The sequence below is a fragment of the Schistocerca gregaria genome, chromosome 3 (genome assembly GCF_023897955.1).
Source record: "Schistocerca gregaria isolate iqSchGreg1 chromosome 3, iqSchGreg1.2, whole genome shotgun sequence".
Taxonomy (NCBI): domain Eukaryota; kingdom Metazoa; phylum Arthropoda; class Insecta; order Orthoptera; family Acrididae; genus Schistocerca; species Schistocerca gregaria.
The window spans coordinates 940,622,991-940,695,079 of record NC_064922.1 but is presented as its reverse complement, the minus strand read 5'-3'; the positions used below and the strand labels follow the sequence as shown (position 1 = coordinate 940,695,079).

Below are 72,089 nucleotides of genomic sequence, written 5' to 3'. Positions count from 1 at the left end.
CACTCATTACATACAAAACTGGTAAGTCCCTTCACCTTCCCTAACATGATAGAGTTCCAGCTTCAGCAGTGTGGGTGTGGCTTTGTTACATATTTATGTATGCCACTCAGTGACTCTCTAAAACACATTGGTTCTATTTTCCTGCAAGACATCACAAAGCACCTTCATGCATCTCGCCACGAGCTATTTCACGTGACATGGCAACTTCTACAAAGACTGGGAAGGTGTCGCCATGGGTAGTCCTCTTAGTCCAGTGGTGGAACGTTTCGAAACACAGACACTGAAGTTGGCACCTTATAAACCTAAGGTGTCGTACAGATGTGTCAATGATACCTTCGTTGTGTGGAGCCATGGTGAAGAACAGCTCGGTGACTTCCAAAGACACCTGAACAGCCTCTACACCAACTTAAAATATACCATGGAAGTAGAAAAGGGCAAAAAACTACCATTTGTAGATGTGCTGGTCACAAGGAATGGGGAAGACCTGTGACACAGCATCTATTGAAAACTGACACACATGGACCGATACCTGCACAGAATATTAGATCACCAGCTGCGCCAGAAAAGAGATGCGAGCAAGACAAAAGTGTGAGGCGCAGCACTGCAGACGCGAAATACAACACTTGGAAAGCGTTTTGAGAAGCAGTGGGTACTCCACAAGCTATATTAGGAGTATAACAGAGCCAAATACTCGTCAAAGTGACAAATCAGGAAAACAAATGTCGAGTATGGCCTTTCTTCCATACATTCCCAGAATAATGGACAGAATCGGCCATATATTGCGCAAACACCGCGTAAAGACTATTTACAAACCGACGAAGAAGATCAAAAAATGTCTCAGACCGGAAGAGGCGCAAAGGGACCCACTTGCAATTTCGGAAATATGCCATATAACATGCACATGGGGAAAAGTTTATGTTGAAATGACTGGACGATCAATCAACACCAGGATCAGAGAACATAAGCGACATTGCAAGTTGGGCAGCACACTCTGTGTGAGGCCAGCCACGTAATAAAATTCGCTGACGCGTAAGTTTTGGCTGTAGAGAAGAACTATCACACCCACTTTTTCAGAGAAGCTATAGAAATACACGAACACTGAGAATAGCTTCAACAAGAAAGAAGAAATCCTTAAGGCAGACGGATCCTGGCTTTTCGTGCTACAGCGAATGACCTTCACAGGTAACAAGAGAACCACATCGGATATGACTGCAAGGAGCCCTTGGACGTTAGCACTCCGGGTACATACAGTCTGCGGTCGTGAACCCAACTGCAGCTCACCACCAGCAATGGAGGATGAATTTTGGCAATGCCAGCCACTCGTGCTGGCGAAACATCAGAAAAATCATCAGACAAACTTGGGCTGAAGAACACAAACCAGAAGCCAACAGGCAGTTTGTCAACAAGTATCCACGAAAGCCTTAACAATTTTGTGTTATGTCAATAATGACTGAACATCTCTTATAAATGTGCTCCCTAGTAGCAGTAGCTATACAAGGCGTATTAATTTTTGAACTATCGAACAAGCGACTAAACTGCTATGGCAAGTGCATGAGCACTGATGATTAAAGGAGAAACAAGCAAGTATATGTACATTGTTAGAAAGTTTTTCTCAAGTAGAGGTTGTACGACTGTTTTCGTAGGTCAATGCTTGCATTTTGGTCTCTCGTGTGAAGGAACTCAGGTTCAAATCCAGGTCACTTCTAGGAATTTCTTTTCGATTTGATAGCACTTTTTAGGCTGTAATGGCCATGAAGATATTTGTAACAATGCTACGCTTTCCGTTTTCCTACCGTTCTGGGCCGCTATGGTTTGTTTGCAAGAAGTGTACAAAATGTATATTACGGTATACTGTTTCCTCTCGTTTACTTTTCAGATATTTAAGTATTCCGATGTGTCTGCTGAAGATGATAAAGGGCGAACTCGTTCACTAAATTAAATGATAAATAATTTAAGCCTGAAAAATATAATACTGCTTAGCTGTTAGAACTATGGTTGAAGGAATACAAATCTCCTGAAACTACGAAAAGAAACCGGCTACTGATTTCAATGTGCATACTACTTTTATTATATCTATTTTGTGCTACAGGAAGCTTTCTGCATCTACATCTACACAGATACTCTGCAAGCTAGTGTACAGTGAGTGGGGGAGGGTACCTTGTACCACCACTATTCATTTCATTTCCTGTTCCACTCGCAAATAGAGTGACGGAAAAACAAACATCTATTTGCCTCTGTTTGAGCCCTAATGTATCGTAACTTTTTTCGTGGCCCTTCAGCGCAATGAATGTTGACGGCAGTTAGCTTCAAATGCAGGTTCTCTAACTTTTCTCAATAGTTTTTCTCGAAAAGAACGTCGCCTTACCTTTAAGAATTCCTATTTGAGTTCCTAAAGCATCTCTGTGTGGTGGATGGGTGCCAGGAGGTGCCATATTAAAACTCGGCTGAGCTTTTCAAATGATATATTCGTTTCCACTACAGTGCTTCATTGACCTCCGTCTGCATCACAGGCCCCGCTTTGTTGAGGCCCCAGCGACCTGTGCAACGCAATGCTGTGTCGTGCCAGCCTTGTTCGCCAGCTGTAGACATCCGATTACGTCAGGATGGCTGCGCCAGCAGCCGACTCTGCGGCCCCCGTCCCTGTTGACTCCGCGCTGCTCTGCCGGAGGCCGTAGGCCAGCCCCTCTGCTGCTTCCTCGCTCGCTGACGTAGCTGAGAATGCGGTGGCAGTGACCGAACTTGCGGTCCTCAGCTCGGGAGTCTCCAGTGTGTGTCGGGAGCCAAGACGACTGCCTGCGGTAGCGAGCCAAAGAGTGACCCGCCCTGGCTGGCTGCAGACCAAGTGTCAGACTCAGAGAGTCGAACCAACGACCCGCTGTGGGCTGGGATGCTGTCGCCCCATCTGTTGTTGCGTGTAGCCTGGCGGAGTGACGCTCTATGTTGTCAAGGAGAACTGCCACCCTTCAATCAATCTCGTTAGAAAATGGCACCTTACGCCATGCAAACCACTGTGTTTATGCTTTTCAGCAGTTTGATGGCCCCTGTGGCCTCCACTCCACTTCGCAACTGCTGGTCAGCGTAACCTACTGCAATCCGACCCAGACCTGGCTGTAACTTGTGCACTCCAAAATATTGCACCAAATCTAACTTCCCTATCTTAAACTGTGGTGCCGCTACATTATTCCCCTCTTCAGAAAGACACGGTCCCTGGGTCGTCCTTTAACTAACACTTAAACTTGTTTGGATTGGCACTTATGACATACGTAATTACTAATAGAAACCTTATATGTGGTCTAGTGCCCTCTTAAAACCATGACATGAAACAAAACGTAAAAGTTCCTTACTGGACGACCACTGCTCGATCAACCCTTTACCTATTCGTCTCACACTCTCATTATCCAATACACTGTGACTTGAACTACCCTTGGTTCCCTTTTGGAATTTGCTCTCCGCCTCATCAGAAAGAAAACAACACATAACAAAGTTGAGGCTGCGATGACACTGTGCACAGAGGTGCTCAAAATGATCGTTATTTGCCCTTACCTTTTCCTATACTGCACGACATGTTGAACAAGCTGTTCGGCTGATATGCGCCCCTCTTGTTCTAAAAATGATCTGGTTTGCGGATCTCAACAGACCTGGCTCTAGAGTTTGATTTAACAAGGTCTGATTCTGCCTTCGCAAAAGCTCTGAAGTGGTTTCTGGCCAGTACAGCTGTGGCTGGGTAACATTCAATTGTGTGACTCCTGAAATTGATGCTGGCAGATGGAAGGTTGGTCTAATTATGTTACACTTAGTTCCATTGATTAAAATTCCTCTCCCCTCGAGCTCTAAACGTTTCGCTTCTATAGATACTACCCTCTCAAAACAACTTGCTACTACTACCAAATTCTCGTAGGTTGAGAAGATCCAATGCACCCCGACCAGTTGCAAGATCAATTTTGGCTCCACGATGTACTTGAACAGTCTATTCCTGTCCCCCTGGCTAAAAATAACTGCACGATGCACGTGTCCCATATTTGTAGCTTTACAGATTTTCCTCCAACATTCACTATTTTTGATCCAAACTCAGCACTGATTGTGTGACTACTTTCATCCCTAAATTTACATTATATGAATTGGTGCAATAAACACGACTTTCCTGGCCCAGCACTGTCAATAATTAAAAATTTCAACAGGCAATCATACGACTCTGACATCGTTTAACACACGTTTATTACGGCTTTGCCGCAAGATGCATTCCGACTCATTTATTTTTCCAGAACTGCGTTTGATTTCTCCTCCAAAAACACTCCACATACGTCACATGCTACACTCCCCTTTTCAGTGACCATAGTAGAGGGATCAACACTACCCTTCCTCCCTCTTCAAAAAGACTGCTGCCCCTAGCAGGCTTACAATACTCAGCAACCCATACAAAATACAATGCCTAATTACTATACGCAAACCCAATGATACAAGGCACGAAAACAAAAAATAAACTACAAATACTCTACTACTTTCTAGAATGCAAAGCATACGGTACTTCATGCTGTACTCTATCATCCTGGTTTTCCCTGCGCTTAGCACCTCTCTTCCCTCTCTCTTTTGTCCTCTTTCCTTCCTGTGACATGCCTGGGATCACATCGGGGCAACCCTTAAATGGCCGTAATCGTCCAACGTGTACTATCGTCGTTCTAGTTGGCAGCTGAAGCTTAACATTAACAGGAGATGTGGTTTCGACAACTTGGTATGGCCCTTGATACCTCGTGAGGAACTTTTTCGTTTTCCCCGTTTGCGTATAGGGGCTGGATAGCATTACCCAATACCCCACTTTATACTGTGGTAAACTTCCTTTCCGCTTTACTGCGACTTCCTGCCATTCCAAAGCCTTTGTATTCGCCTTTTGTACTCATTTCCAAGCATCCCGAATTGTCCTTGCGAATTGACGTACAGATTAATCAGTCCTTCCTTTCTGTAGCTTCACTAAATCAAATGGTGACTGCATTTTTCGCCCGTACACTACCTCATATGGTGACAAAACGGTGTTTGTATGGACTTTTTCACTGTACGTGCATACAATATGCTTCAAATACTCATCCCACTGCTGGTGATGAAAATCCTCATAAAAACTCAGCATCTTCCCAATTGTTATGTGTACCCATTCTGTCCTTCCGTTAAGCCGGCCGGAGTGGCCGTGCCGTTGTAGGCGCTACAGTCTGGAACAGCGGGACCGCTATGGTCGCAGGTTCGAATCCTGCCTCGGACATGGATGTGTGTGATGTCCTTAGGTTCGTTAGTTTTAAGTAGTTCTAAGTTCTAGGGAACTGATGATCTCAGAAGTTGAGTCCCATAGTGCTCAGAGCCATTTGAACCATTTTTTTGTCCTTACATTGGCCTGTGAATGCAATGAGCTCGTCCTCAACATCTTTACGTTCAATAATTTACATAGTTCCTTCATTAAATCCATCATGGAGTTGGTCCCTTGGTCAGTAATTTTTGTCTCTGGTGCACCAAACTTCAAAATACAGTTATTTACTAACGCCTGCACGACCATTGCTGTCTGTTGATTTGGCATAGCCACCATCTCCACATACCTTGAAAAATGGTCTATTACTGTCAAAACGAATCTGTTCCCAGATGGTGTTCGCCTAAAAGGTCCTAAGACAGGAAAGAGAATGGACATGTTGCTTCTGGTAATCGTTGTAACTCTATCTGTTTCCAACTCAAATCTTCTCTCTGCGCACATGGTACACAATTCTTGACTTATTGATCCACATCTTCTTTCCTACCTCTCCACCAATACTTCTCTGCCACTCTCCTGTTCGTCGCTCTACACCCTCCATGACTGGATAACACATGATCATGTGCTACCTTTAACACTTCTTTCAGTTTGTCAAACGCTTTCTGACACTCTTCTGTACGCTCAAATTTCACACCCCTCTGTAACAATCGGGTCAACGGCTGTGCTAAATCTGCAAAACCTTTTCCGAACTTTCGATAGAAATTGCAAATTCCAACGAACAACTGCACTTCCTTAACTCTTTCAGGTTCCCGAAAATCCCTTACGGCCTGTACCAACCTCGGATCTGTTCGCACTTCTTCTAATTCGAAATGACACTTCTCCAGGTTCAACGTCAAACGAGTTGCTCTTAACCTCATAAAGACTTCCCTTAGCCGCTGTCTATGTTGCTCCATACTACTTGAAAACACTATAATGTCATCCAAATAGACAAGGCATTGACGTGGCTGAGCGGTTCTAGGCGCTTCAGTCTGGAACCACGTGACCGCTATGGCTGCAACTACCTCGGTATTCTATATGGTTTACAGTAAACAGGTGCTTCATTCCCTGTTGGTATCCTACGTTGAACTAATGGAGTTGCTGGTAACGGCCCTTATGGAAAAAACAAATCCTTAAACTCCCAAAATAATTCCTCCATCTGCTCCCATTCTTTTCCTTTAAAATACTTAATTTTGTCATACAATGCAGTTCTATCAGCAGTTAGTGGCTGATCGCTTCGCCTACCTCTCGAACACCAGTCTTCATCATCTGGCACATCCAAATTTGCTGGATCAATCCCCTGCACCATAGGTAACAACGACTGATCAGATGCCGTTTCCCGCTCACTTCTAGATGTTAATTCATTTCTCCCCTGAGTATTGTCCGCTGTCAATTGTGTTACCTTTTCCATCAAAATCCGCATCGCATCTGGTTCCGACACTGCTTGCGTCCTTGACTCTACCATTGTGTTGCTTTTGTTCTCAGTTAGTCGTTTTGTTTCGGAATTAAGTACAAGAATAATCTGACTTCCTACAAATCCGTATCATCATACTCAGTAACATCATAAACCAATACAAAGTAATCAAACGCCACGAAAAACAACATCTTACTGTCCCAAATACACTAACACTAATTCTGACAAAATAAAAAACACGCATACGCAAAACATCTAAAAGGTAGTTTCTGGCAAGCTTTACTCAAAACACTAACAAGAAAGAAAACGTCCAACACTCAAAAGAACAATTTTGACAGCACTCACCACATCTTGTAATGTAGATGGTGGGCTCGAATATCGTACTAGACAGACGACGTCCGCTATTCTGACACCAATTGTAGTGGATGGATGCAGGAGATGCCATATTAAAACTCGGCTGAGCTTTTTGAATGATGTATTCGTTTCCACTACAGTGCTTCGTTGACCTCCATCCGCGTCACAGGCCCCGCAATGCTGAGGCCACTGCCCCAGTGACCTGTGCAACGCAACGCTGTGTCGTGCCGGCATTGTTCGCCAGCTGTAGAATTCCGATTACGTCAGGATGGCTGCACCAGCAGCCGACTCAGTTGCCACCATCCCCATTGACTCCGCGTTGCTCTGCCAGGAGCCGTAGGCTGGCCCCACTGCTGCTTCCTCGCCCTCTGGCGTAGCTGAGAATGCGGCTGCAGCGACTGTCTGTGATCCTGCATCCGAACTTGTGGCCCTCGTCTCAGGAGTCTCCAGCATGTGTCAGCAGCCGAAATGACTGCCTGTGATAGCGAGCCAAAGAGTGGCCCGCCCTTGCTGGCTGTGGACACCGTGTCGGTCTCAGAGAGTCTAACCAACGACCTGCCATGGACTGCGACACTGTTGCCCCATCTGTTGTTGCGTGTAGCCCGGCAGAGTAACACTCCCTGCCTTCCAGGAGAGCTGCCTTTAATCGATCTCGTTATAAAATGGCACCTATTTATACTCTGCTGCATGCCTCTGTTTCACTTACGTGACGCTTCACATTACATACGCACCAGACCCTGGTTATGCCAGTGGGCCCCTTCTGCCTATAGCTTACGCCATGCAAACTGCTGCGTTTACACTTTTCAGCAGTTTGATGGCCCTGTGGCCTCCATTCCACTTCGCAACTGCTGGTCAGCGTAACTTACTGCAATCCGGCCCACACCTGGCTGTAACTTGTGCGCTCCGAAATACTGCACCAAATCTAACTTCCCTATCTTAAACTGTGGTGCCGCTACATCTGTAATGCTTATGTGTTGTTCGAACCTACCAGTAACAAATCTAGCAGCCAACCTCTGAGTTGCTTTGATATCTCCCTTCAGTCCGACCTTGTTTGGATCCCAAAAATCAAGCAATACTCGAGAACATGTCGTACCAGTGCCCTATATGCTGCCTTCTTTACAGGAGAACCACTCTTTCCTAAAATTCTCCAAATAAACCGAAGTCGACAATTCGCCTTCCCTACAACAGTTCTCACATGCACATTCCACCTCATATTGCTCGGCAACTTTACGCCCAAATATTTCAACGACTTGACTGTGCCAACAGGACACTGGTAATACTGTATTCAAACATTACAGGTTTAATCTTCCTCCTGATTCGCATTAACTTACACTACTGGCCATTAAAATTGCTACACCAAGAAGAAATGCAGATGATAAATGGGTATTCATTGGACAAATATACTAGAACTGACATGCTATTACATTCTCACGCTATCTGGGTACATAGATCCTGAGAAATCAGTACCCAGTACAACCACCTCTGGCCGTAATAATGGCCTTGATACGCCTGAGCATTGAGTCAAACAGAGCTTGGATGGTGTGTACAGGTACAGCTGCCATGCAGCTTCAACACGATACCACAGTTCATTAAGAGTAGTCACTGGCATATTGTGATGAGCCAGTTGCTCAGCCACCATTGACCAGACGTTTTCAGTTGGTGACAGATCTGGAGAATGTGCTGTCCAGGGCAGCAGTCGAACATTTTCTGTATCCACAAAGGCCCGTACAGGACCTGCAACGTGCAGTCGTGCATTATCCTGCAGAAATGTAGGGTTTCGCAGGGATCGAATGAAGGGTAGAGCCATGGGTCATAACACATCTGAAGTGTGACGTCCAATGTTCAAAGTGCTGTCAATGCGAACAAGTCGTGAACGAGACGTGTAACCAATGGCACCCCATACCATCGCGCCGAGTGATATGCTAGTATGGCGATGACGAATACACACTTCCAATGTGCATTCACTGTGATGTCGCCAAACATGGATGTGACCATCATGATGCTGCAAACAGAACCTGGATTCACCGGAAAAAATGACGCTTTGCCATTTTTGCACTCAGGTTCGTCTTTGAGTACACCATCGCAGGCGCTCCTGTGTGTGATGCAGCCATTGTCTCCGAGCTGAAAGCCCATACTGCTGCAAACGTCGTTGAACTGTTCGTGCAGATGGTTGTTGTCTTGCAAACGTCCCCCTCTGTTGACTCAGGGATCGAGACGTGGCTGCACGATCCGTTACAGACATGCGGATAAGATGTCTGTCATCTCGACTGCTGGTGATACGAGGCCATTTGGATTCAGCACGGCGTTCCGTATTACCCTCCACCGATTCCATATTCTGCTAACACTCATTGGATCTCGACCAACGCGAGCAGCAATGTCGGGATACGATAAACCGCAATTGCGATAGGCTACAATCCGATCCTTACATGAGGCATCACAACAACGTTTCACCAGGCAACGCTGGGCAGCTGCTGTTTGTGTATGAGAAATCGGTCGGAAACTTTCCTCATGTCAGCACATTGTAGGTGTCGCCACTGGCGCAAACCTTGTGTGAACGCTCTGAAAAGCTAATCATTTGCATATCACAGCATCTTCTTCCTGTCGGTTAAATTTCGCATCTGCAGCACGTCATCTTCATGGTGTAGCAATTTTAATGGCCAGTAGTGTAAGTTTTTCCACATTTAGGACTAGCTGCCATTCATCACACTAACTGGAAATTTTGTCTTTATAAGGGGGACCATCAGAAGTCTAAATAACGGATTTTGATTGGTCTCGCATATGCTGCAGTGGGACATGCCCTGAGTATGAAGCTATCCGCTTTTTTTAGCAATGGGCCTTGGTTTTCGAGAAAATTGATTTTAAAGTTCACTGCACGCTGTAATACGCACAACGTTAGCCATCTTCCAACCAAGTGGGCATTCGGCTGTAGTTAAGGTTTGCAGGTACCGTGTTCGGGTCCTTTCCGTGTTTTTGCTTTTTTTAAATCTGATTAGTCTGACATTTTTCCATTTTATTTTACAGAATATCAACAAGGAGTGTACACAGTGTGTAATTATTAAGAAGTATTCACTTTTGCCATAGTAATTTAATTTTCGCGTCAGGATTACAAAGTCTTACTTGCTATCGCTTGCTACGCTACAACAGAAATCCCGATGATATTTGTCGTAAAAGCAACTGAAACACAATGTCTTACCGCACATAGCACGTTTCAAAGAAGCTACTGTCTTGCAAGTGCACGGAGTTTTCAATAGCGATACCGGAAAACTTTGTTAATTTACAATCGAAAAGGTTTGTCTTTTATTCATTAACTTTGATGCGAACCATGCGTATTTGATCATATTCGAAACAGCAGGTGCCCTGAATTGAGGCAAAATTAATGAGTGTAGTTTTATGGAATCATCCCTGGACGCTATTGTTCTGTTTCTTCAACAAATCGGACGCATTCTGAATTTTCTTCATGAAAATTTTAACCTGTCGGTAAAAATATACATCACAAGGCTGGCAAAGTGGAGGACACTTTGGTGGGATAATCTTTACAGTGCAGGTGCACGCTTTCCTCTCATCAACGAAGATGTGATTGTATACAGTCAGATCAGTCTGCCCTCCCCACGTGTCAATGATATACAGAAATTTTTATATACCCATGTACGGAAGAATCTCAGATTTTAAAGTCTTCGTAGACCAGTTTTGTAAACTTCCCTGATTTCGTGCAGGATGCAGTTATGTTTTTAAATCTAAGGGTTACTTCATCCACTCTTTTCTGAACATTAGGTCGAATTTTCCTGACGGTTCCTACATACATAAAAAAAAAGTACAAGATCACCTTTCTTGATGCTGTTAGAGTGTACTGTGCTGTGTAAGAATGTCTTATATTGTTTAAATCCATTCTCTGCACGGGAACGGTTCTCGCCCCTCTCTTCGAGAGGGATCTATTGTACGTTGATTGATAATGACAGCCCGTTTGATCAACATTGATTAAGTAGTCGAGGTTAAAATTACCAATAAGTATTTTCGTTTGTGTGCGTAATTCTTAGCTACTAATACGAGGGTCAGTCAAAAAGTAATGCCTCCTATTTTTTTCTACGTTTAATTGTCAGGAAATTTAAATGCAATTACATAGGTTGAAAACCACAACATTGAGGATCATTTTGTCATTTTTCAGTGTAATCTCCGCCCATCTCTACAGTTTTGGTCCATCTTTGAACAAGGGCATGTATCCCAGCACGGTAAAAATCACAGCTCTGCTTCCTAAGCCATTGACGCACGGATGTTTTGACGGCCTCCTCATCTTCAAAATGAATCCCACGATGAGCTTCTTTTAGTGGCCCGAACAGATGGAAGTCTGATGGTGCCAGGTCAGGGCTGTATGGGGGATGAGGCAAAACTTCCCATCCAATTTTGACAATCTCGTCAGAGGTGTGACGACTGGTGTGTGGTCTTGCATTGTCATGCAAAAGAAGAACATCTGCCATTGATTTTGTTGGGCGAACTCGCTGAAGACGTGCTTTAAGTTTTTTGAGGGTTGTGACGTATTGAACAGAATTTATTGTGCATCCCTGCTCCAAAAAATCAACCAGAATCACACCCTCTGTATCCCAGAAAACTGTTGCCATAACTTTCCCTGCCGATCGCACAGTTTTGAATCTTTTCTTCCTCGGCGAGCTTGTGTGACGCCACTCCATTGACAGCCTCTTTGATTCGGGTTCAAAAAAAGTGCACCCATGTTTCGTCCCCGGTCACAATTTTTTTCAGAAACTCATCTCCCTCCAAACGGAAGCGCTGCAAGTGTTGGGAGGCTATTGTTTTCCTTGCCTCTTTATTCTGATCGGTTAACATTCTTGGAACCCACCGTGCACAAACTTTTGAGTACCCCAATTGTTTAATAATCGTGATCACACTGCCTTTACTAAGAGAAATAATGCGACACACTTCATCTGCAGTCACCCGACGGTCACCACGAATGATGTCATCAACTTGCTGAATGTTGTGTGGAGTCACTGCACTCACCGGCCTGCCGCTCCGCTTTTCGTCAGTCAACGGTGTTTGCTCTTCAGCTTCCTTACAACGACGAACCCATCGTCTAACAGTGCTGACATCCACTGTCACAACACCATACACCTTCAGTCTTTCATGAATGCGTATGGGCGTTTCACCTTCTGCATTCAAGAATTCAATCACACAACGCTGTCTCAAACGAACATCGATGTCGGCCATCTTACAAACTTCTGCTGTGCTGCCACCTGTTGACACAGAAAGTTACTACTGCAGTGGATTGCAGAAGAAGGTTCGAGGAATGGCGCCAAATTCAAATTTTTCACTTAACTTAATTTTTTTAAGTAGAAAAAAAATGGGAGGCATTACTTTTTGACCGACCCTCGTACTTCTTCCATCGTTGCACCTTCTTTGGAACTTGCCTGATTTTCTGCTTTTGTTTAAATCGTTCGACCCAAGCTGAACTGGCCACGAAATTAAAGATATCCAATAAAAGTGGAACAGCAGTGTTCATCGCCCATTGCTGTGAAGTTCCGCTCGTCACCTGCTCGCGGAAGGAAGTATAGTATTTTCACAAGCCATTCTCTTTCTTATAATGTATTTGACATATATTTTGATACGATTTACCTGTTCCGAACTCTGTCTCGCTTCGAGAAATCGTTCATACGCCTCCCGATCGATAGTGTTCTATTTATCACGAGTTCACCTCGTTTCACATCCTCTTTCCATCGATATAGCATTGATTTATGTTTTAATCGAGAGACGCCGTGGGACTCCAAACTCTTTAGGCTCCATTTCGGATGAGCTACTGCAAGAGCGACTGCTCGTTCTTTCTAAGATAGAGGTACATAATCTGCGACAAAATCGCCATCTCCCTCTACTCCCGTATGTTGTTGTTGTTGTCTTCAGTCCTGAGACTGGTTTGATGCAGCTCTCCATGCTACTCTATCCTGTGCAAGATTCTTCATCTCCCAGTACCTACTGCAACCTACATCCTTCTGAATCTGCTTAGTGTAGTCATCTCTCGGTCTCCCTCTACGATTTTTACCCTCCATGCTGCCCTCCAATGCTAAATTTGTGATCCCTTGATGCCTCAAAACATGTCCTACCAACCGATCCCTTCTTCTGGTCAAGTTGTGCCACAAACTTCTCTTCTCCCCAATCCTATTCAATACTTCCTCATTAGTTACGTGATCTATCCACCTTATCTTCAGCATTCTTCTGTAGCACCACATTTCGAAAGCTTCGATTCTCTTCTTGTCCAAACTAGTTATCGTCCATGTTTCACTTCCATACATGGCTACACTCCAAACAAATACTTTCAGAAACGACTTCCTGATACATAAATCTATATTCGATGTTAACAAATTTCTCTTCTTCAGAAACGCTTTCCTTGCCATTGCCAGTCTACATTTTATATCCTCTCTACTTCGACCATCATCAGTTATTTTACTTCCTAAATAGCAAAACTCCTTTACTACTTTAAGTGTCTCATTTCCTAATCTAATTCCCTCAGCATCACCCGATTTAATTTGACTACATTCCATTATCCTCGTTTTGCTTTTGTTGATGTTCATCTTATATCCTTCTTTCAAGACACTGTCCATTCCGTTCAACTGTTCTTCCAAGTCCTTTGCCGTCTCTGACAGAATTACAATGTCATCGGCGAACCTCAAAGTTTTTACTTCTTCTCCCTGAAATTTAATACCTACTCCAAATTTTTCTTTTTTTTCCTTTACTGCTTGCTCAATATACAGATTGAATAACATTGGGGAGAGGCTACAACCCTGTCTCACTCCTTTCTCAACCACTGCTTCCCTTTCATGCTCCTCGACTCTTATGACTGCCATCTGGTTTCTGTACAAATTGTAAATAGCCTTTCGCTCCCTGTATTTTACCCCTGCCACCTTTATAATTTGAAAAAGAGTATTCTAGTCAACATTGTCAAAAGCTTTCTCTAAGTCTACAAATGCTAGAAACGTAGGTTTGCCTTTTCTTAATCTTTCTTCTAAGATAAGTCGTAAGGTCAGTATTGCCTCACGTGTTCTAACATTTCTACGGAATCCAAACTGATCCTCCCCGAGGTCCGCATCTACCAGTTTTTCCATTCGTCTGTAAAGAATTCGCGTTAGTATTTTGCAGCTGTGACTTATTAAACTGATAGTTCAGTAATTTTCACATCTGTCAGCACCTGCTTTCTTTGGGATTGGAATTATTATATTCTTCTTGAAGTCTGAGGGTATTTCGCCTGCCTCATATATCTTACTCACCAGATGGTAGAGTTTTGTCATGACTGGCTCTCCCAAGGCCGTCAGTAGTTCTAATGGAATGTTGTCTACTCCGGGGGCTTTGTTTCGACTCAGGTCTTTCAGTGCTCTGTCAAACTCTTCGCGCAGTATCGTATCTCCCATTTCGTCCTCATCTACATCCTCTTCCATTTCCATAATATTGTCCTCAAGTACATTGCCCTTGTATAGACCCTCTATATACTCCTTCCACCTTTCCGCTTTCCCTTCTTTGCTTAGAACTGGGTTGCCATCTGAGCTCTTGTTATTCATACACATGGTTCTCTTCTCTCCAAAGGTCTCTTTAATTTTCCTGTAGGCAGTATCTATCTTACCCCTAGTGAGATAAGCCTCTACATCCTTACATTTGTCCTCTAGCCATCCCTGTTTAGCCATTTTGCACTTCCTGTCGATCTCATTTTTGAGACGTTTGTATTCCTTTTTACCTGCTTCATTTACTGCATTTTTATATTTTCTCCTTTCATCAATTAAATTCAATATTTCTTCTGTTACCCAAGGTTTTCTAGCAGCCCTCGGCTTTTTACCTACTTTATCCTCTGCTGCCTTCACTACTTCATCCCTCAGAGCTACCCATTCTTCTTCTACTGTATTTCTTTCCCCTATTCCTGTCAATTGTTCTCTTATGCTCTCCCTGAAACTCTGTACAACCTCTGGTTCTTTCAGTTTATCCAGGTCCCATCTCCTTAATTTCCCACATTTTTGCAGTTTCTTTGGTTTTAATCTACTCCCGTATACTGCAAAGTAAACAGCTTTGTGTTATGTCAATTCGTCCGCGAGAAGGAGACTATCCACACAAAATTGAAGCTCACCGCTTCATGTTCGTGGACCTTATCTTCTTCGTTAATGTTTATCAATTCAGCGCTCTCGATTATTCGTCTCTGGGCCAACAGGTCTCGTACTGCGACACATACCTCATTGCCAATTGCTTTTGAATTAGCAGAGACCGTGCTGGGTGGTGTATTTGTTAGAAGATTTCAATCACTAGGCAACTTTTCGGCGTATTTGATGGCGTTAGTAATTTCGCCTCACGATTGTTCATTCAACTCCTCTACCTCTGGTGTATCTTCTTCTGGCTGCTCTTCTGTAGACACACTTGGGACGTCCATTTCACAATATTCTTCGAACACGCATGGCATTAACAATGCGTTGCGAGCAACCGACGTTGAAAACAAATGCAAACTAGCGGTTTCGGAGCTAGATAACGACCGTTTGTTTGACAATGGCCATACGTGTTCATCCCAGATCACGTAAGAAACAGAATGCCCGATCGCTTGGTCTAGCAGGCAACCCTTGTCAGGGAACGGCCACCAGGCGGCAACAGGGTTGCACACCCTTACTTGTTGCACCAACCAATTGATGGCACTACATTCTGTGAAATATGTGGCAACATCGTCCGAACGCGTGCAGCTTTCCACCATTTGGCGTCTGTGAAGTACAGCTCTTTCTGACATCGAGTTGTCATGCCGAGGGCCTGCAAATGTATCAACTGTGGAAGTAGTAGACGGACAAATCCTGAACTGAAAATGTTCAGATTTCCCGTCAAAGATAAAGAAAAGCTACGGGAGTCGATTTTAAATTCAGGTAAATCAATAAATTAGTTACGAGTAAGAATTAATAAAGAGCCCTAAGCATTCGATCCTATCTCAATTTTGTCGATCTTATATTCTGATACACGTGGCAGCCCTTCCTGTAGAAGAATCATATCATACAATTTTTAAATGAAATCTTTGCTGCTTTTTTAAACTGTTTATTCACTTCACTAATTTGGCTGTAGAGGCATTTCTGTGTGCAATGTGAAAACTGAAACCAATATAAGATATGGATAACAAAATGCAAAGCATAGTGTGGTAACATTTGGTAAACAATTTAAGAAGCATTACCTTACAAGACCTTTCCCTTGGTACTTGAAAATGGTCCTAGAGCTACAATCTTAACAGTGAAATAAATGAATAATAGACGTCATCTAACTGCTAGGTTATTGGTCCCTCTAAATCCTGGTATATACTAGGGCGAACGAAGTGAACGAGTGTAAAACCTCGTTTACGCTGCTGCAAACGAGTATTTATAGATAATTCGCCAATTTTCACTGCCATTCGTTTATACTTGTGAACAAGCGTTTATGCTGGAATGGAGGGAGGAGAATAGAAGAGAATGAGCATAGCATGCAAACTATAGACGCTGACTATTTTAAATTTTTTTATCTGTCCGCTAATAATCCTCACACATCTTTCACTCGAAAAACAACGCTATTTATAGTAACAGATCTGCACGAGTGTGGATATCCCCAGTAATAACTGTGTTGCAGATAAGAGCGTACGTCTGTTGCGAATATTTTCGGGTTATCTTTAAACTGTACAAAGTAAATCTTTAACATAATTATGGTTTGCCGTCTGTGGCTCTTCGAAGTTGACACCGCCAAAATATGCTCGAAAAACACGCTTACACTTGTATATTACCGCGTTTGCAGCCCCCTTTCAACAACAATCCAAAATTCATCGTTTTGTGCCACTCTTATATCATTTACGATAAGTTACATGAAAAGCAAAAGAATTTAAATTTGAAATGACTGTCACTGAAATATATCCAACCTTAATTCGCATCATAACCGATTGCGTGTTTTGAAAACTTTCTAGTGTTAACGTGCACATGGAGATCTTTGATTGATTGATTGATTGACTTATTCAGCAGCCATTTGATGTAATACATTTGATACATGTTGTATCTTTACATATAGGCATTGTCATGTTTTACATTGAAGTTGAGAATACATTACAATTTCACATATACATCTTCAAATTGATACTATTATAAAAAGTGATAATGATACATGTTAAAATCCCATAGATTAATAATCATAATAGTCTACAATTATACAAGTTTATAATCATACATTATTTATTCATACTTTTGCTGTAGTCGAAATATCCCTTTATTGAATGAAAAGGGTTTACTTATACAGCTTCAAATTAACAATATTATAAAAAGTTAATAATAACACATGTTAAAATCACCTAAGTTAGTAATCATGATAGTCTACAATTATACAAGTTTATTATCATACCTTATTTGTTCATACTTTTGCTGTAATCAAAGTATTCCTGTATAGTATAGAATGGGTTTTCTGTCAGTATTGGTTTAATACCTTTTTTAAATTCATTTATGCTCTCTGCTTTTGTGATGACATTTGGTAGACAGTTATAGAGGTGCATTCCTATGTATGTAGTCCCTTTCTCATATCGGCTGGTCCGATGCTGAATTGCCCTTAGTTTCCAGCAATTCCGGGTTTCATATTGGTGTACCTGTTCGTTCGTTTGGTAGAGATGTATCAGAAGAGCTGTATAGCAAAGAGTAAATAGACGGCATGGGGGCGAGTGTAATACCTATGCGACTGCAATACAGTTTGCATTTAAACAGTAACTCGCGAGAAATGTTTGTATGTTACTTTTCATTTATTTCATTTCGCATATAACTGTGAGAAATAAACTTGGTTTGTAGAATTACAGGAGCTAATCTACATTCTTAGATTGAAAACTCGGGGAAAACCACAGCCGATCATAAGCTGCAGTCAGCAGTGTGACGAATTCATTTCGCATGCAGTGCTCTAAGCAATCAGCGTCATTCAAGTCACCGAAGATACAGCGTTGCCAATTCCGCGACACGGACAGGTCAGTTAGCATTGTAGCGTCGCCTGCGACATCTGTTGACCGACGCGAAAACTATTTTTACGGTTGCCTATTCCTCCGTAAGGACGGTCAATCTGTTTCTTACGTGATCTGGGGTGTTCATAAAACACAGAGGACTGTCCGTGCGAACTCCGTGTATTATGAAATTATATCGCCGTACCCAAAAAAACGGCGGTGACCAGGGCGATACACTGTTACAATACACAGAGTTCGGACGGCATGTCAGCGTAAACAGTCCGGTTTCTGTTTGACGGAACCTACACAATTTAAACTTCTTAATAATTGCACAGAATGTACACTGTATATTGATATTCTGTAAAATAAAATGGAAAAATGTCGAACTATTCTGATTTTTAAAAAGCATAAACACGGAAATGACCCAAACACGGTACCTCCAATGTGGTAACTGTAGACCTTAACTGCTGCGCCACACTCGCTTGGCTAGAAGATGGCTGACGTTACGCGTATTACAGCGCGCAGTGAACTCCAAAATCAATTTTCTCGAAACCAGACATGTCCGAGAACCATCAAAATCCGTTATTTACACTTCTGATGGTCCTCTTGTAAGTCGTCTTGTATCTTCCTACAGTCACTTAACTACGCCACCTTACCGTACTCCACAGCATCATCAGCAAACAACCACAAATTGCTGCCCATCCTGTCCACCAAATCATTTATATGTACAGAGAACAACAGCAGTCCTTCCACAGAGCACTCGTTACGGTACCCTTGTCTCTGATGAACACTCGCCATCGCGGACAACATACTGGATTCTATTATTTAAGAATTCTTCGAGCCACTCACATATCTGCGAAATTATTCCATATGCTTGTACCTTTGTTAACAGCCTGCAGCGAGACACCCTGACAAATGTCTCCAGAAATCTTGAAACGTGAAATCTGCCGGTTACCCTTCATTCATAGCTCTCAGTATATCATGTGAGAAAAGGACAAGCTGAGTTTCGCACGAGTGCTGCTTTCTAAAACGATGCTGATTCGTGGACATAAGCTCCTCAGTCTCGATAAAATCCATCGTATTCTAACTGAGTATATGATCGAGGATTCTGCAGCGAACAGAAGTTAGGAATATTGGTTTGTAATTTTGCGGGTCCGTTGTTTTACCCTTGTTATGTACTGGAGTCACCTGCGCCTTTTTACAGTCGCTTGGGAATTCGAGCTGGATGAGAGATTCACGATAAATGCAAGCTAGGTAAGGGGTCAATGCTGTAGAGCACTCTTTGTAAATTTGAACTGGGATTCCATCTGGACATGGTGATTTATTTACTTTCAGATCTTTCACTTGTTTCTCCATGCCAGGGACGCTTATTACTATGTCGTCCGATGGTGTAGTGACAGACTGTTTGCACGAATCTGCTGTGTGAACGATTTCTTGAACGTGAAACTTAAAACTTCGGACTTCGTTTTGCGATCTTTAACTGCCACACCAGACTCATCAACAAACCGTTTCAGATTTGTTTTTAACAACAGGTGTGATAAGCCTGTGAATGTCCACTCTTACCTGAGTGCACTTTTTTTTCTACAGTCGATCAGACCACAAAGTGACTGACGAATTTGTCGAGATAAGCGTAAGAAATCCACTTGTTCGGCAATAATTGTCATACATTTTGTGCTGAATTTAGCCAGACAAATTTTATTTCATGTTTTGTGTACATAACTTTCTCATATTGAGCTGGGCTCCGTTTAATTTTGCATGACTGACACTACTATAATAGAAGAGCTTGCACATTTCTATTTTTCAGTCGTCGAACATTTTCCTGTAGCTCACTATATCTCGTCTTTCTACTTAGCGTGCGCTCGACTGATCCTCGGGAATGATCATCTCTGGACATCTTTCAGAGTATGAATATGTAACTTCGCACTGCATCTCTTTGGCGCAAGGTTTGTATTTGTTTGTTATGGCTGGGCTCGTACCCACACCTGTCAGATCGTCCGGCAGAAAACAGTGGACTCTGCATGGTATGTGTCACTACTTGTAGTCGTTTTTGAAAAACCAATCATTGTTATTTACTCAGTTGAAATATGGTTTTGTAATATGTCTTTTCACATGAAATATTAAGTTTGGAATTATTTCCTTATTAAGTCAAAACCCGCTAGAAATAAATAAACCAACAGATATATTAGAATAACAGCGGAAAAAACAGTGTCGTTATGCCCGTCAACTCCTACTGCAGTTTGTCATCAAGTGCGCTAAATTGGAAGTGACAAGAAGCCATGGTCAATGTATAAAAATGTTTGGATTGGTGTTCTCACATATATTTACTTCATTTTAAATTGTATTGTAAATAGCATTTACGAATAATTGCCATAACATCAGTGAAGTTGCAAATAAATTTGACCTTGTCGATTAGAGCTGTTTTGTGCCTAAAACCACTTGTTTTCGTCGTAAATGAAAGTGTAATTGTCGTGATGGTGTAAATTAATAAATAATGTTACGGAAAGAGTTCTGTCCGCAGATGGCCCAAGAGGTTCATTACGTAAACTTCGAACGCAGTTGGCCGAAGATGGTTGTCCAGAATCGCAGGTTGTGTTGGCAAAACAGCTGCTTGAAGAGACATCAGGTAAAGCTATACTTGCACTGCAGCTTCCGATAAATTTGGTTTGTATCTGTGTTATAATTTCTTCTTTCTTGTAGAACTGGATGCTGATAAAGAAGAGAATGAGAAACTGGGAGTGTACTGGCTGATTAAAGCATCAGAACAAGGAAACACAGAAGCTACTGAAATTTTGAGACATTGCTTACGGACGGGACAAGGTAAGCAGCCAGAGTGTAATACTTGAATCTGGTTGAGATAAAGGAAATATTGCATGCAATAAGTTGGGTATACTGTGGGTTGATGAAACGTATTCATTTGTTTTTTGGTCACTGTTTTGCAGTGATATTAAGTTGGAGTATTGCATACATGAATACGACGAAATAACTATTGACAGTTGTATCTGTATACAGAAATGTAAGATTGAGTTTTTGTTTACAGTGTACACATAGACACAATCATACCTGTTTCTGAAATTTTGCAGTTAAAGGCAACACTGCCAAAGACCTTGCTGCAGTGGTAACACCGGTTCCCGGCAGATCACCGAAGTTAAGTGCTCTCAGGCCAGGCCAGCACTTGGATGGGTGACCATCCGGTCTGCCAGGTACTGTTGGCATGTGAGGTGCCCTCGGTCCTTGTGAGGCAAACTGAGAAGCTACTTGATTGAGAAGTAGCGGCTCCAGTTTCGTAAACTGACATACGCCTGGGAGAGTGGTGTGCTGACCACATGCCCCTCCATATCTGCATCCAGTGATGCCTATGTGCTGGGGATGACATGGCGGCCAGTCGGTACCGTTGTCTGTTCGGATGAAGTTAGTTAAAGGCAACACGGAAACACATTATTATGCCCTTGTATTTTTGGTGGTGTTAATTATTAGAATAGCTCTCCATCACAAGTGACACCGATTGTGGAGATGCTGAGTTCCCATGGATATTTGTGCCTGTTACTAGTATGTATGAGCTTATGAAGGAAATACAGGATGTGAAACCTTTGTTTTAGGCAACGATAGGGAATATCGTGCCTACCTCTAAATTCCTCATTCAGCAATTATGGATAAGTAGGATAGTTGTCCATTTAGCTGCTGTTCTGGTGTAATTCCCTGCCTTGTTGATTTCATACATTTTTCAGTGCTCAATGTCAACAGTGTTTATAAAAGTACATGTATAGAATTTTCACATTACTCATTCAATACCCATTTTTCTTGTGCTCTGTATACATTCATGCAACAGTTAATTACATTACTGACTGGATAACATATTAAGTTTTCCATCAAGATTGAATTTGAGTTTCATCCTTTACAGGTATTACAGAACATAATTACTTGGATGTGAAATCGTGTTTAAATATGTCCCAGGAAGAAAAGCTGGCCCGAAAAGCTGCAAGGGAAATGTTCTCTAGGTTAGTAACTTGAATCACTATTCCAATTTAGTTAGCAGTCGTTTTTCAAGTATGTATTAGTTGAATTATTGTTAGAGAAGTTTGGCAGGACTAATGAACACCACGTCATCGGTAGTCTTTCTATTGTGACTATATCCATAAGTGTCTGCAGTGTTTGTATGTTTAAGATGTAGATGATGGGGAAATATGGAAGCATCCGATCCCGCCCGTCTGCTTTGACCCATGACGTCACAAATATGGCGGAAACGATCATAAACCAATATTCCAATATGGCACATATAAAGTCGTTACGTACACATTATGAGGACGAAAATACATCGAAAAACACACAAACACACACTTTCGAAAAAAGCCTAGTGACACTAACGGGACAAGTGTGGGAAATAGGGTGTTTTTGGGTGGGGGCAAACTAAATATAAACAAATTTAGACACCCACCCCCATACAAGACGACGAAAAAACCAACATCACTAAACTCCCCAAATACCAATAAACACAATATCATCTGGAATTGGACACTTCCCTTGACCTATATAGCTCAATAGCAGCTTCCGATCCCATAAATTAGGATCAAACACTTCCCTTGGCCTATATAGCTCAAAAACATTCCCAATACTAATACCAACATACACAGCCACACATTGGGATCGGACACTTCCCTTGACCTGCGCAGTCTTAATTTTATCCGTCATATCCATTCCTGAACGAAAACAACAACTGATTAATTTTACTAAAATTACCACACGACAAAATCGTTAACTCACTGAAACGACTTCCACTACAAACACAGCCGACACTCTAAGAATTCTTGATAATGAGCAAAAGCAAACTGAGCCCATTACACCACACAAACAAAAACCCTAAACATACCACCAGAAAGCACAACATCTACAAATACGCCACACTCCAAACTCCGCGTCGTCATGATGTCACACACGACAACTCTCTTATGTCACGTGTGGGATCGGATGCTTCTGTCGACCCGGTAATGGTTATAAATTTTGTGTATAATATGCCACTTTTTTAAGTGGCCAGTGGTTTAGATTCTGTTCTTCATTAGACCTATATAGGTCTAATAGAGGTGATGATCCACTGATACAAACAATGTTTTGAATTGAGTTGTGTAATAGACCTGTAAGACTTTTCTTTTTATGAAGTTGCAGAGTGGGCGGGGGAGGGGGGAAAACGAAACTGTAGTGTAGACAGACAAGGTTAGGTTGGAAGTTATAGTTTGGCTCTCTACAGCTATACTCCGCAAACTGCTGTGAAATGTGTGGCAGAGGGTATGTACCATTGTATCAGTTAATAGTGTTTCTTCACATATGGAAGGATTATTTGAATGCATCTGTGCATGCCATAATTATTCTGATCTTATACTATATGATCTATACATAGGAGCTTGTAATACATTCCTAGATATGAAATTTAAAGCCAGTTCTTGAAACTTTATTAATAAACTTTCTTGGGATAGTTTGTCTGTCTTCAAGAGCCTTCCAGTTCAGTTTCTTCAGTATCTCTGTGACTCTCCCACGGATCAAACAGACCTGTGACCAGTCTTGCTGCCCTTCTTTGTATACATTCAGTATCCACTGTTAGTCCTATTTGAGTCATGTAAGTTGTTTGGAAGCAATGTTTTTTTGTAGGCTGATTGTACTTCCCCAGTATTCTCCCAATAAACTGAAAACTACCACCTGTTTTACCCACGACTGAGGTAATGTGGCCATACCATTTCATATGCCTAGAAAATATTGCACCCAGGTATTTGTCTGAGGTGGTCAATTCCAACAGTGACTCATTGAAATTATGGTCATAGGGGTACTACATTTTTTTTCATTTTGTGAGGTGCACAGTTTTACATTTTTGAACATTTAAAGCAATTGCCAATCTTTGTGCCACTTTGAAATCTTAACAAGATATGAGTTAATATGTATGCAGCTTGTTTTCAGACATTACTTCATCACAAGTAACTGCATTATCTGCAAGAAATGAGGTTACTGTTAATATTGTCTGCAACGTCATTGATGTACAACACAAACAGCAAGGATCCCAATACACTTCACTGGGACACATCTGAAGTTACTTCATCTGATGATGACTCTCCATCCAACATAACATGCTGTGCATCTATTGTACCAAAAAATCCTCAGTCCACTCACAAATTTCACATGGTTCCCCATAGGATTGTACTTTGACAATAAGCAAAGGTATGGTACTGAGTCAAATTCTTTTCAGAAATCGAGAAATACTTCATCTACTTGAGTGCCTTAATCAAAATCTTTAAGCTTGTCATGTGAGAGATGTGGGATTTGGGTTTCATATGATTGATGTTTTCAGAATCCATGCTGCTTGGCAAGTAGGATGTTCTAAGATTTTACGGCAAATCGATGTCAAGGATTGGGTTATTTTGTGTAAGTTAAGAAAGCCAGTGAATGTGTCAAGGTAAGCTACTTTCGTTAAATGACATTTCTGGTGATAGGCTTGTGCTGTGCTACGGATATCATTCTATGTTTATTGGTGCATTACCACATTTTCACCTATTCCCAGTCTGGCATTCATCACAGTATTTTTTCAGGGAAGTACTAATGTGGCTTCTGTTAAGAGGTGTTAAGTTGCTGAGGATGGATGGGAATACTATCAGGAAAGTTTACTTACTATGGTGAGGATGTAATAGGCTGTGCAGTAAAGCAAGTGTTGTGCTGCTGCTAATGTAAATATCTACAGTAGCTAGTGTAGCAAAGCTGCAACAGGATGAGAACTAAACCAGTCCAGGTCTGAATTCTCTAACAATGTTTGCATGTGTGTGCGTACTCCACAATCCACTGTGTGGTAAATCACTGAGGGGTACCTTATGCACTTCTAGTGATTTCCTTTCCTGTTCCACTTGTGAACAGAGTGAGGGAAAAATGACACTTTAAAATAGATGCAAACTATTCTGAGAAAGTCTACTTACAGAGTTTAGAGCCTGCTTTAAATGATAAATCTAGGAATATACTAAAACTTCTTATTATCGGTCCTGTAGGAATGAGAACATAAGCTGGCTAATTTCAGCACACACAAAAGCTCTTAAACAATCATTCCTCTTGCACGCCTTATGTGAATTGAATGGGAAGAAGCTATTATATGTGGTACAATGCAAAATATCCTGTGCTGTGTATTTGAGTGGTTTGCAGAGTATTGATGTAGATGCACTATGTGCGCAATATAACATTGCACTTCTTAGGAAACTAAGGAATCAGTGGAAGCTGTATGACTTCAGGCTTGTACGGAATGTTTCTGCCCTTTGCCAAACTTAGCTATTAAACAGTACCACATGCTGTAGCATTGCTGTAGGCATTATGAATCCATTTTTGATTGCATTGGGCTGCCTGCCATATTGGAAAGAAGCAGGGCTCATTTTCCTCTCTATGTTTCATCCCCCATGGCAGCCTGTAAACCAGGCAGCAATCGTGTGGGTATGTTCCCAATATCCCCCGCAAAAGTGCAAAGTTATATTGCATGTATAGCAACTGTAGGAAACTTTCCCACTTAAGTTCAGTAGGCTGGTGGCTGGATTCCCATTCACATGTCACATACTTACAGTGAACAGAATAAACATGCATGCTACATATTGTAAGTTAATGTGTAATTCACATGTAACTGTGTTGAGCCTGGGCTTATATCATGACGAGCCAGGCATGCCAGTTTTAAACTTGAAGGTTGAGGAACTACTTACAAATGCGACTCAACAAGGGAGGTCAGAGTTTAATGCCTTGTTTACGAGGTCAACTTGAAATAGGTTAAGAACAGAAAGGAAACATCTCAGCATTCACCTCAATTGATACAAGGGAAATACAGAAAGAATAAACCAGTGTGGCTGGTTCAGGGTATTAACACGAATCCTGCCAGAAATGAGACCACTCAGCTAACCATTGCACAGCCACATTCTGTAGATGAGATCTGTAGGATCCTGCCCATTCGTGTCATATAGGGTGCCTAAAGGATGCTGTGTTCTCTGTATGCTATTCAACAATTCAAGCTAATCACATTAATAGTTTTTATTACAAATAAGAAGATGGACAATACTTAGCTTTGAATTTACAATGGTTTTGCAAGCGATGGGTAACATGCAATCAATCAGTCCTTTGTTGTACACAAGGTCCATGTAAGCAATTGATATGGATCACATGTCATTGCTATCATAGTGCTCTCAGCTAGTTCTGTGCTAATACACTGCGCCCGGTAGTCTCCGTCTGGTACTATCGGGCCGAGGCCAGCAGGAGCAGCGCTTATATTCTCTTTGGCTAGAGGGGACTCCTGTCGTGGTGAAATCCTTGTCGGCGAGCGGGCTACTGGCTGACGTCACATCACTGCCTTCTTTGCTGTTGCGATCTTGGTCTCTGTCCTGGTGCTTGTCGATACACTGGAACAGGATATAACGTGGGAGGTCAGATTACATCTGAAATTGGTGTCAACATTATGAATAACACTGGAACAGACACAGTACAGCACTAAATAAAGACAGGTACTGGATTGGCAAACTACATGTTAAATATTGAGTGGACAGTGAGTATGTTGGATGGAGAAGCAGGGCTCAATTCCCATTACAGCCAGAGATTTTCCCTTTGTGGGAAGGTTCACTTAGACACGAGCTCAATCATTCATTTACAAAACATTCATCAGGAAGTGTCATGTTCTGCCAGTCACTATTGACATTGTCCTTGGGATAGATTTATCATCACAGAGCCTCTCTTTGAGGGTCGCACATTTGGTAAGTAGCTGGGCCTCCTGAAGCCAGCACCAAACCATATCCATCGACCCAGGATATGCAGTAGAATGTTTCAACTGCACCGTGTTTTAAAAGATTTAGCCATGATGTGTTGACAGTTACATTATAGTGAACAAGTGTTGTTACACGTGGTCACTAACCTCTTTCCTCGTCACCTTAGCCAGCTTCATCCTGACCCACAACTTCTTCACTTTTGAAGGCCAGACATACCAACAATTAAAGGGAACAGCCGTGGGTACCAGGACGGCCCCCTCGTATGCCAACCTATTTATGGGTCGCTTAGAGGAAGCCTTCTTGGTTACCCAAGCCTGCCAACCCAAAGTTTGGTACAGAGATAACTCGGACGGTGTAACGCTGTGCCAAGATGTGCTGGCCGTGCACCAAGGCTGTTTAGCCACAGGGTGATCCTCATTACGAACAAACACTGTCTGCCTGTGTTCATTCATGCAAATGGACAGTTTGTTGATGGTCATTCCCACATAGAAAGCGTCACCGTGTAGGCAGGTCAGTTGGTAAATCACGTGGGTGCTTTCACACGTGGCTCTGCCTTTGATCGTGTACACCTTCCGGGTTACAGGACTAGAGTAGGTGGTGGTGTGAGGGTGCATAGGACAGGTTTTACACCGGTGGCGGTTACAAGGGTAGGAGCCAGAGGGTAAGGAAGGTGGTTTGGGGATTTCATAGGGATGAACCAAGAGGTTACGAAGGTTAGGTGGACGGCGGAAAGACACTCTTGGTGGAGTGGGGAGGATTTCATGAAGGATGGATCTCATTTCGGGGCAGGATTTTAGGAAGTCGTATCCCTGCTGGAGAGCCACATTCAGAGTCTGATCCAGTCCCGGGAAGTATCCTGTCACAAGTGGGGCACTTTTGTGGTTCTTCTGTGAGAGGTTCTGGGTTTGAGGGTATGAGGAAGTGGCTCTGGTTATTTGCTTCCGTACCAGATCGGGAGGGTAGTTGCGGGATGCGAAAGCTGTTTTCAGGTTGTTGGTGTAAATGTCGAGGGATTCAGGACTGGAGCAGATTAGTTTGCCACGAAGGCCTAGGCTGTAGGGAAGGGACCGTTTGATATGGAATGGGTGGCAGGTGTCATAATGGAGGTACTGTTGCTTGTTGGTGGGTTTGATGTGGACGGGTGTGTGAAGCTGGCCATTGGACAGATGGAGGTCAACGTCAAGGAAAGTGGCATGGGATTTGGAGTAGGACCAGGTGAATCTGATGGAACCAAAGGAGTTGACGTTGGAGAGGTAATTCAGTAGTTGTTCTTCATTGTGAGTCCAGATCATGAAGATGTCGTCAATAAATCTGTACCAAACTTTGGGTTGGCAGGCTTGGGTAACCAAGAAGGCTTCCTCTAAGCGACCCATAAATAGGTTGGCATACGAGGGGGCCGTCCTGGTACCCATGGCAGTTCCCTTTAATTGTTGGTATGTCTGGCCTTCAAAAGTGAAGAAGTTGTGGGTCAGGATGAAGCTGGCTAAGGTGACGAGGAAAGAGGTTTTAGGTAGGGTGGCAGGTGATCGGCGTGAAAGGAAGTGCTCCATTGCAGTGAGGCCCTGGACGTGCGGGATATTTGTGTATAGGGAAGTGGCATCAATGGTTACAAGGATGGTTTCCGGGGGTAACAGACTGGGTACGGATTCCAGGCGTTCGAGAAAGTGGTTGGTGTCTTTGATGAAGGATGGGAGACTGCATGTAATGGGTTGAAGGTGTTGATCTATGTAGGCAGAGATACGTTCTGTGGGGGCTTGGTAACCAGCTACAATGGGGCGGCCGGGATGTTTGGGTTTGTGAATTTTAGGAAGTAGGTAGAAGGTAGGAGTGTGAGGTGTCGGTGGGGTCAGGAATTTGATGGAGTCAGGTGTAAGGTTTTGTAGGGGGGCCTAAGGTTCTGAGGATTCCTTGAAGCTCTGCCTGGACATCAGGAATGGGATTACCTTGGCAAACTTTGTATGTAGAGTTGTCTGAAAGCTGACGCAGTCCCTCAGCCACATACTCCCGACAATCAAGTACCACAGTCGTGGAACCCTTGTCAGCCGGAAGAATGATAATGGATCGGTCAGCTTTCAGATCACGGATAGCCTGGGCTTCGGCTGTGGTGATGTTGGGAGTAGGACTATGGTTTTTCAAGAAAGATTGAGAGGCAAGGCTGGAAGTGAGAAATTCCTGGAAGGTTTGGAGAGGGTAATTTTGAGGAAGAGGAGGTGGGTCCCGCTGTGATGGAGGACGGAACTGTTCCAGGCAGGGTTCAATTTGGATAGTGTCTTATGGAGTTGGATCATGATTATTTTTCTTCGTGGCAAAGTTATATTTCCAGCAGAGACTACGAGTGTAGGACAGTAAATCTTTGACAAGGGCAGTTTGGTTGAACCTGGGAGTGGGGGCTGAAGGTGAGGCCTTTGGATAGGACAGAGGTTTCGGATTGGGAGAGAGGTTTGGAGGATAGGTTAACTACTGAATTGGGGTGGTGTTGTACCAGATTGTGTTGACTGGAATTTTGAGGTGTTGGGGGGAGTGGAGCTGGAAGTGGGAGATTGAGTAGATGGGAAAGACTGGGTTTGTGTGCAATGAGAGGAGGTTGAGGTTTGTTGGAAAGGTTGTGGAGGGTGAGTGAGTTGCCTTTCCGGAGGTGGGAAACCAGGAGATTGGATAGTTTTTTTGAGCTGGAGGGTGGCATGCTGTTCTAATTTGCGGTTGGCCTGTAGGAGGATGCTATGAACAGCCGATGTGTATGTGGGAGAGGAAAGATTGAGGACTTTGATTTGGGATAGGAGTTGACGGGTGTGTTCATTGGCCGAGTCGATGTATAGGTGAAGGATTAGGCGGGTGAGGGCTATGGATTGTGCTGTTTGGAACTGGTATAAGGACTGATGGAAAGAAGGATTGCAGCCAGAGATGGGAACTTTAAGTGTGAGGCCTTTGGGGGTAATGCCAAATGTCACACAAGCCTGAGTAAATAAAATGTGGGAGCGTAATCTGGCTAGGGTGAAGGCATGTTTGCGGAGGGAATGTAAATAAAATTTAATGGGGTCGTTGTAGGGATGTTGTGAGGTTGACATGGTTTTAGAAGGTGGAAAGGGTAATATGAGGTTAAAGTGAAAATAAATAGAAATATATATAGGGAGAGATAAAGGTGTGAAAAAAGTCGAAAAAGTGTTGGTTTGAGATGAGCTTGTGCTGAACTTAGGTTGGTGAACAACAATGGGTGCAAAGGTTAGGTAGTTGTTGTCTCCAAAACACGTTAAAGGGTGGGGAAATTCAGGAAAATTTCGGAAAAAAAAATTTTCGAAAAATATTATGAAAAAAATTTTTCGAAAAAATCTCGAAAAAAATTTCGAAAAAATGCGTGCAAATGTATTCAAAGGACTGGTTATGTACTGGCAGGTTATGAAAATGAGGCAAACAATTGTTTGATGAGGAAATAATAACGTTTAAACCTGTGGGAAGCTGCTAAAAAATGATCGGTTATGTGGGAAAAACGGGAATGGAAATAAAACGAAAGTTGTTGGAAATAGCTGAGATGGTTGTTTAATGGGGGTGAAAGGAACTGAAGCTGTGAAATAGTATTCACGAGTTTACACGAAATGTTTGTAAACTTGGAACAGTGAATTTTATAGCAGCGGTAATGTTGAAAGCGTTAAAAATTTTTAGGTTATGGTAAATTACGTATTATTGAGTATAATTAGGCAGGATAAAATGTATGGTAGATTACGGAAGATGAATACAAAGTGAAACTACTTGTACAAACAAAAAGAGAAAGTAAGATGATACAAAAGTTTTCGAAATGCAACAGAGACAATAACAAACGTAATTGTTGGGTTCAAATTAATGATGTAAATAAAATAGAAAGAAACTTCCACATGGGAAAAGTATATTAAAAACAAAGATTCCAAGACTTACCAAGTGGGAAAGCGACGGTAGACAGGCACAATAAATAAAACACAAACACAGAATTTCTAGCATTCGCAACCTACGGTTGCTTCTTCAGGAAAGAGGGAAAGAGAAAGGATGTGGGTTTTAAGGGAGAGGGTAAGGAGTCATTCCAATCTCGGGAGCAGAAAGACTTACCTTATGGGGAAAAAAGGACAGGTGTACACACACACACACACACACACACACACACACACACACACACACACACACACGCACATACACAGACACGAGCAGACATTTGTAAAGGCAAAAAGTTCGGGCAGAGATGTCAGTCGAGGCGGAAGTACAGAGGCAAAGAAGTTGTTGAAAGACAAGTGAGGTATGAGTGGCGGCAAATTAAAATTAGCGGAGGTTGAGGCCTGGCGGATACCGAGAAGAGAGGATATACTGAAGGGAAAGTTCCCATCTCCGGAGTTCGGATAGGTTGGTGTTGGTGGGAAGTATCCAGATAACCCGGACGGTGTAACGCCGTGCCAAGATGTGCTGGCCGTGCACCAAGGCATGTTTAGCCACAGGGTGATCCTCATTACCAACAAACGCTGTCTGCCTGTGTCCATTCATGCAAATAGACAGTTTGTTGCTGGTCATTTCCACATAGAAAGTGTCACAGTGTAGGCAGGTAAGTTGGTAAATCACGTGGGTGCTTTCACACGTGGCTCTGCCTTTGATCTTGTACACCTTCCGAGTTACAGGGCTGGAGTAGGTGGTGGTGGGAGGGTGCATAGGACAGGTTTTACACCTGTCTGTCTCCATTGTAGTTGGTTACCAAGCCCCTACACAACGTATCTCTGCCTACGTAGATCAACACCTTCAACCCATTACATGCAGTCTCCCATCCTTCGTCAAAGACACCAACCACTTTCTCGAACGCCTGGAATCCTTACCCAGTCTGTTACCCCCGGAAACCATCCTTGTAACCATTGATGCCACTTCCCTATACACAAATATCCCGCACGTCCAGGGCCTTGCTGCAATGGAGCACTTCCTTTCACGCCGATCACCTGCCACCCTACCTAAAACCTCTTTCCTCATCACCTTAGCCAGCTTCATCCTGACCCACAACGTCTTCACTTTTGAAGACCAGACATACCAACAATTAAAGGGAACAGCCATGGGTACCAGGATGGCCCCCTCGTATGCCAACCTATTTATGGGTCGCTTAGAGGAAGCCTTCTTGGTTACCCAAGCCTGCCAACCCAAAGTTTGGTACAGATTTATTGATGACATCTTCATGATCTGGACTCTCACTGAAGAAGAGCTCCAGAATTTCCTCTCCAACGTCAACTCCTTTGGTTCCATCAGCTTCACCTGGTCCTACTCCAAATCCCATGCCACTTTCCAGGTCAACAAATCCTGTGATTGTTTCTTGATTTTTCTTCATTCTTGTTTACGTTATCATCTGCAATGTCAGAATTGCCACTCTCATGCCTTTACCTTTCCTGAAGCCAAATTGTTCATTATGTAACATATTCTCAATTTTCTTTTCCATTCTTCTGTATATTATTCTAATCAGCAACTTGAATGCATGAGGTGTTAAGCTGATTGCGTGATAATTCTTGCACTTGTTGACTTTTTCAATCTCGGGAATTGTACATAAGATGTTTTTCCGAAAGTCTTGTGATATGTCACCAGTCCCATACACTCTACACACCAATGTAAATAATCTTTTTTTGCCATTTCCTCCAATGATTTTAGAAATTCTGATGGAATGTTATCTGTCCTTTCTGCCTTATTTGATTTTAAGTGTTCCAAATCTCTTCTAAATTATGATTCTAATACTGGATCTCCTATCTCTTCCATATCTACTCCTATTTCTTCTTCTATCACGTAAGCAGATAAGTCCTCCCCCCTCGTAGAGGCTCTCGATGTACTCTTTCCACCTATCTGCTCTCTCCTCTGCATTTAACAGTGAAATGCACCCTTGCTTTTTATTTCACTGAAGGTTGTTTTTAGTTTTTTATATGCTGAGTCAGTCCTTCCGACAGTCATTTCCTTTTCAATTTCTTCGCATTTTTCATTCAGTAATTTCACCTTAGCTTCTTTTCACTTCCCATTTATTTCATTCCTGTATTCCTGAATTTCCCTGAACATATTTGTAGTTCATTCTTTTATCAGTCAACTTCTATTACCCATGGTGTCTTCGCACTTACCTTCCTTGTGCTTGTGCTTTTCTCTCCTCCTTATGTGATTCACCTTTTTAGAGGTGTCCATTCCTCTTGAACTGAACTGCCTACTGAGCTATTCATTACCACAGTATTTATAGCATCAGATAACTTGAAGCATATCTCTTCATTTCTTACTACTTCTGTATCCCACTTTTTCGTGCATTGGTTCTTTCTCACTAGTCTCTTAAACTTCAGCCTACTTTTCATCATAAAAGAAATACATGCACAATCATTATGATTCAGTACACGTGAGTGCTGAAAGGCATGGGAGAAGTACTCTGGGTAAGCATAGGTACTGATTTGCTAAGTGACATTTTGTGTGTTATACAGCTATTGGAACACATAGATGACTTGGAGATATCACATTGCTTACTATGTAGGAGTATGGCACGTTTGCAGAAAGTGATTGGAGGATACAAGGTTCTGGTTAATGTGGATAATTTTGGCACTGATGAAATTGTTTTGCCGAAGAGATTGGTGACAGCCAATTTGGATGTCCTGGAGGAGGAGGAGGAGGAGGAGGATTTAAATTTAGACAGGTCAGCTGCGCACCTTTGCCATAAACACTCTTATCAGTGCAGCTGCATTATATGGAAAAGTACCGCATTTGAAAGGAAAAGATAGGACAGCCATAGAGGTACTACTGACACAGTTCGCAGATTTGTTCAATCCGTAAGAAACCATATAGAATACCTCATAACCTGCAATCAGTAATGAAGGAGTTCATAAGTCAGCAGTTGAAGGATGGCTTTATTGAACAGAGTGATAGTGCCTGGGGAACACTTGTCATAGTACCCAAAAGTCATTGAATTGGATGAGAAAATACAGGTTCTGTTGCAGTTATTTATGAATATTATGAAAAGGAAAGTAGCACCATATAGCTAAGACTTGTTGTTGTGCTTGTCTGTGACTCGGCATCTCCGCTATATGGTGAGTAGCAAGTTTCTTCTTCTTCTCCTCCTCCTTTGACGTGTGCCTTTGTCCTGCAGTTTTTGTAGGGTCGGCATGGTTACGATCAGATTTGGCATGGTGAATTGAAGGGGTGGCCAGATGTCCTTAAGTAGCAACTTTCCTTTTCATAATATCGTTACATTCCATCCCGGCTTCTGCAATTATTTATCAGTTACTTAAATGCTAGAATTGTGATGGATGCACACTCGATACTGAACATCGTGGGAACATTGGACAATCTGGGTCAGTGCAAGTATTTTTCAACAGTGGATTTGAAACTTTATCACCAGTTATGACTAGCGCCAGAGGACCGGCCAGAAACCACATTTACTGTACCGTAATGGCATTACCAATATCAGTGGATGCCTTTTGGACTTATTGGCCACATTTCAGAGATTACTGAATGGATTGTTGAGGGGATTAAACCCACGCTAATGTTTGCTGTGCAGGAGTTGGAAGAAACGTTTTAAAAGATTGTGTTCAGCGTGCTTAACATTAAGTACTGAAAAGTGTAATATGGTATTGGCAGAAGTGAGCTGTTTACTGCATGTGATTGGCCACAACAGCATGAAGACTGTTGTGGATACAAGCAGCCCAGCAAGTGCAATAATTTTTAGGATTATGCAGAAGGAAATTCGTCAAAGAATATGCTGACATTGCCAGACCATTAACACATTTGGTAAAGGGTGTGAAATTTCAGTGGACAGTTGAGTCACTTCGCATTTGATGGATTGAAAAAGACACTAACAACTAGCCCTGTAGCAATTTTTGGTATTGTAGTATCATCTTAAGACAAAAGAGGTGAAAGCCATGAAGGAAATGCAATCCGACAACAAAGGAAGTAGGTTACAGTACACTTGTTCGCCCAATGCTTGAATACTGCTCAGCAGTGTGGGATCCGCACCAGGTAGGGTTGATAGAAGAGATAGAGAAGATCCAACGGAGAGCAGTGCGCTTCGTTACAGGATCATTTAGTAATTGCGAAAGCATTACGGAGATGATAGATAAACTCCAGTGGAAGACTCTGCAGGAGAGACGCTCAGTAGCTCGGTACGGGCTTTTGTTAAAGTTTCGAGAACATACCTTCACCGAAGAGTCAAGCAGTATATTGCTCCCTCCTACGTATATCTCGCAAAGAGACCATGAGGATAAAATCAGAGAGATTAGAGCCCACACAGAAGCATACCGACAATCCTTCTTTCCACGTACAATAAGAGACTGGAATAGAAGGGAGAACCGATAGAGGTACTCAGGGTACCCTCCGCCACACACCGTCAGGTGGCTTGCGGAGTATAGATGTAGATGTAGAAGAAAAGGAAGGAGCAGTTTTTGTAGGGTCGGCATGGTTACGATCAGATTTGGCATGGTGAATTGAAGGGGTGGCCAGATGTCCTTAAGTAGCAACTTTCCTTTTCATAATATCGTTACATTCCATCCCGGCTTCTGCAATTATTTATCAGTTACTTAAATGCTAGAATTGTGATGGATGCACACTCGATACTGAACATCGTGGGAACATTGGACAATCTGGGTCAGTGCAAGTATTTTTCAACAGTGGATTTGAAACTTTATCACCAGTTATGACTAGCGCCAGAGGACCGGCCAGAAACCACATTTACTGTACCGTAATGGCATTACCAATATCAGTGGATGCCTTTTGGACTTATTGGCCACATTTCAGAGATTACTGAATGGATTGTTGAGGGGATTAAACCCACGCTAATGTTTGCTGTGCAGGAGTTGGAAGAAACGTTTTAAAAGATTGTGTTCAGCGTGCTTAACATTAAGTACTGAAAAGTGTAATATGGTATTGGCAGAAGTGAGCTGTTTACTGCATGTGATTGGCCACAACAGCATGAAGACTGTTGTGGATACAAGCAGCCCAGCAAGTGCAATAATTTTTAGGATTATGCAGAAGGAAATTCGTCAAAGAATATGCTGACATTGCCAGACCATTAACACATTTGGTAAAGGGTGTGAAATTTCAGTGGACAGTTGAGTCACTTCGCATTTGATGGATTGAAAAAGACACTAACAACTAGCCCTGTAGCAATTTTTGGTATTGTAGTATCATCTTAAGACAAAAGAGGTGAAAGCCATGAAGGAAATGCAATCCGACAACAAAGGAAGTAGGTTACAGTACACTTGTTCGCCCAATGCTTGAATACTGCTCAGCAGTGTGGGATCCGCACCAGGTAGGGTTGATAGAAGAGATAGAGAAGATCCAACGGAGAGCAGTGCGCTTCGTTACAGGATCATTTAGTAATTGCGAAAGCATTACGGAGATGATAGATAAACTCCAGTGGAAGACTCTGCAGGAGAGACGCTCAGTAGCTCGGTACGGGCTTTTGTTAAAGTTTCGAGAACATACCTTCACCGAAGAGTCAAGCAGTATATTGCTCCCTCCTACGTATATCTCGCAAAGAGACCATGAGGATAAAATCAGAGAGATTAGAGCCCACACAGAAGCATACCGACAATCCTTCTTTCCACGTACAATAAGAGACTGGAATAGAAGGGAGAACCGATAGAGGTACTCAGGGTACCCTCCGCCACACACCGTCAGGTGGCTTGCGGAGTATAGATGTAGATGTAGAAGAAAAGGAAGGAGCAGAAGATAGCACCAAGGACATACTTGTGCAGACACTCGTGTCGTGCCAGTGAGAAAAGTTTTACGAGGCATACAAAACAGCTTTGCCATATAACGTGTTATGGTTGTATCATTATCCTAGTTCAGTGGAGTAATTATAATTTCTCAATATAGGTGGTTTATTTTACATTCGTTGTTATGGTTTCTTATAATGGGATTCATAGGTGGTATAGTGTATAATTCGGATAGGGGTATGATACGGTAACCTTGGATCATTTGATGCTGAACCATGTACATCCATCCATGAGAAGTGGGTGGGAGAGTGAAGCAGTTACCAGTTGTATTTTGTTTTGGGTAGAAATGATGATTGTTTTGTTGGAAATAATTGTTAGGATGGGCATATACCAGGGTAATCCCAAAAGTAAGGTCTCCTATTTCCCTAGAAGTACATAGACCTGTTTATTTCTAAATTGGTTTACATCAGTTTACAGCTTGAACATTTAGCTATTTTTCGACATAATCACCATTTCTGTCGATGCACTTTTGTAGACGCTGTGGCAGTTTTTGTATACCCATGTCATACCAGCTCACCGCCATGCTGTTCAGAAAGTTATGAACCTCTTCTTTCACCTTGTCATCAGAGCTCAATCGCTGTGACCGCAATTGATGCTGACAGGTACTGAGAGACTCTGAAAAAACTCAATCAGGCAATTCAGAACCAGAGAAAAGGAATGTTGAGCAAGGGCGTACACATTCTCCATGACAACTCTTGCCCACACATTGCTTGGCAAATCGTTGCTCTCCTGCAACAGTTTCAGTGGAACTTAATCACCCACCCACCCTGTAGTCCTGACTTGGCACCCAGTGACTATCACCTGTTCCCTAGATTAAAAGAAATTTGCCCAGAAAGCAATTCAGCTCGACGACGACAAGGTGAAAGAAGAGATTAATAACTTTCTGATCAGCATGCCAGCGAGCTAGTATGACATGGCACACAAAAACTGCCACAGGGTTTACAAAAATGCATCAACAGAAATAGTGATTATGTCGAAAAATAACTAAATGTTCAAGCTGTAAACTGAGGTAAACCATTGTAGAAATAAACAGGCCTCTGTACTTACAAAAAAATAGGAGACCTTACTTTAGGAATTACCCTCGTAGTAACTTGAAACTCCCATAGCTGAAAAACATGTCAGAAATGGTCTAAAGTCACACACAAACTTCCAGATGCCTTGGATTTACTCTGAAGATAGTGATTGTGAAGTGTTACAAACAATGTTAATTGAAGGGAACTAAAAGGCTAGAAATTGCATGGTAGTGGGATATTAATTAATGTGATACAGTGGAGACTAAACTTCATCTCAGAGCTATCATAGTGAATCTCATGCAGCCCTCATTGTATTTCCAGAAAAACCATCAGACATATCACCAATTTGGAAAGTAAACTACTGAAGTAACACCTTAAAACCAGACTGCCTCCATTTGATGGATGAACTGAGTCTCAGTTTCTGGTACCACTGTGGTTTTTGACCTTGTTTCGTGTAGTCTGTCTACTTCAATCATAAAAATGCCCAAACTGTCAAGCACCCAGTGTATCTGTTGCCAGTGAATTGGGCTAACACTATCAAATTATATCTAGCTTTAAGGAATAGCCAATGAACCACGTGGTTTATGCTAAGATTTCAGAGTAAGATGGTGATGAAAACTATTTTTATACCAATTTGTAAAGAATGTGTTAAAATTTTCATTTCCATAAATGTACACAGGTCCAAATCTGGAAGCAGGATTTCTTCAAGTAAAAATGAGTGTTGCACAATGATCCTGTTGGTTTTGATAAACTGTACTTGTGACACTCAGCAAAATGCCATCATACAGAGGGAAGGAGCATCATCCTGAAGCCCTGACACCACTTCACAAGGACATGTATTCAGAATCCAAGAGTGCTTTATGAGGAAGTTGGTGAAGTAGAAGAAGCTAACCAGTGCCTCTGAATGGTGAAGTCGGGCAGTATTGCGGCTCCGGCTAAGCCCCTTTAGGAGTTGACTAAACAAGAAGAACAGAACAAATGAAGTCATTGCCACCCAGTGATGATCCCCAGCTGCTATAGCTCATCTCTTCTGGGGTGTGGATGCTGTGGTCGGAGAGTACTGGCCAGTAGACACTCATAAATACACGACCACCACCAACCCTGCAACCCACCAAATCAGACCCTCACTCTCAGATGCTTGCGAATGTTCTCTGTACATGACTGTAACAATGTCTGTACATGATGCCAACCACTGGTTTTGAGGTGAGACTACTGCAGTACCAAATGAAGTATCCAGTCACCCACAAAGGACTTCATCTGCAGCAGATGCAGGCAACCGGCTGAGACGGGGATGTATCCACCTTCGCATCATTGGGTATCCCTCTGGGTAATTAACCCCTGCTGGCAGTCACCTCTAGTGGGGCGCATGTTAGAGCCCATTCTGGGCCATACCAGGTCTATTTGTCACAGTACATCAGTTCCTTAAGGCTTCCATCATTGCTGATCACTTCTCAGTGCAGGCATACACCTTTGTCATTAGTCGCACTGGATGTTACAGTTTGAATGTACACTGTGATCTCGACTTGGATGGGCTGCTGTGAGAGGCAAATGAAACACTTGAGGGACAGCTCCATGGGCACCAGCATGTGCTCTGCTTGCTCCTGGGCTGGTTGTTGCTGATCCCAGTGCTCGGTGCACTGAGTGCCACCAATGTCGTTGAGAGGCAGCCACCTCTATCCTGCTGTAATCTTGTCTGTATGTTAAAATAAATAGAACACTATTGTAAATTGGGCTAATTTATTAATGGCTCACCAAGCACATCCAACTTTTACCATCTCTGTAACCCATGTTCTGGCAAGGAGGTGGCACCTTCACCTCACCTATGAACAACAGAGTCCTCCACCCTGAGGTCAGCTCCTCACCTCAACAGTGCTCTTTGGGGATGATTTCAAGATCTTCTACTCCTCCTCTGTACTTATAGTGACAATGAGGCAACTACACCTGATTATCAAGATACTGGAAGCTTGGGCCAGTTAAAGCAGTTTAAGGTTCTTACCACAGAAGATTACTTGTCAGTTTCAAAGTTTTAACCAACCAGAGCTCACGATGTGAACAATTTAGATTTTAAGAACAGTGTGCGCTTTTTGGGCCTGCTATTTGGCAGACATTCTTTTCACAAAACACAGTTGAGAAAGTTTAGAGAACCAGCATTTGCCATAGGATGTAGTCTGATTACGTTACTGTCACCAACATACATCTTGCTTAAAGGCTGCAAAAACAAGGTATGATAAATCATAGTTTGTACAGCAGCATATAAACTTGTTTGCACCTCTCTCTCCATTTGTGAGTAGGACAGATTAGGCAACAGCTAGCAGTGGTACAAGGTATCCTCTGGCATGCACCATATGGTGGTTCGCGGAGTATGTGTGCATGTAGATGTACATGGTTGAAAAAGAAGAAAATTGTTTCCTCAAGGCAGAACCCTTTTCAAAAACTATTTTCAACATTTCGATAATTGGCAGCCAGTCTCACTCCTCATACAAAAGAATATCAGTGCTGTATCATAAGCTCTAGCAAAATACTTGAAAGGATGGCAGAGCACAAAAAGTGTTAAAGTTTCAATGGCTGTGGAAAAGAACACAGACGAATACAAGTAGCACAAACATTTGATGCCACATTGAGGTTGCTTGGGAAAGGACAACTGCAGAGTTGCAACATCTATCACAGCTATTCAGTGTCAGTGGATACTCCAGTTAGCACATACAATGTGCAGTTCAGGGAGCCACTGCACTCACATTACCATTTCAGGAAAACAAATCACAGCAGGCCATCAGCTTGCTGCATCAGATGGGGTCTTCTGAAAAATTGTTTTGAGTACTCATAAAAACACCAAAATCTAACTTATGATCACCTCTTCCATCGAGGCTGTATAAACAGTTGAATCTGCACAATACACTGACTGCTGTATCCCATTGCCAGCAACATTAGGACATTAACCTGTCATATAGCCCAACCCCTGACTACTTCACTCAGTTCATAATTTCACAAGTGTGAGCATTACATGAAATCTGTGGACTGTGTGCAGTAGCTTAACAATCTTGGACTGAGCAAGGTTGTGCAGCAGCTGACGCTGTCATTTGGGAGGATTGTGATTTAACTCTCAATCTGGCCATATGATTTTTTGTGGTTTCCCTAAATCGATTAAGGTTAATACTAGTATGTTCCCTTTGAAAAGACATGGCCAACTTCCTTTCCAATCCTTCCCCTGTCCAAGCTTGTGATCAGTCTCTAATGACCCGATTATCGACACTCTCACAGAAAAGTTGTGGGGACTGATGACCAAAGAAGTTAAGTTCCACAGTCCTCAGAGTCTTTTGAACAGATAAGTTGTAAATACAAAAGTTTCTTCGTACAATATACAAGATGTGATAAAAAAGTAATGGGAATTTTTGTAAAGAATCTTTACGAATAAACATGAATTTTGTCCCCTTCGAAGTAATCACCCTTGGACATCACACACTTGTGCCGGTGCTTTTTCCAATCTTTAAACACTTCTGGAACTCACTTTCCATTATGGTGTTCAACTCCTTCAGTAATTCTGTTTTAATCTAATCAGTGGTGGCAAAACAACATCCTTTCATGGTTGTCTTCAGCCTCAGGTATAGAAAGAAGTCGTGGGGACCATGTCTGGTGAATATGATGCATGAGGCAACATATTTGTTTCATTTCTTGCCAAAAACTCATGAACAAGCATTCAGTTGTGATCTGAAGCATTATCGTGATGCAATTTCCAGGAGCACTTGTCACAATTCTGATTGTTTTCTTCAGATTGCTTCACACAAATGGTGCATAACTTCCATTTGTTATTCCTTACTGACCATACCACCATAAGGCAGGAATTCATCATGCCTAGCTCATTGTAATCGAAGAAAACAGTGAGAGGAACATTCACATATGATCGAACTTGCCAAATTTTTTTCAGTCTTGGCTCTTCAAGCACCTTCCATTGGGGCAGTTTCTTCACCTGTTATAACATTCTTTAGAAGTTCTGGATCATTGTCAACTTCAGTCAACATTTCATAAACAATGTCATTGGTGGTAGAAATTCAACAGATTTGTAACAAACTTTGCTGCTACGTATTTAATGCCCAAAACATCCGCAAAAATTGCTTGGCTTTAGCCAGAGGATATGCTGACATGAGCAAGCTCTCTGATAGTGGTTCAACAATTTTCCAGAGCCATTTTCTTTACTTCTTTCACATTGTTGTCAATAATTGATGTAATAGGGCGTTGTCTTTAACGGCTTCTCAGCCGTCTTTGAAACATTCATCTCTCTCATAAACTCTTGTCTTAATCCTAGTAGATTTGCTGAAACCCACAGTCAACACTTAGAATGCAGTGCTGCACTTCATTTCATTTTTCAAGCAAAATCTAATGCAAATTCTTTCATCTACAGGGCAGAGGGTACATCCTATTGTACCAGTTATTAGGTTTCTTCCTGTTCCATTCACATATGGAATGTGGGGAGAATGAGTGTTTGAATACCACTATGCATGCAGTAATTATTCTAATCCTATCCTCACGATCCCTGTGTGAGCAAGACATAGGGGGTTCTAGTCTACCCCTAGTGTAATAATTTAAATCCAGTTCTTGAAATTTTGTCTGTAGTCTTCCTCGGGATATGGAGGTGGTTTGAAAAGTTCTCAGAACTTTTTTTTTTTTTAATTTTTCAATGTAGTTTCCTTTTAGATTAATGCACTTGGTCCAATGATGTTCCAGTGCCTTGATCCCATCTCGAAAATGAGTTTCCTCCAGGCCTTTAAAAGAGTTGTCAACTCAGGCTATCAATTCTTCGTTTGAAGTGAATCTTCATCCACTAAGAAAAATTTTTGGGAAGAGATCAAAGTCTGACAGAGCCATATCAAGTGAATAAGGTGGGTGTGGCAACAATTCACACCTTAGTTCATGTAATTTTGCCATGGCAACGACACATCTGTGCGAGTGCACATTGTCTTGGTGGAAGATGACTTTCTTCCTTGCTAACCTGGCCTTTTTTCGCATATCTCTTGTTGCAGTTTGTCCAGGAGGTTAGCATAGTATTTTCCAGTAATGGTTTGCCCAGTGGGGAGATAGTCTACAAACAGAATCCCCTTCGCATCCCGTAACACTGATGCGACGACCTTTCCCACTGAAGGAATTTCTTTGGTGGCGGAGAATCAGCATGTTTCCACTGTTTTGACTGTTGTTTTGTCTCTGGGGTATAGCAGTGCACCCAAGTTTCATCTGTGGTCACAAACTGGCATAAACAATCTTGTTCATTTCTCCTAAAACGGGCCAAACATTGTTCCGATATGTCCATTCTCAAGCATTTTTGATCCAGCATCAAGAGTCGTGGCACCCACCTTGCAGATAATTTTCTCATTTCTAATTCTTCAGTTAAAATGCGATATACCCTTTCAGATGACATCTGGCAAGTGTGAGCAATTTCATGCACTTTCAATCTGCGATCCTCCATGACAGTCTTGTTCACTTTTGCAATGACTTCTGGAGTAGTGAAACATCTTGGCCGACCACTGCGTGGATCATCATCTAAGCTCTCCTGACCAAATTTAAATTCATTTGTCCACTTAGCAACAGTTGAATATTGAAGATCGGCATTCCCCAGTGTATCCTGGAAATCAGCCTGAATGTCCTTTGCTTTCATACCTTTCTTTACGAAGTAATATATTTTCCCCACTAGTCAGTACATGGGAACAACAACAGAGCCCCATCACCACCACAGCTCTCTTCCAAGAGCACTGACATGGCATGTGTTTACAGGCAACAGTCCAATGAATATCACGTGAACAACTCGTTGCACTAGCACTGACCTCTCATGGTGATTCCGAGAAATTTTCAAACAACTCGTAGTTTATGTTTGCCACTTCAGTTCCTTCAGTGTCTCTGTGGCACTGTCATGGATTAAACAAATTGGTGACCATATTTGTATGAGTTGGCAGATTCCATTGATATTATAGTCGTAGGATACTATTTTTTTTTTAAATTATTTTTTTATTTTGTGAAGTGAACAGTTTTATATTTCTGAAGTTTAGAGTGAGTGGCCAATCCCTACACAATAATGAAATCTTATCAAGATCTGGCAGAATATTTATGCAACTTACCTCAGATAGTACTCCATTACAGATAACTGCATGATCTGCAGAAAGCCTGATTTTACTATCAATATTGTCTGCAAGGTCATTAATATAGTATATGAACAGCAAGGGTCCCAACACGTTTCCTTGAGGCACACCTAAAAGTACTTCCACATCTTAATGATGACTCTCCATTCAAGACAACATGCTGTGTCCTCCCTACCAAAAAGTCCTCAATCCAGTCACAAACTTCACATGATACCCCAATGTGATCATATTTTTTGACAATAAGCATAGGTGTGGACCTGAGTCAAATGATTTTCTGAAATCAGAAAAACTGTATCTACTTTGTTGCCTTGATCCAAAACTTTCAGCTTGTCATTTGAGAAAAGTGTGAATTTGGTTTCACATGATCAATGTTTTTGAAAATCATTCTGGTTTGCATTGAGGAGGCTATTTTCAAGATGCCTCATTATGTTTGAGCTCAGAACATGTTTTAAGATTCTTCAACAAATTGATGTTGAGGATGTTGGACGGTAGTTTTGTGGATCACTTCTGCTACGTGTCTTGTAGACAGGTGTGACCTGTGATTTTTCCAAGAACTGGGCACAGTTTTTTGTTCGAGGAATCTACGGTAGATAATAGTGAGAAGAGGGTCTAACTCGGCCACAAATTCTGTATAGAATCTTACAGGGACTTCATCCTGGCCTGTTTCATTTTAATGACTTAAACTGTTTCTTAACACCACTGACACTAATAATATATATCTCACTCATCTTTTGAGTGGTACAAGGATTAATTGCAGCAATTCTCCTGGGTTTTCATTTGTAAAGGGACATTTGAAAATGGAGTAAAGCATTTCATTTTTTGCTTTGCTACCTTCAATTTCAGTTCTGTCTCAGTTGCTAGGGACTGGCCACCAACTTTGGTGCCACTAACAGCCTTTACACATGACCAGAATTTCTTTGGATTTTGTGAAATATCATTTGACAGTATTCTGAAATAGTCATTGAAGGCATCACACATGGCTGTCTTGACAGCCAAACATGTTTCATTCAGCATCTCTCTATCTGTAGCTCTACACTTTGTTTTACACCAACCGTGTGGCAACCCGTTTCCCTAGTACTTTCTTTACATTGACTATACAATGGAGGTTCCCTCCCAGTACGAACTGTTCTGCTGGACACACATCTATCCAGTGCATGGACAACTATTCTTTTAAAAATGAACCCAAGTTCCTCTATATCCTCCTGACTGGTGCTAAAAGTATTAAGTACCTCATTGAGATAAGACACAACTGGTTTTTTATCTAGTTTACTAAACATAGATATCTTTCTGCTTGTTTTAGTTGTCCTTTGTACTTTGGTAATCGTTGTTGCAACAGTCGCATCATTGTCACTGATATCAGTTTCGATGTGGACATCCTCAAAGAGGTCAGGTCTATTTGTTGCAATTAGAATCGGACACTTTCATTGACCTATGTAGCTCAACAGCAGCTCCCGATCCCATAAATTAGGGTCAAACATTTCCCTTGGCCTAAATAGCTCAAAAACATCTCCAGATACCAATATCAACATACACAGCCACACATTGGGATCAAACGCTTCCCTTGACCTACGCACTGTTAATTTTATCCGCCATATCCATTCCCGAACAAAAACAACAACCAATTAATTTTACTAAAATTACCACACGATGTGCAGTGAACAACACAAAATTAGCCTTCACACACAATCGTTAACTCACTGAAACGAATTCCACTACAAACACAGCCGACACTGAAACAATTCTGGATAATGAGCAAAAGCAAACTGAGCCCATTACACCGCACAAACGAAAACCCTGAACATCCCATCAGAGAGCACAACAAACTACAACACGTCGACATCTACAAACACGCCACACTCACAAACCAAACTCCGCGCCGTCATGACGTCACACACAACACTCTTACGTCACGGGTCAAAGCCGACGCGTGGGATTGGACGCATCTGTCGACCCTAAAATTGTAGTTAAGCTAATAAGAAGGTCTAAGATGCAATAAAAACAAAGTATGACACCAAATTGAGAATGGTTTTGACTTGAAAGCAGAGATCTTCCTCTGTGTAAGAAAGTAGAAATAGCGCAGCAGTCTGCATTTCTTGTGTCAGAATTTTCTATTTCCTTTTTATGTATTTTTTTCCACCTCTTAAATTAAGAGTGCTTAATTTTTTACTTAAGTATTTTTGTCTTAGCACAGTTGCCACTCTTAAATATTGTTACACACCCGCAGTACATAATTTCTGATGGATAACTTAAATTATTGCTTTTTTTCTAAATTGCACAATTTTGCATATAAGTTATTAGTAATGTAAGAACTTTTTAGTCTTTCGGCAGGGCAGGATTTCATTACATCTGACCAGCTTCAGAAAAAAATGACAAGAGTTAGTAAAGAAATGACAACTACAGAGGAAGATGGAGGAATTAGTATGCACTCTGAAAATCAGCAGAATGCGGATTTAGGAAATGGTGTATTGGAAGCAGGAGCTTGTATGAATTCTGTTCCACACTCTGAAGACAGAGGTTTGTAAATCAACTATGCTAATACATCTTCATAATTCGGTGCCTTGTAAGTTACATCTTTGAGTAAATAAATGATATAAAATATACATACTAGCACAGTGCAAAGATATATCTCCTCTGAATCTGTTGAAGATGTCTTCTGGCAATAAAACCCAGTGATTTATGCTACACTGCAGAGGGTAGTTCTTTAATTTATCTTTTAAGGAGAACATGTTTTCTGCAATCAATGTATTATAATTCTTAGCAAGCAGCTCACTCTACACAACTCTGCAACTTATTTGAGTAGCTTCTCATTCTACATCATGAAGCTGTGTGGAGGATAAAGTTCCAAGCCTTCTTATTCCAGAAACTTTGTGGCGGTGACCAGGAAATGAGTATGGGATCCCTTCATTAGTATTTAGTAAGACGAATAGCAAAATCTGAGAAGTCTTGAGAAAATGTGGATTATACTGAGAAATTTATCAGTGATTAAAATTTTAATTTTTCCTATTTACTTTTTGCTGGATGTGACAGTCCACTAGTAAAAAAAAAAGATATATCAACATTTTGATTACTTTTTAATGTTCTAAGGATTAGTTGTGGAAACCACAGTTAACTACATCATAAGATGTAAGAAATCTGGGCTCTTGATGTATCTGTTCATTTCTTTTTTGTGTTGGTGAATAAATTCTAAATTTTCTTGTACAATCATCAGTGGTCATATATCTTTGTGAAAATCCAGCCCACAACTGCTCCTATTTCGTACCAGCCTCAAATTCTGTTAACACTTCAGAGACTGGTTGCTTTGAAGAACATCAGGGCTAGAAAACTAGCTATTCATGCTGTTATTTAAAATGTTACTGGTGCATATGTAATTGTAATTCATGTATCTAAAAGAGTAATATGTACTAAAAAAAAGACCAAGCTTAAGAATTATTTTTCATATTTACTTTAGTTCTTTGATACATTACAAATTTTAAAATGATGATGACAGAAAGTATAATCATCCTTCCAAAGAAAAAAATTTGTGAGGGGATTATTGAGCTTTTTTTTTTTTTTTTTTTTTTTTTTTTTTTTTTTTTTTTTTTTTTTTTTGACCTTCCAAAATTTCTTGCCCACTCAACAAACGTGACATATTTGTAGCAGAATTACAGCAAGCAGTGAAGCCTAATGAGTACACGCATGAAATTATATCAATGCGATAATGTGGGCTCGGCCATTTGTGAGAGCAGCTGTTACATTTACCAGTGTTTCATTTGAAATAATTTTTTAAATTGACAACAGAGGGCAGTACCAGCCAAGGGACAGGTAGTGAGACACGTGTACATTGTTCCCATATGCAACGAGTCCAGTTTTTGAGCGATGGATGGCTCATGCATTGAGAAAATTGCAGCCCAACCTATACTCGGTCATGTCTTTGTGACACAAAGTTTGGCCTGTGCTATATTTGTACTTCATCTGGAAAGTGTTAACTTAGGAAAAATCGTTTGAAAAGACGTTTCAGAAATTGTGAATGCTATGAAAACAAATAATGTATGGAGTTTACGTAAAGTGTGTTTACTTGGAGTAACAGTTTGTGCAATTAGATTGTTCTCCAAGTACTTATATTTTCAGATTCATGAAATTTGATATATCAGTATTGCTTAAACATTGTTTGCTATCATGAAGACATGTTCTCAGTACAGTGGTTTGTCCAGATCCCTAATGCTCTTCGTTATCATGTAGTCTGTGTGACTCGAATATTCTTAGACACTGCAGTGTTGTGGTATTCCACTGAACTGTCCAACTTAACATGCTGTTTGATAAATTACATCTTGAAATATAGTATAAAGTTTACTCAGCTTCAGGTAAGCCTAGGTCCTCAATTTGTGTTATGGGAGGTAACGGTGGTGAATTTAAAGCATTTTTGGTGCATGTGAATATGGCTGTCAGCTGGGCTATTGCTGTGATATAAATTCCATCCATGTTGTTTCCTTATGAAGTTTGTCATTAATTAAATAATATTATTACAACTAAAGACTCTTTTTATTTATTTATTCATTTTTCCCTCCTGTAGAATCCATATGTGAAAAATCATGTACTAGATGCATAGACTTGTAATTTGGACTCATTGTTTGTAGGATAATGTGACTTAATCATAAACGTTTCCTCCATGCCTTCCAGCGCATTGCAAGAAGCCAGGCTTTAATCACTGATATTCTTTCCATACTATAAATATTCAACATTTCATATTCATTCTTCAGTGAAATAATGTATCAGTAATTGAATACAGGAACTTGAAGAAGTGTGATATTCTGTATAACACTGTTTGACTGGTTAAGTAACTAGTGAACATATTTATGTTTCAGAATGGGCAACAGCAAGGGAGTACGATGGAGAGAAACTAACAGAAGACCACTTGGTTTCTGCTGCGGTGAACTACGTGCGTGGGGAGCTGCCACTTGTCCACCATGTTCTAACTCTTAGTAACCCAGTTGACCAAAATATTGAGGCTGCTAATTTTTTACGAAGAACACTTTTTCACCCACTCAACTCACTGCACAACTTTTACAGAAAGTTAGTAGAAACTCTTGCTAAGCGTGGGTCTCCGTTCATGTCTTCAATTTTTCCAGTAGTGCTGTCACAGTTCCAGACTTTGATTTTGCTTTTCATCTATACTGTTCTTGGTGTAGACAGTATTTTATTGTTTATTCCCATGGCTGCATATTATGTTTCTTTCTTTGTCATGGTCATCTCAACATTTCAAATGTTGCACAGGAAACGAGAGTTTCGTGATTTTCAGTCGTGGTCGAGATTATTTTTGAGCTACAGTGGGGGTAGCTTGAATGCAGAAGAAGCGGAGTATCAGTATTGCTGTAATAATCTTAAACCTTATGCTCACTTTTTCCTGGCACTAGTAATAAATCTAATGATTTATCCTGTAATTGCACCTCAGTGGACACCACAATCTGAGCTTACAATTCTTGCATTTTCGTTGACACTACTTACATTGTACGCATTTATGAATCACGGCCAGTCTCTTGATTTACTAATGCTTTTCTCATTTGCTGTTAATGTTCTTGCTAAATATCCTTACGAAACTGATGCTGTGGTGAGGCAGGGCTGGCGTTTTTTAGACATAAGGGTCCCTACATTTGCATCATACATTGTTGGAAATGGAGTAGAATTCTGCTTGAATTGCCGTGCTGTGTTTTATCTCCTAATACCAGCAATATTTGTGAAGATAGCATCTCGTGATAAGTGGCGCGGAATATATAAGGCATTAATACCCCACTGTGTGTCTCTTTCGTGGTGGCAAGTGGCGGTGATATCTTCGCAGGGTGCAACTTGGTACGGCCTTATCAGAAGTGCTCTGGCGTTAGTAGGCCTCGTATTAATCGTCCCCTTAATGGGTATTGCAACAATTCTACTTCCAGTGCTTGCTGCAGGAAAATATTTGGCAGACTCCGCAATATTTATTCGTGTGGTTACTACGGCATTGCTTGCATCGGCACCTGTGGTCGCCACCTGGTATATTAACAAACAGCGAGCAAAGGGTGGTGTTCACCAACCGATGGAAAGATACTTCACTCGTTTCCAAGTAAGAAAACTATCTCATTGTGAGGTTGTTGATTCTGCATGCATTTCTGAGCTGATTATAACTTACTTAATGCATTTGCAGGTCGGATTAGGTATAGCCGCAGCTGTTTTTCTCCTGCTTCCATTGGTGCAGGAGATTGGTAGCAACCAACACGAACAAACTGAAGCACCTGATGCAGACACTAGCTTAACTTGGGAACAATACCAGAACTACTGCCACCAGCCAGCTTGGGAAGAGTCTTCTGTGACTGCTGTCCAGTTGCGATGCATCCCTCTAGCAGGTGCCATTGTGACTTGGGATGGCTATGTTACAAAGGTGTGCTTGAGAAATTTTTATGAATGTATCATATGAATATCAAATAATTTCATCGGGCAATATTATTTATGCTATGGTGTTTCGTTTACCATAATAATTTGTGTTCTGGTTGTGAATAAGCTTATACAGTAAGTGAGAGTAGATGTGCATTAGAAAGTATGCAGTTTGTTATTTGCTTGTAAACAGGTGCTGTGCATTGTCGAGATTCATAGTTGCACAATTTTTGACAAGACATTAAGCGGGGAATAGTTTAGTAGTGTAATTATTAGTTATTGATCAATTTCTGAATCAACAGGTGGGCTATGTTAAAAATATATCCAATTTTTGCTGGTAGTTCAGTTACTCTTCACAGATTCTCTCATAAATCTTGCTCATCTTTTAGTCTTTGTGGGATACTTCACATTTGTTGTTGTATTTTAATCGTGTGTCATTTTCACTATATTAATTCTCTCTCTCTCTCTCTCTCTCTCTCTCTCTCTCTCTCTCTCTCTCTCTCTCTCTCTCTCTGTTTTGATGTCATCCTCCATATTATCATGTCATATGTGTATGTCACTCAAAATAATCAATTTTTGAAAATATAAGTAACTAGATAGATAAAAAAAATCCACTCACGAAGTGGCAGCAGGAGAACACACACACAAAAGGTTTCACAGTTTGCAAGTTTTTGGAACAAGTGGCTCCTCCTCCTGGCAGAGGAGTTGAATAAGGAGGAGTGAAGGAAAAGGACTGGTGAATTTTAGGAATAGGGGTAGAGTTCGGATAAGTTGCCCAGAATCTTGACGCGAGACATTTCTTGGATGGAATGAGAAGGAAAGTCTGATTGTTGGGGATGGCACCAGAACCTGAGAGCTTAGAGGTGGAAGATTGGGTAATATGCAAGGCAGAGATTACTGCTAAACCATCATGCACAAGCAAAAAGTTAAGAGCATTGTGTGTGATGGAGGTGGGAGAGGGACAGAAAATGAAAGATGTAGAAAACTAAAAGGGAATGAAAAAAAAGGAATATTTATTGTGAAGAAATGTTGAGACCGAATAAATTAACATAAATTAATGCCAAGTGGGTGGCGAGAATCAAGGATGTGTTGTAGCACCAGTTCCTACCTGCAGAGCTCTGAGAAATTGGTCTGGCGGGAGAATCCAGATGACACGTGGGATGAAACACTCACTGAGGCCACAACTGCCATTTTGTTGAGCATCCTCTGCAACAGGATATTGCAAGTTGCCAATATACACCCTTTGCCTGTGCCCATTCATCCTAATTGATAATTTGGTGATAGTCATGCCGATGTAGAAGACCAAACAGTGTCTACATAATAGCTGGTATGACGTGTCATTTCACAGGTGGCATTCTTTTTGATAGTATGTTTTGCTAGTTACAGGACTTTTATAGATGGCGGTAGGAGAGTCAAAGGGCAAGTCTTGCGGCGGGCATGGTCACAGGGGTAGGAGCCACAGGGTAGGGAGATGGGTGCAGGAGGAGTTTAGTGCCTGACGAGGATACTGCAGAGATTAGGAGGGCAAGAAAAGCTGTTCTTGGTGTGGTGGGCAAAATCTCGGACACGGTGGATCTCTTGTCTGGATATGGTTGTAGGAAGTCATAGCCTTGTTGGGATAATACTGAGTGACAAGTGGTATGTTCTTAAGGTGTTTTTTGGAGGGATCAGCAGTACCAGGATTGGATGTGATGGTCCAGAAAATCTGGTTTTGAACTAGGCTGATGGGGTAATTATGTCCACCGAAGGCTGAGGTGGGAGTAGTGGTGTGTTGCTGCTAAGAGTCTGCATATGAACAAATATGTTTTTTTTTTTCCTCCTGTATGGAAGGAAAAGTGTGACATGGAAAGGATAGCAACTGTCAAAATGCAAGTACTGTTTGTTAGAAAGGTTGAATGTGAACAGAAGTGTGTAGCTGACCTTCGGTTAGGATGAGACCAACATCAGGGAATCCCATGCTACTTTCTTTGACATTGATCTCATTCTCACCTAAGGTCAGCTACACCCTTCTTTCCACATTAAACCTGCTAACAAAGAACAGTATTTACATTTTGACAGTTGCCATTCTTTCTATATTATGTTTTCCCTCCCATACAGTTGTTACATTTGAGAAACGTAATTTTCATAGGCGGACTCTTTACAGCAGTATACCACAATTCCCACCTCAGCCTCCAGTGGACATAATTTCCTCACCAGCCTAGTTCAAAAGCAGATTCCCGGACCATCACACCCAATCCTGGTACTACTGATCCTTCCAAAAAACACCTTAGGAACATACCACTTATCACTCAGTATTATCCTGGTCTTCAATGTATTAAATCAAATACTTCAACAAGGCTACGACTTCCTACAACCATACCCGGACATGAGATCCACTGTGTCCAAGATTTTGCCCACCACACCTAGAATAGCACCACTTGTTGCTCAGTATTACCCTGGTCTTGAAAGTATTGATCAGCTATTCTGACAAGGCTATGACTTCCTAAAATCATACCCTGATATTAAGTCCATTCTGTAAGAGATTGTGCCCACCACACATAGAATGGCTTTGTGTTTCCCTACCAATCTCTGCAGTATCCTCATCAGGCACTACGCTCCTTCTGCACTCATTTCCCTATCCTTGGGCCCGTGCCCCCTGCAAAACTTACCACATGTACCCTTCTACCACCCGCTATACCAGACATGTAACTGGGAAAAGGGAGAGCCACCAGTGAAACAACGCACAATGTACCAGGTTTTATGTAAACAGTGTTCAGACTTTTACATTGGCACGAGTACCAACCAAGTTACATGTCCAGATCAATGGGCATAGGCAGAGGCTGTATGCTGGCAACACACTATATCCTGTTGTAGAGCATGCTCTACAACATGACAGATGTGATCTCGGTACCTATTTCATCACACGTGCCACCTAGATTCATCTCCCAGACAGTTTCAAAGAGCTCTGCAGTTGGGAACTGGTGCTACAACATATCCTTGGTTATTGTCACCCACCTGGCATTAATTTATGTTAATTTCATTGGTCTCGGCATTTATTCATAGTAATTATTCCTTTCTTCACTCCCTTTCAGTTTTCTACATCTTTCATCTTCTGACCTGTCTATTTTGCGCTGTCCCCATCCCACTTCTGTCACATACAATGCATTTAGCTTTTATGTCTTTCATGTATGTATGTATGTATGTATGTATGTTTCTTGTATCAATTTTCTTCAAAATTAGTTATAGGTATTTATACACTCCTGGAAATTGAAATAAGAACACCGTGAATTCATTGTCCCAGGAAGGGGAAACTTTATTGACACATTCCTTGGGTCAGATACCTCACATGATCACACTGACAGAACCACAGGCACATAGACACAGGCAACAGAGCATGCACAATGTCGGCACTAGTACAGTGTATATCCACCTTTCGCAGCAATGCAGGCTGCTATTCTCCCATGGAGAATCTGGATGTAGTCCTGTGGAACGGCTTGCCATGCCATTTCCACCTGGCGGCTCAGTTGGACCAGCGTTCGTGCTGGACGTGCAGACTGCGTGAGACGATGCTTCATCCAAGTGCCTGAGGGAATTAGGTTAGGAAACAAGACCTAAAAGAAGTAGACATATTTTGCTATCTGGGCAATAAAATAACTGATGATGGAGGAAGTAAAGTGGATATGAAATGTAGACTGGCAATAGCAAGAAAAGTATTTCTGAAGAAGAGTACTTTGTTAAAGTCAAATGTAGATTTAAGTTGTACAAAGTCTTTTTCTGATGGTATTTGGAGTGTGGCCTTGTGTGGAAGTGAAACATGGATGATAAACAGTTCAGACAAGAAGAGAATACGAGCTTTTGAAATGTGGTACTACAGAAGAATGATGAATATTAGATGGGTAAATCATGTAATTAATGAGGAAGTACTGAATGATTGAGGAGAAGAGAAATTTGCTACAGAATCTGACAAAGAAGGGATTGGTTGACAGAACAGGCTACAGTAGCATGGGGTGCCACACCAAACCAGTCTTCAGACTGAAGACCACAACAAAATACATGTTCCAAATAAAACTGAGGATTTTGCTGTTGTAACCAGCTTTTAGTGTCTCATATGATTTAATCACAACTGCAACTGATGGTTCGTTGCTTGATGATTAGGGGAGAGGGTAAGGAACTGAACATCTTTGTCGTCAGCCCCTTTTGCCAAGAGAGGCACATCTGGAAGTAGAGACATCCACTGAGAACTTTTTCTGATCTAGGAAAGTCTGCAAGTTGACATTCGCAGGGCCAAGCATAAGACAGGACACGTCCTCCCCACAGTCGTCCCACCCCTGATCCAATACAGTCAAGAGCGCCTACTATTCAACAAAGAGTGACACGCAGAATAGAAAATCGGGCATGGCAAAAGGAGGCAAACCGAATCTGAAAACGATTAAAACTGAGTAAAAGAGAGACAAAAACATAGCCTGTCAAGGAGGTAGGGTCAGGGATCCCCCAGACCTAGCATATAGCGGAGATGCCTCAATCCCAACCTACCTAGCCATGCTCCGGACATTGGTTTTTATTCTCAGTTATAAACCCTTAATCAACTTCATGGTGAAAATTGAAAGTCAGTTAAACCATCAGTGAATTGTCCACCAATATTAGAGTCAATGAGTCCAGAAGTCCATACGTAGCATGGAGGGCCAAAAGGTGGTGGCATTCCACCAAGACATGAGCTAGTGCCTGTAAGGCTCCACAACCCAAATGTGGAGTGGCTTGTTACACAAAAGAAAACTATGGGTTACTTGGTATGACCAACGCAGAGGTGACATAGGACTCTAATTTCCTTCTGGGAGAAGCTGAAGGAAGAGCACCATGCTGCAATAGTCCCCTTGATTGTGCAAAGTTTATTAGATTGGGCAGCAGCCCAACAGATGTGCTTCCATTTAGAGGAAGCAGAAATCTCTTGAGCATCCTCAAATCCGCACCTGGGGGTCAGCAATGCAAAAGGGGAGCAAGAAAGTGCTCTTCTAGCCAAACATTCAGTCAGTCCATTCCAATGACTTGGGACCCAGAGAAGAACAACTAAGCATGCAGCACAACGAAGGTCAGCAAGGTCATGAACAGCGGAGACCAAAGGGTGGCAAGAATAGCCTCAGTCACTAGTTGTGCAACACACATTAAAACAATGGCAAGACAAGCCCGTTTAATAAAATGGAGGGCTCTGCTAATGTCTGTCAGGTCTGCTGTAAACACTCTACATGTTACTGGCAGTAGGTGTTCCACACTAGCAGTAAATGTAAAAGTATATTCCTTCTGATGCACAGTTTTAGAGCTGCCTGTGTAAATGATACCAAACGCCATGGAGATAACCGAGACTTTAGGATCTTAGAAAGGTCAATCATAGTATGTGACCTGGGCACCATTCATGAGGGAGTGTGTGAGAAAATGCAGGGATCAGAATCCAAGTAGGAGAGATGGAGATTTTAGCTGAGGGAAGTGAGGTGCATTACAACTGGTAGTCCCATCCGATGGCAGGTACCAGGACAGCACCCCTCGTATGTAAAGAGAATGGGATACATGGGATGACAAGGGAATTATCAATTAATGGTTGCATAGGAGACCAAGAGCTGGCACTATTGAATCTGAATGGGGAAGATACCTTCTTTGGCAAGGAGACTGTAGGTAACTAGTCCAAAAGGCACCAGTGGCCAGATGCATGCCACAACAGTAGACTGGGTCTAACAGTTTGAAAGCTGAATGTCCTGCTGAGACATTAAACTGGCCTCAAAAGCCCAAGTCATGGAGGGTGAGTAAAATACGACGATGCCAAGCAGTGTCTTATGCAGATCAAGGAAGACTGCAACAAGGTATTGGCATTTTGAAAAATGCCTGTTGGACTGCTGTCTCCAATCCAAGCAGGTGGTCAGTTGAGGATTGTACATCCTGAAAACCACACTGTTAGAGGGACAAAAGGCCCCAAGATTCAAGAACCCAGCATAATCTGTGGGCAACCATCCTTTCAAGCACCTTACAGATATGTTGGTCAGGCTAATTGGTCAACAATTGAGAGACATTGGGTTCTTGCCTGGCTTACGGACTGGGACAACTACACTACCTCAGCATTGTGAGAGGAAGGCACTTCGAGCCTAAGGTAATTGAAGACTGCAGAGATGATGCTTTTTGGGGACCACATACGTGTTGGATCATCTGATTGTGAATTAAATCAGGGCTTGGTGCTGTATTGTAGGACGAGGCATGAACCTGAAGTATTTCCCAGTCAGTGATGGATTCATTGTAGGTTTCAGTTAGCGGGGAGTGAGACAGAAAGGGATGTCTTCAACTTGTCACTTATGTAGTAGAAAGGTAACTGTATGGGAAGAGGATACCGACACTGTCACAAAGTGGGTTGAAAGGAGTTCTGCAAGAACTGAAGAGCTGCTGCAAAGACCTCCCTGTAGGACAACAACCAGAATAATGTTGAATGTTGGTGGCCAAAAAGTCCATGGAGCTTGCCACACACCTGGGGTGAAAAGTCATATGTCCCCAGAGATGAGACATGATGCTCCCAGCATTCCTTCTTACTGTGTTTAATTAAATAGTGAGAATTAACATGAAGTTGTTTACATGACAAGATTGGTCTGTAAAGGATTTTGTTCGAATCATTGTAGAGATCGTCATCTATCTTGAATAGCTATTGGTCACCACGGTACTGGCTGATGGGGACAATGCTTAGGATCTGTAGGAAGGGAAATGGCAGTTTCAGCAGTATGGATGATCGCTGTCCGACACCTTGTGGAGCCTCATCAATACAATCAGACAGAGGAACAGCAGAGTCATACATAGGCCAGTTGCCTCTGCGAAGTGCCTAACGTGGTAGTCAATCTGTTTGGTGGTGGTAAGGAAATGACAGGATCATCGGAAAGTGGTCACTGCCACAAAGGTCATTGTGTAGCGACCAATGTAGCGAATCTAGAAGATTAGGTGAAGAGACTGTTACATCAACAGCTGAAAAGGTGCTGTGGGCAGCGCTGAAGTGGGTAGGAGAACAATCTTTGAGGAGGCACAAATCATGGTCTGTGAGAAGCTGGTCAATTAGAAGGCCCCAACTAGATGACAAGATACTGCTTCACAGGGGTGGTGTCTCGAAGTCCTGAAGCAAGGGGAGAAGGAAGGAAGTTGTTGGATTAATGTGGTTAATTCAGCGTAAGTAAATGGCCATCCTGGTTGCACGTAAACACTGCAACTGGTAATTGCTCAGGTTATTTGCACCTGCACCACTGTTGCCTCCATTGAGGTACAAATGGGAATCCATTCACCAACGGCATCTGTACAAACTGAAGTCTATAACCCTCCAGATGCCATTTTTCGACTTCCTGTGTAACCTTTTGTGGCCAAGGTTCATTCAAGGGGTTGTCCCCAATGAGTGCAGGGACAGATGAAGTGTGGACAGCCCTTGGACCCGCAAGCTGTTATTCCTTCAGCCATTGTTTGGGCATTAGGCATCGGACCTGTGGTCTGAGGGTTGCTGGAGAGAGGGATCCCTGTCACCAGTAGACACTGAAGGACAGTGCTTCTCTGGTTGGGTGCTGTTCCTGAAGAAGGGACAGTGGGAACCATGTGAGGGAAGGGTGGTGGGAGACCTGGTATGCGGAAGGTCGCGGTAGGGTGGGGGTAGGGAGGCAACAATAGTCATGATGTTAGTGCACTTGATCATCATATCCGCAGGATGTAGGCATTCATATTTCTTCTGTGCATCAGAATTCCACAGACGGTCAACAGATTTGTGTTCTTGGATCTATTATTCTTTCTTGAAAATTGGGCAAACTGGTGAACATGGAGCATGATGTTCTGCACAGTTGACACATAAACGTGGATGTTAACAAGAGCTACTTCATGGAGTCATCGTCCACAACTGTCACATCTTGGGTCTCTTGTGCAGCAGGATGACATATGCCCAAAGAATACACATCTGAAGCACCTCATTCACAGTAGTGCGACAAACAGTTTCACATCATACTTTTACACCTTGACCTTAACTTTCTCCAGAACATTCCCTTCAAAGGCTAAGATAAATATGTTAGTATCCGTATGATTATCCTTGTCCCCCTCCCACTTTCTTAGGGTAGGGAGGACATAAAAAAAGTTTGATGAGAGGTTAGGATTGAGACAAACCTTCAGTTTGAGAAAGCAACCAAAAACATAATTCTAGCTTTTTACATCAGCATAAATAGCTGTTGCTTGAGAATTTTTAACAGTCAGCAGATATTTTAACTCTACCCAATTTTAACTAAGTCAATGTGAAATGTCAGCTATCATTATTGAATCAAAATACTCGAGGACTGAGAAATAAAATTAATGAATTAATTATCTGCATAGATCAATTACAGTCCTCAAACCCAGCTGACATAATCTGCCTCTCTGAACATATGTCACTTAAAGAGCATAAATGGAGAAAGGAGGAGTTGCCACATTCATCAGGAGCTGTCATAAATTTAAGAACATAGACATTCATAAATTTTGCCTAGAACAGCATATGGAAGCATGTGTTACAGAAGTAGAATTTCACAAAAAATCCTTCATTATTTTAAGTGCATATTGAGCACCTGCAGGTAACTTTAATCTGTTCATAAACCACTTTGAAGCTGTACTGGCCCATTTAACAATTGAAAACAAAGAAATAGCAGTTGCTGGTGACTTCAATGTAGATTTCCTTAAAGACTCTCCCAATAAGAAATTATTTTGAGTTAGTAACACTATCAATCAACTTAATTCTCAATGTAAAGTTCCCCACTAAGGTAGCCAATTGCTCACAAACAGCCATTGATAATATCTTTACAGAAGAGTCCAATGAACAAAATTATATTACGAAACCAATAGTCAATGGCCTCTCAGACCATGACGTGCAGTTCCTTGTGTTAAATGTTAATACTGAACAGGATATAAAATCTGTTAAATCTGAACTCAAGAGGATAATCAATAAGCCAAAAATTGATTATTTTAGGACACTCGGAGACATTCATTCACTGGAGTGACATTTACAGTGCTCATGGCATGAATGAAAAATATAACACTTTTGCTAATAAGTGCTTACCTTATTTGAACACTGTTTTCCCCCAAAACTAACCAATGTTAGAGCACAGTCTACAAAGAAGCCACGGGTTACTCAAGGAATAGAGATATCTTGTAAAACAAAAAGAAAACTGTATCTGTCAATGCGAAACAGTTCTGACGTTGATGCTATGGCACATTACAAGAAATACAGCAAAATATTAAAGACTGTAATACGGACATCATAGCAAATATATTACAAGGAAAAGATAGTCATATCAGATAAGGAAAAAAAGACAATATGGGATGTAGTGAAGGAGGGGACCGGTAGAACCAGACATGACGAGGGACAAATAGCATTATGGGTAAATGATACATTGGTAACGTGTATAGTGTTCCAGAACTTTTTAACAAACATTTTATAACTGTTATTGAAAAGATGGGGTTGTTAGGTTCTGTAGATACTGCCATGGAATATCTCAGACCACACATACCAAGTAACTTCCATAATATGAATTTGACCCTCATTATCCCAGCAAAAGTAATGTCCATCATAAAATCTTTAAAATCAAAAACATCTAGTGGGTATGATCAACAAAGTTAATTAAAGAATGTGATTCTGAGTTAAGTAACATATTAAGCTATCTGTGTAACCAGTTGTTTATCAGTGGAATATTTCCTGAATGGGTGATAAAGAAATAGCCTCAAATTTCCATCCAATTTCACTTTTGCCAGCATTCTCAAAACTTTTAGAAAAGGTAACCTACAATCAGATTTATAATCATCTTATCACAAATAACATACTGTCAAAGTTGCAGTTTCGATTTCTAAAGGGTTCTGATACTGAGAGTGCTATCTACACCTACAGTGAAAATGTACTTAATTCATTAGACAAAAAATTGCAGGCAACTGATATATTTTGTGATCTGTCAAAGGCATTTGACTGTAAATCACAATATCATTTTAAATAAATTAGAATATTATGGTGCAACAGGAAATGCTGCAAAATGCTTAAAATCTTATATCTCTGGCAGGAAACAAAGGGTGTTGTTAGGAAAGAGACATGTATTAAGCTATCAGGCATCATCCAACTGGGAACTAATTAGGCCCTTACTTTTTGTTGTGTATATCAATCACCTTTCATCAGTAACATAACCTGATGCCGAGTTTGTTTTGTTTGGCGATGATACAAACACTGTAATAAATAGCAAATCAAATGTTATCTTAGAAAGATCAGCTAATAAAATATTTGTGGACATTAATCACTGGTTCCTAGCCAATTCTTTGTCACTAAACTTTGCAAAAACACACAACACGCAGTTCAGAAGTTGTAAAGGGTGTCCCACGAGTATATGCCTAACATACGATAACAAGCAGACAGAAGAAGTGGGCAGTGTTAAATTATTGGGATTACAGCTTGATAATAAATTCAACTGGGAGGAGTACACTACAGAATTGCTGAAGCGTCTTAACAAATCTCTACTTGCAATGCGAGTTGTGTCAGACAAAAATGAAAAAGCTGGCATACTATGCTTACTTTCATTCCATAATGTCACATTGGAGTCTTTTTTGGGGTAATTCATCAAGTCAAGCTAAAGTTCTCTGGGCACTTCACTTACATTCCATTACCCTTGTTTTGATTTTGTTGATTTTCATCTTATAACCTCGTTTCTGTATTCACCGGACCAAAAGTCTTGTTCCTCCTGCCACCGAACTTCACTAATTCCCACTGTATCTAACTTTAACCTATCCATTTCCCTTTTTAAATTTTCTAACCTTCCTGCGCGATTAAGGGATCGGACATTCCCCGCTCCGATCCGTAGAATGCCAGTTTTCTTTCTCCTGATGACGACGTCCTCTTGAGTAGTCCCCACCCGAAGATCCGAATGGGGGACTATTTTACCTCCGGAATATTTTACCCAAGAGGACGCCATCATCATTTAACCATACAGTCTTGTATTACAGCTGTAGTTTCCCTTTGCTTTCAGCCGTTCGCAGTACAACAGCAAGGCCGTTTTGGTTAGTGTAACAGGGCTATATCAGTCAATCATCCAGATCGTTGCCCCTGCAACTACTGAAAAGTCCGCTGCCCCTCTTCAGGAACCACACGTTTGTCTGGCCTCTCAACAGATAACCCTCTGTTGTGCTTGCACCTACGGTGTGGCTATCTGTATCCCTGAAGCACGCAAGCCTCGTTGAGGCACGCAAGCCTCCACACCAACGGCAAGGTCCATGATTCATTGAACGCAATATTGTGGTCAAGATAGACACGAAGCACACGCCTACTACAGTAGTACAAGTTTATATGCCAACTAGCTCTGCAGACGATGAAGAATTTGATGAAATGTATGATGAGATAAAAGAAATTATTCAGGTAGCAAAGGGAGACGAAAATTTAATAGTCATGGGTGACTGTAATTTGACAGTAGGAAAAGGAAGAGAAGGAAACATAGTAGGTGAATATGTATTGGGGCTAAGAAATGAAAGAGGAAACTGCCTGATAGAATTTTGCACAGAGCACAACTTAATCATAGCTAACACTTGGTTCATGAATCATGAAAGAAGGTTGTATACATGGGCAAACCCTGGAGATACTGGAAGGTGTCAGATAGATTATATAATGGTAAGACAGAGATTTAGGAACCAGGTTTGAAATTGTAGGACATTTCCAGGGGCAGATGTGGGCTCTGACCACAATTTATTGGTTATGTACTGTATATTAAAACTGAATAAACTGCAAAACGGTGGGAATTTAAGGAGATGGGACCTGGATAAACTGAAATAACCAGAGGTTGTACAGAGTTTCAGGAATAGCATAAGGGAACAATTTACAGGAATGGGGGAAAGAAATACAGTAGAAGAAGAATGGGTAGCTTTGAGGAATGAAATAGTGAAGGCAGCAGAGGATCAAGTAGGTAAAAAGACGAGGGCTGGTAGAAATCCTTGGGTAACAGAAGAGATACTGAATTTAATTGATGAAAGGAGAAAATACAAAAATGCAACAAGTGAAGCAGGCAAAAAGGAATACAAATGTCTCAAATGAGATCGACAGGAAGTGCAAAATGGATAAGCAGGGATGGCTAGAGGACAAATGTAAGGATGTAGAGGCTTATCTCACTAGGGGTAAGATAGATACTGCCTACAGGAAAAGTAAAGAGGTCTTTGGAGAACAGAGAACCACTTGTATGAATATCAAGAACTCAGATCGAGACCCAGTTCTAAGCAAAGAAGGGAAGCAAAAAGGTGGAAGCGGTATATAGAGGGTCTATACAAGGGCGATGTACTTGAGGACAATATTATGGAAATGGAAGAGGATGTAGGTGAAGATGAAATGGGAGATATGATACTGCATGAAGCGTTTGACAGAGCACTGAAAGAACTAAGTCAGAACAAGCCCCAGGAGCAGCCAACATTCCATTAGAACTACTGACAGCCTTGGGAGAGCCAGTCCTGACCAAACTCTACCATCTGGTGAGCAACATGTATGATACAGGTGAAATACCCTCAGACTTCAAGGTGAATATAATAATTTCAATCCCAAAGAAAGCAGGTGTTGACACATGGGAAAATTACCGAACTATCAGTTTAATAAGTCACAGCTGCAAAATACTAACGTGAATTCCTTGCAGATGAAATGATAAACTGGTAGAAGCCGAATTCGGGGAAGATCAGTTTGGATTTCGTAGAAATGTTGGAATACGTGAGGCGATACTGACCCTATGACTTGACTTAGAAAATAGATTAAGGACAGGCAAACCTATGTTTCTAGCATTTGTAGACTTAGAGGAAGGTTTTGACAATGTTGAGTGGAATACTCTCTTTCAAATTCTGAAGGTGGCAGAGGTAAAATACAATTAGCGAAAGGAAATTTAAAATTTTTACAGAAACAGATGGCAGTTATTAGAGTTGAGGGGCATGAAAGGGAAGCAGTGGTTGGGAACGGAGTGAGACAGGGTTGTAGCCTTTCCCTGATGATGTTGAATCTGGTTATTGAGCAAGCAGTATAGGAAACATAAGAAAAATTCAGAGTAGGAATTAAAGCCAGGGGGAGAAAAATTAAAACTTTGATTTTCGCCAATGACATTGTAATTCTGTCAGAGACAGCAAAGGACCTGGAAAAGCAGTTGAACGGAATGGACAGTGTCTTGAAAGGAGGGTATAAGATGAACACCAACAAAAGCAAAATGAGGATAATGGACTGTAGTCAAATTAAGTCGGATGATGCTGAGGGAATTAGATTAGGAAATGAGACACTTAAAGTAGTAAAGAAGTTTTGCTATTTGGGGATCAAAATACATGATGATGTTTGAAGTAGAGAGGATATAAAATGTAGACTGGCAATGGCAAGGAAAGCGTTTCTGAAGAGAAATTTGTTAACATCAAGTATAGATTTAAGTGTCAGGAAGTCGTTTCTGAAAGTATTTGTGTGGAGTGTAGCCATGTATGGAAGTGAAACATGGACGATAAATAGTTTGGACAAGAAGAGAATAGAAGTTTTCGAAATGTGGTGCTACAGACGAATGCTGAAGATTAGATGGCTAGATCACATAACTAATGAGGAGGTGCCGGCCGCAGTGGTCTCACGGTTCTAGGCGGGCAGTCCGGAACCGTGCGACTGCTACGGTCGCAGGTTCGAATCCTGCCTCGGGCATGGATGTGTGTGATGTCCTTAGGTTAGTTAGGATTAAGTAGTTCTAAGTTGTAGGGGACTAATGACCACAGCAGTTGAGTCCCATAGTGCTCAGAGCCATTTGAAGCATTTTAATGAGGAGGTATTGAATAGAATTGGGGAGAAGAGAAGTTTGTGGCACAACTTGGCTAGAAGAAGGGATCGGTTGGTAGGACATGTTTTGAGGCATCAAAGGATCACCAATTTAGTACTGGAGGGCAGAGTGGAGGGTAAAAATCGTAGAGGGAGACCAAGAGATGAATACACTAAGCAAATTCAGAAGGATGTAGGCTGCAGTAGGTACTGGGAGATGAAGAAGCTTGTACAGGATAGAGTAGCATGGAGAGCTGCATCAAACCAGTCTTAGGACTGAAGACCACAACAACAACAACAACAACAACAACAACAACAACAGCCTCCTCCTTTCAAGACACTCTGTTCCATTCAACTGCTCTTCCACGTCCTTTACTGTCTTTGACACAATTTCAGTGTCATCAACAAACTACGAAGTTTTTATTTCTTCTCCCTAGCCTTTAATTCCTTGACCATATTTTTCATTGGTTTCCATTACTACTTGCTCAGTGTACAGATTGAATAACATTGGTGATAGGTTGCGACCTTGTCTCACTTCCTTCTCAACAACTGCTTTCCTTTCATACCCTTTGATTCTGGCAACTGTCATCTGGTTTCTGTACAAGCTGTATATAACATTTTTCTCCCTGTGTTTTACCCCTGCTACCTTTAGAATTCAGAAGAGTGTACTCCAGTCAACATTGACAAAAGCTTTCTCTAAGTATACAAAAGTAACAAACGTAAATTTGGCTTTCCTTGACCTGTCACTGGGCGAGGTGGCGCAGTGGTTAGCACACTGGACTCACATTTGAGTGGATGATGGTTCAAACCCGCATCCTGATTTAGGTTTTCTGTGATTTCCGTAAATCATCTCAAGCAAATGTCGGGATGGTTCCTTTGAAAGGGCACGGCCACCTTCCTTCCCCATCCTTCTTTAATCCAATGGGACCAATGCCCTAGCTGTTTGGCCCCCTCCCCCAAATCAACCAACCTTAACCTACATACTTTATTTTCCTGGTATTCCGTTTAATCAGTTGTATAGCCTTAAAATACATAGGAAATTAATTTTTGAAGCTATAAATTTCTTGTTTCTGCAAGAATGACAAGCAAAAGAGAAATATTATGCGAACTGTGATATGGCTTTGTGGACACAGACACAAATAGATGTGTTACAAAACAACTATTGTGATGTTAAAGATGATATTTCTGGAGTATTTTGTTCATTAATTGGTGGTTCTCTATAAACATAAGCATACTTGAACTTTGCACATTTGTAGACAAAGACCAAAATGTCATTCTTTGTATATAACATCAGAATAATCAGAGGTGTTTAAAATAGGATGACTGCCAAAGTATTTTAATGAGAAAGACATATGGTTGTAATTCTTGAGATATTGCGGGGTGGGGGAGGGCGGGGGGTAGCACATCTACAAAGAAAGTAGTGTAAAAGACTGTGTCATGTACTGCTGCTTGATATCTGGGATCTATATTAGGTAAGTTGTCTGTAGAAAGTAAGAAAGTTCATTGAAGAGCTGTGTAATTTGTGATAAGTTTACGTGATTGCAGCCATACAAAGATGCACTCTACTGTCTAGTTGGATACATACAACTAAGGTGTATTACAAAAAGTTAAGGTTGCGGATGGAAAATTTAGATTGTTGTCCAGGAACATTCTAACGCCCCATACATTTGTACTATGAAAAGATTTTAATGATAAAATAAGAAATTAGGGCAGATATAAAAGCATGGATGCGACCTTTTGCTAATGAGAAGGCAGGTAAGTAATATCACTGCAACATATATTCTACTCTGTAATAAATGATGAAATAGTTTGTGGAGTATAGGTATAGTTGTAAATTTGGAATAACACTTTTCAGAACTTACAAGCAAATGTAAGTTGACTAACCTGGTCGATGCCAACAGTTCTTTGCTAGTGTTAAAATATTAACATCTCCTTGTCATCTGATTGTTCGATGAAAGAGACAACACTGTTGAGATGGATTTGAAATCTTTCATATTTCTTATTTCCTGAATACATGATGATAATCAGCTTATTCTATTAACTTCATATACAGCATGTTTACTCAACACGGGGTAGAAATGACACTTAATAGACTTTAACAGTGGCTAGATACTTAAAGAACATTGCCATAATGCATAGCTGCTGGTAAACCTTTCAGGATGTGAGGCCATGGATCAAGAAACTCTTCTGTTCATGACGTTTTGTCCAGGACTGCGCTGGACATCCTCAGAGATGCTCCTTCACTGAGTCTTGCTGACTGACCAGTCGGAGCACCTCTGAGGATTTCCAGCACAGTCCTGCATAAAACGGCTGGAACAGAAGAGTTCCTTGTACCTCGACCTCACATCCCAAAATGTTTACGAGCAGCTGTCATCTGGTTGTGAAAGCCTTCAGTCTGCTCCCATAATGATCACAGCTTCTGTGTCTCTACAAAACATTAATCACCACAAATCATAATTTAAAAGAAGATTGTCAAGTATTAAATAGTTTTCAGAGTGAGTCACAAAAACATTGAACACAGAGCTGATAACACAAATATCAAATGCAGCTGGCTGAGGTAGTTCATAGGCATACGTAATTTCATGAAGGTGAACAAAGAAAACTAGTTACCGCATAAATTAATTATACATTTTGACCAGTATTGACTATTATATGTTAACCAGTGGTAGCCAGATATGGACTACCGGAATTGTTGTCTGCTGGTTCTGGAAATAACTAGTGAAATTTGTAAGCACATTTTAATTTATAATGAGAAAATGTCAAAACTGGTGGTGATGGAATCACTGTGAACCAAGTAGTAATTTGGTTTAACTGTATGTTAAAAGTGAAAAATTGATGAACTTAGATGCACAGTTTTGTTACTGCCATGTATACTTCAGTAGGGATGTAACAAACGTCATTTAAATTTCACAGGCTTGAATTTCCCTAATTTTAATGGAATATCGCCTTTGTAAGAATTAAAAAAATTTAAGTAATTATGGTATAGTTAATAACAGCATAATGGAGAGCAGGGAAAATTGGTTATCTAAGGAGTAAAAGTATAGCACTGGAGTTATTCCATTTTGCTACACTTAACCAAGTGTAGCATTATGAATGTTTCATTTACTTTTTTTTTCCCCCAGGTTAAAGTAACTGAAGTCTCCAACACTTTGCGTGATATTACATCAAAGTTGCCAAGAAGTGTCAGAGACATAATTTCATGTTGGTATGGAGAACCCAATGAGTTAGATTGTAATTCAGTAAAGAAGGAAAATGAGGCACAAATCTGTAAGATAGTGAGAGGAATACAGCGGAGTCAGTCCAAATGCCATCTGGAATCTTTCAACAGGTAGGAGACTTTTTGTGCCCTTCCATCTACTTGTAGAATTTTACTAGTGATATTTTGTTTTATGTTGACATTATTTAAGAGACGACCTGAAAATTAGTAACATTTTATATTAATCTGAAAATTAAAATATATAAAACATTGGAGGTGTGAATTAAATAACGCACTGTGGGTCCGAAATGCATCGTGTAGTTAATAAAACATGAAAAAGTTGTGACTGAAGGCATTGTTTAATTCACACCTCCAATGTTTTGAACACAGTCACATTTTAAGCTGCAAAATATGGATAAAATTAAATTAAAATATTTATATACATCCGGAGGAGGAGAGTGGGGGGAGGGGAGGGGAGGAGAGGGAGAGGGGGGGGGGGAGGAGGAGAAATGGAAAATTTTGAATAGATCACACTGAATGACCTGAAATAAAGAAACTCAAGGACTGTCATCTTGCCAGGGCATAAACTTCTTAGTACTGGATTTGGTGGTATTAATAAGATCATGGACAATGGTGGTGGAATTAAAAATTTGGTCTCATATTAGAAACAGAGAATATACAAAACTACAAACAAGTGAGCAAGATAGATAAACGAGTGAGTTCAAGGAAGCTGATATATGTGGTTAGCAAAAATTATGTGAGTTGTTAGAAGTGCATTAGCAAGTGTCAGTAGACTTTCACACAAGAGAGGACAGAAAATGCAGTAGTAGATCTGCAAGGCTCTGAGATGGCTACAAATCAGTAAGTTCTGGCCCAATATGCTGGAGTTGGTGGGTCGTGTGTGTGTGTGTGTGTGTGTGTGTGTGTGTGTGTGTGTGTGTGTGTGTGTGTGTGTGTGATGTGCTTGCTTGTGTGAATGAATGGTGTGTGTTTCACTCTTTCTGATGAAGGTTGTGGCCGATAGCTTATGTGTAAGTGCGTTTTTAATTGTGCCTATCCGCAACTTAAGGTGTCGTCTTTACGGGAAGTAGCAATCTATCTTTTCCAATATTGTTGATATTCCTTACACACAGAAACAACCATTTGGCTCACACTGCTGGATAAAGGCCTCCTATAGATGTTTCCATGTGTCACAGGCTTTATCAGTGCATATCCCTTCCCCTTTGGGTGTTTCTAATGTGATTTACCCACTTGCTATTAAATCTTCATCTCGAGCTTTCCTTATCTCCTAGAAGCCAGCTGGAACTTCCTGGTCTTTGAAATCCATTGACCTGGCTTCATGTCCCGTCGTCCCCCCACCCCGCAACAATCATCACCATCTCCATATTTGTTCCATTGTTATAATTGTTTCTCTCATGTCTGTTCCTTGAGCTAATATTTGCAATCTCCATTTTGAAAACCTGTATATTATTTGTCAAAAGCATTATTGTGGAGATGTGACTAATAAACCTACAGTTTTTGTCCCAGTTCTTGTGAAGCAGAATAGTTAAAACTTTGTTCCAGTTTTGCGGCAGTTTATTCAGCCAGACATTCTACGAATATTCATTCACAAACAAAATACAGTGTTAATGCTGAAGTGGTGATACTTATTATCCAAGTCACACTTTTATTCAATCCTGTATACTTACAGTTAATTTTACTTGCCAAGCTGATTTCTCTGGGTCAAGCTGATTTCTGCTGTTTTTCCCCTAGAGTGAAACTCATATGTGTACTTCACTTTTAAGCATTTTTGTACCATATTAAAAACTAAATATTATTCATCCTCAAAACCCTCCCCCCACTCTCCCTCCCCTCCCCCTATCTCCCTCCCCTCCCCTCCCCCCACACTCCCTCCCTTGCCCACTAATTGTACAGCATGAAGATTTAGTAAATGATATGTAGCTTGAGCTGTGTTTATCCCTCTGCAGAAGTCAACGAATATTTAAAATATTAACAAGTTGAGTGGAAAATCTCATAGAAATGTGTGCCAGGGTTACTAGAAGATTGTTTTTCCATAGTAGAAGATCACTCATAGTTTCCATTGCTTTTTAAATGCTTTAAAGCGCGCGCACACACACACACACACACACACACACACACACACACACACACACACACACACACATTCTCTCTCTCTCTCTCTCTCTCTCTCTCTCTCTCTCTCTCTCTCTATCCCTCCCCTCCCCCCAAACTATTTTGGATCTGCAAATTTTTTCCCCACAAGTAAGTGAACTTGTAATTTGTGAAGTGTTGTATTATCTTAAGTGTCCTCCAAAACATGGAACATTTCTGCAATGATGTGGAAAAAAAGTTCAAACCTGACACATAGTCACAAATCAACATATGCTACAATACATTGTGTCATTGTACACACAAATATTCAAATTTACGAATCATATAAATAAAAAGTATTTTTGTTTCAGGTACAAGTTTGAGGTGACAATAAATATGAAGTCAGGCATGTTTGGAAGAGGAGCAGAGGTGGTTCTTATAGCAGATGACTTTTTCCGAAATTTTACTTTTGCTGTAAAACCAGGTGACCACATTTGGTTCTCTGGAGTGTTAGTTAATGAGGAAGGTGACAGCATACTTGGTGGCACCAAACCGCATGTGAGTTTGAATGAGATAGGCTGCCTCGATTGCCACATGAGTCACCTACAGATACATAGAAAGACTTCAACAAAAATTGGCCTTGAAAATGTTTTGGATTATGTTTATGTAGGAATGAAATTTGTTCTTAACTTTGTATTTAACCCTCTTGTCATTTTTAAATAGTAATATGTTTGGCACAATTGAAACTTCTGTGTTCAGATATGGTGCATATGAAAGTAAGTTTCCTAAACTGACTGCATTTATTGTTTATCAACTGACAAAAGACTTTTTTAATTAGTTGTTATGCATTATATTGCTAAAGTCCTTCTCTAATCCATCCTCCTAACTAAATATTTTTGTTGAATAAAAAAGCCTCTGTGGTCTTTCTGATTTACTATATAATTTTTTTTTATTTTAAAAGGGGCGGAGCTTGTGGTTTGATTTTTTGTTGTAAATATGTACATACAGAATGTGGCCATCAATTGTTTCTTCTGCCAAAGTGCAGGAATATGACAAATACACTGTGTGATACTGGTGTCCCAGAACTGAAGTATTTACACTTAGCTTGACTGTGATGTTTATGTAATTTAATACTGTATGATATTGTTTTCATAAGTAATAGTTATTTAAATGTAGTTTCAGTGGCATATTGGAGTGCAACATTTGTACTTAAAGCAGATCTATTTTATTGTCCAAATGTAACTGTCATAGCTTGTGTGTCTAATATTGTTGTGATACTGAATGTAACTCAATATTTTTTATAAACATATAAAAGAAAAAAGAAAAACCATGTGGCTTTATTATCTTTTTAAAATATATAATTATATTTTGATAACATAATGAATTTACAGATAATCATAATTCCACTTTTGTCCTCTTTCCAGCCCTTATCTTTGATCTTGATGTCTGCTACAAACTAATTGTGTCTTACATATTACATTCTCAGCCAGTTTGGTTAGCCTCATAAGAAATAAGGTGAGCGGGAAGCAGCAAGGTAATCACATCTCCATACTTTCTGCAGAATATACTGTGTTTGGTTGCCTGTTAATTTGTTAATTATTTTCAGTATTTTTCTTTAGTCAGATTACAGCAGGAATGTGGCGCCATTCCAGTTTCTCTGCTTTCTTGTTATGTTTAGGCTAAAAATGCATATTTAACTTGCCGTACTCTCAGCTTGTTAATCTGCAATATAATGTGAACTTGTGCCTTTTTATTCAGAAATAAAATTATAAATTGTAGTTAAATGTACAGAATACGTATTTTTGCTGAACAATATTGCGAGCAACAACTTCATCAGTACAGTTACAGCTCCCTAAATATATGTCGCCTGAAATTGGGGGAGGGGGTTACATTTTCTGCAGTAAAAAAGTAGAGTAGGGAAACAGTGGAACTATTCTCCAGTTAAGACTAGAGGTGACCATTTCTCAGCACATCTTATAAGCCGGGAATGAGAAATGAATTTGTGCATTGAAGGTAACAGAAAACAAAGACTGAGAAAGCTACTGAGTCAACACACATTTGTGAAACACACAGTTTCGAGTCAGTAGTAATAAGTAATGTAAAAAAACAAAAAGACGACACGTAACCAGCAAAGTAGTATACGGAAGTCAATGTGGAGCAGTAAGAAAGCTAGGTGGTTTGCTCCGAAAGACTAACTCTGAAAGTATAGCATGGTCCCCTAACATTTCTCACTTTGCCTGTGATGTAGCCGAACTAGGTTGGAAGATAAGTGTCGATATGAATTAAGCACTTCGCACTGTGCTGAATACTTTGCATTCTCGAAATAACAGTTGTCAGTGGTTCAGAACACTAGTCAAGCACCTATTGATCTAAAAGCTTGAAACTGGCCAGTTAGGTAACAGAATGTTATAATACTTTTAAATTGACACCATTCATGTAAATGAATGCCAATGCATTCTGGTCTGAGCTGCAGGAGTTGGCGGTCATGTGTGTGTTTATCTTTTTATGATGAAGGCTGTGGCCAAAAGCTAATATGTGCCTGTCTGCAACTTAATCTGTCATCTTTATGGTAACTGACTCTCCCTCCCTCCCTCCCTACCTCCATACCTCCCTCCCTCTAGGTAAGACTGTCTGTTGATAACCTCATTTTATCTGCTCTTTAAATGTTACTCACTGAGGTGTCAAGAAACATATTTAATAAGTTTACTCTATAGTAGTTTCCGGGAAAAAAAATTTGATTGAAAATAAAATGAGAAACTGTAGACAGCTTCTGCTTCTGGAGAACTACAAAATCCAAGGGCTTCACAAATATTAAATTTTTCTCTGAACTGATCTTATCAGAAAATTTGCATACAGCCTTAAGACATGTCTTAAAAATTAATGGGGAAAAGAGAGAGAATCTACAGAAAAAGACTATGTATTTATCAGGCACACAAACATTAAAGCTTTTTTGTATACTTAAATGTCTGATACAAAGCTCAAGGACATGGTTACTTTTCTTCTCTACAGGACCAATTTAACCGGATCAGAGAATGTGGTGTTACTGTAAGAAATAATAATTAAATACTACAAGTAAGTG

At 41.1% G+C, this 72,089-nt stretch overlaps 1 protein-coding gene across 1 annotated transcript; it reads left to right on the top strand.

Moving 5' to 3' along the window:
* Positions 1-19,901: 19,901 nt before the first annotated feature.
* Positions 19,902-70,798, top strand: LOC126355856 (wolframin). Its single transcript, XM_050006344.1, has 9 exons — positions 19,902-19,985; positions 20,483-20,587; positions 20,662-20,781; positions 21,863-21,959; positions 45,889-46,085; positions 48,413-49,644; positions 49,726-49,959; positions 66,846-67,051; positions 69,382-70,798. Exons 1-9 carry the CDS (start codon positions 19,925-19,927, stop codon positions 69,731-69,733), a joined length of 2,604 nt encoding a protein of 867 aa, XP_049862301.1. The 5' UTR covers positions 19,902-19,924; the 3' UTR covers positions 69,734-70,798.
* The last annotated feature ends 1,291 nt before the right edge of the window (positions 70,799-72,089 follow it).

Bases quoted from the DNA above. Each gene is read 5' to 3' on its own strand.
- LOC126355856 (XM_050006344.1), top strand. From the start codon at position 19,925: ATGGCTGGGCTCGTACCCACACCTGTCAGATCGTCCGGCAGAAAACAG. The intron at 20,588-20,661 runs GTAAAGCTATAC...TCTTTCTTGTAG, and splicing joins GCTGCTTGAAGAGACATCAG to AACTGGATGCTGATAAAGAA. The intron at 67,052-69,381 runs GTAGGAGACTTT...TTTTTGTTTCAG, and splicing joins CATCTGGAATCTTTCAACAG to GTACAAGTTTGAGGTGACAA.